The 60,948-nt window shown below is 43.5% G+C and overlaps 2 protein-coding genes across 4 annotated transcripts in view; one reads left to right on the top strand and one right to left on the bottom strand.

Moving 5' to 3' along the window:
• Nucleotides 1–445: 445 nt before the first annotated feature.
• Nucleotides 446–26,700, top strand: HDHD2 (haloacid dehalogenase like hydrolase domain containing 2). 3 transcript variants are annotated; one of them, XM_050944774.1, is made up of 7 exons: nucleotides 446–532; nucleotides 6,241–6,342; nucleotides 9,853–10,061; nucleotides 15,787–15,871; nucleotides 21,973–22,189; nucleotides 25,043–25,106; nucleotides 25,440–26,700. In XM_050944774.1, exons 2-7 carry the CDS (start codon nucleotides 6,242–6,244, stop codon nucleotides 25,541–25,543), a joined length of 780 nt encoding a protein of 259 aa, XP_050800731.1. In that variant the 5' UTR covers nucleotides 446–532; nucleotide 6,241; the 3' UTR covers nucleotides 25,544–26,700. The 3 variants fall into 3 exon arrangements, with proteins under 3 accessions (XP_050800731.1, XP_050800730.1, XP_050800729.1); XM_050944773.1 differs by having other exon boundaries at nucleotides 528–600; XM_050944772.1 differs by lacking the exon at nucleotides 446–532 and adding an exon at nucleotides 1,522–1,584.
• A 12,585-nt stretch (nucleotides 26,701–39,285) lies between these two features.
• KATNAL2 (katanin catalytic subunit A1 like 2) overlaps nucleotides 39,286–60,948 on the bottom strand; it is a 62,667-nt gene continuing 41,004 nt past the window's right edge. Inside the window, exons 12-16 of the mRNA XM_050944806.1 lie at nucleotides 60,300–60,391; nucleotides 58,321–58,431; nucleotides 42,881–43,043; nucleotides 41,033–41,135; nucleotides 39,286–40,670 (exon numbers count right to left, since the gene is read on the bottom strand). Of these exons, the coding sequence (XP_050800763.1) occupies nucleotides 40,531–40,670; nucleotides 41,033–41,135; nucleotides 42,881–43,043; nucleotides 58,321–58,431; nucleotides 60,300–60,391 (609 nt within the window). The 3' untranslated portion in view covers nucleotides 39,286–40,530. The remainder of the gene's footprint in view (nucleotides 40,671–41,032; nucleotides 41,136–42,880; nucleotides 43,044–58,320; nucleotides 58,432–60,299; nucleotides 60,392–60,948) is intronic.

The raw sequence follows: 60,948 nt of genomic DNA, 5'->3' as shown, positions 1-60,948 counted from the left end.
TGCTGCTCATATGATCTTCACTATCATATGAGAATGCTCCTGGGCTGGCACAGTAGCCCTGCAAGGTAGGGCTGTTGTCTCTTCTGGCCACAATGCTATATCAGAGTGCTCTAAATGGCTACAGCCTTATCAGCTGTGACCTGTCATATTTGCAGATTGCACCACCCCCACGAGATTGCCCTTAGCAGTGCAGCCTGGCATGCTGTCCCGTCTGTGGATTGCAGACCATGCAAGGACTCCTACTCTCCGTAGGCTGCACCCCACCTGAGACTGGCATTGGCTGTGCAGCACGCCATCCTCAGACCCATGATCTATACATTCCGGGACGTAAAGCTGTCTCTCCAAGTGCCTGTCTGTAATACCAAATTCCGTGGGGGGGGGACTGCATTTTTAATACAGGAATATCAGTCATGGAGCCTCAAAACTACATGCTGCGAAAATCTCTCACATAGCTTTGGTCTTTGGAAAAAAAACAGGCGTTTGGAGTGGGCAGCCGCTCAGAGCCCACGAGGACCCCATAGCGCAAGGACAGGTAGGTCCGGGGCACAGTACGGTTCACTCTCCCCTCCCTCTCCGGGGCAGGTGCTCGGCTAGAGTCAGGTGAGTTGGGCAGTTGTGTGGCAAGGGAGCTAAGATGGGGATACCCTGAGAAACCTGTCCTCCCCCACTCCCGAGAATGGACCGGTCCAAATCTCGCTGACTCTACGGAGAAGGCGGGACCAACTGCATGATAAAGGGTGAGGAGGAGAAAGCCGCAATCGTACCTTACACTGTCTGTGTGTCACCCCCCGCTCCCCCGCGGGAGAATGGACCCTCTGCGGTGAGAGGACGGTACCATTTCCATGGCGGGGAGGGGCGTCCTCAGCCCTCACGCTGCCACTTCTCACTTGGTGCATATGGGAGAGGCTGAGTCTCCATTGCCCTCTTGCCTTTGCCTCGTATCCGGGGTGTCAGGCTGGGGAGCCGGGCCCTGAGGGGTGGGGTTTGTCAGTGCCCACCCCGGGGGCGGGGCACTACCACAGGGCCCTGCCCAGGCCTCCTAGGGGTGACCTGGTCTCCTCCCATGTGGGGAGTTTAGCTGAGGGCCTTGATTTCCCAGAGTGCATTGGTAAGCCCCATTGGGGGTCCCTTGGTAACACACCCCATGCGAGCTGCCTCTTGGCAGACCCATAGCCTGTCTAGCCTGTGACAGGTCCTGCACTGGACAGTTATGGACTAACCTGCCCATAGCATCACTTCCTTCCTCACCCCAGGTGGAAGTGGGTGGCTTGTGCCCTGGAGCATGAGGATTCACCGCTCGCTCCCTCTTCCTGGGATTTATTTCCTGTAATGTAACCATTGTCTGCACAAATTGACCTGTGTGATCAGTGGTGACCCCCTGCAATGTAAGGAGAGAAAGGACATATGGTTGGTAAAATAAATGCAGCTTAGAGCTTATTGCACCATGGGGTGTTTTAATTGCAGTACAAGATCATTAGTAGCATAATACACACTGGTCTCAGAGGGTATTGTCTTTTGCAGAATCATTGCTGAAATATATGGGATAACGTAGCTCATGTATGGACTGGATGCAATAGGCATCAAGTAAGGGGCATCTTTTAAAATAAGGGGTGCATAGTCAAACTAATATTATATTGTTTTAATCACCTGCTTTATTTATGGCACTATACCATATATATGTATTACAGTGTACAATCCCTTGTATGATTATTACAAAATGGAGGCAGGAGAGGCCAGCTTCCAGTATATTGATACACAATGTGGGATGTTAAGTAGCAAATAATAGAGAGTGGTCAGCACAAAATGATAATTATGAATCATCCTAGAACTGTAGCTGACACTGTATAATATATTGAGCGCTTAAAGAAGATAAAGTCATTGCAGAGAAACTAAATGGATTCTTTGCTTCAGTCTTCATGGCTGAGGATGTTAGGGAGATTCCCAAACCTGAGCTGGCTTTTGTAGGTGACAAATCTGAGGAACTGTCATAGACTGAAGTGTCACTAGAGGAGGTTTTGGAATTAATTGATAAACTCAACATTAACAAGTCACCGGGACCAGATAGCATTCACCCAAGAGTTCTGAAAGAACTCAGATGTGAAGTTGCGGAACTAATAACTAAGGTTTGTAACCTGTCCTTTAAATCGGCTTCGGTACCCAATGACTGGAAGTTAGCTAATGTAACGCCAATATTTAAAAAGGGCTCTAGAGGTGATCCCGTAATTACAGACCGGTAAGTCTAACGTCGGTACCGGGCAAATTAGTCGAAACAATAGTTAAGAATAAAATTGACAGACACATAGAAAAACAAAAACTGTTGAGCAATAGTCAGCATGGTTTTTGTAAAGGGAAATCATGTCTTACTAATCTATTAGAGTTCTTTGAAGGGGTAAACAAACATGTGGACAAGGGGGATCCAATGGACATAGTGTACTTAGATTTCCAGAAAGCTTTTGACAAGGTCCCTTACCAAAGGCTCTTATGTAAATTAAGCTGTCATGGGATAAAAGGGAAGGTCCTTTCATGGATTGAGAACAGGTTAAAAAACAGGGAACAAAGGGTAGGAATTAATGGTAAATTCTCAGAATGGAGAGGGGTAACTAGTGGTGTTCCCCAAGGGTCAGTCCTAGGACCAATTCTATTCAATTTATTCATAAATGATCTGGAGAAAGGGGTAAACAGTGAGGTGGCAAAGTTTGCAGATGATACTAAACTACTCAAGATAGTTAAGACCAAAGCAGATTGTGAAGAACTTCAAAAAGATCTCACAAAACTAAGTGATTGGGCAACAAAATGGCAAATGAAATTTAATGTGGATAAATGTAAAGTAATGCACATTGGAAAAAATAACCCCAACTATACATACAATATGTTGGGGGCTAATTTAGCTACAATGAGTCAAGAAAAAGATCTTGGCGTCATCGTGGATAGTTCTCTGAAGATGTCCACGCAGTGTGCAGAGGCGGTCAAAAAAGCAAACAGGATGTTAGGAATCATTAAAGGGGATAGAGAATAAGACTGAGAATATATTATTGCCCTTATATAAATCCATGGTACGCCCACATCTCCAATACTGTGTACAGATGTGGTCTCCTCACCTCAGAAAAGATATTCTAGCACTAGAAAAGGTTCAGAAAAGGGCAACTAAAATGATTAGGGGTTTGGAGAGGGTCCCATATGAGGAAAGATTAAAGAGGCTAGGCCTCTTCAGCTTGGAAAAGAGGAGACTAAGGGGGGATATGATAGAGGTATATAAAATCATGAGTGATGTTGAGAAAGTGGATAAAGAAAAGTTATTTACTTATTCCTATAATACAAGAACTAGGGGTCACCAAATGAAATTAATAGGTAGCAGGTTTAAAACAAATAAAAGGAAGTTCTTCTTCACACAGCGCACAGTCAACTTGTGGAACTCCTTACCTGAGGAGGTTGTGAAGGCTAGGACTATAACAATGTTTAAAAGGGAACTGGATAAATTCATGGTGGCTAAGTCCATAAATGGCTATTAGCCAGGAAGGGTAAAGAATGGTGTCCCTAGCCTCTGTTCATCAGAGGATGGAGATGGATGGCAGGAGAGAGATCACTTGATCATTGCTTGTTAGCTTCACTCCCTCTGGGGCACCTGGCATTGGCCACTGTCGGTAGACAGATACTGGGCTAGATGGACCTTTGGTCTGACCCAGTATGGCCGTTCTTATGTTCTTATGTTCCTCATTGACAGTATGCTGCAGTGAATGGTTGCTGTATTAAAACTGAAGCTGGCCAGATAGGAATTTATCATAGAAATTTTTATTGATGAATGAAATCCCTGAGCATTGACCCAATGTAATGCCGAGTGGCCTACTCAGCTATGAGGCAGTGGCAGAACTGTGTTTAGTTTTACTTATTTAATATATGTTTTATTTCTTTGATGCTTATATGATTAGGCTTTTCTGTATGTTTGACATATGAAGCTGAACAGTGCTCTGTTATATCTAATGTAAGGTGGAAAGGGTGGTTTTGTTCAAGAGCACTAAAATACCCATCAAATCCTGTGACAGGCATAGAGATTTACATACTCATGTATTACATATTTTACTATCCTAAATGGGAGAATAGGGGAGAAACCGTGTTTCATCCCCTAGTCTCTGAAATAGCAGATTGTCTTTAGAGAGGCAGAACATGAATACGGTTCACTGGGTGGATGCTGAAAAAGGAGAGGGAAGGATATGTCTTTCTCTACCGTTCTCCAGTCTATTACATTAAGCCATTTGCTGTATAAGTGAGTGAGCATTAATGCCTGGATTTCAAAGTACCATAGGATTGACTGGATTTTGAATTTTATTCTTAAATCACTCCACTTTTAGGCTACATTGAAAGGAGTTCTGTATATAACCAAGTTTGTTAATTACGGGGAAAGCTTGCTCTCAGCGTAGCCTGAGTAAATGGGCTGCATACAGAGGAGTCAGTAGGGATCAGAGGTGAGGGGATAAGGTATTCCCTCCCACCCATCTGGCCTTGAAGCTGCAGCGTAGCCACTGTCTCAGCTGCTGCAGCTGTTCATATGAACACCACATGCTTACTGTGCAGGCATGAGGTTTGGCTGGTGAATTCATGTAAGCAGGACTGGTGGATCTGCTTTTCTGTCCCCCCATATCCCTTAAAACCTCCTGTGCTAGGGTTCAGGGTCCTCATGGAAAACAACTCTGTGGCATTTAGGTAGTGTGAAGCCATGCTGGTTCCATTGTATTCAGGGCATTTGGGCCAGAAGATTTGACCCTTGGAGAAGGTCTTGAATTACCCTCAGATCCCTCTTTATAACAAAATTGCCAAAGTTCCCTAACTAGCTCTGCCAATGTAGTCATTTATCATCAGTTTTTTTTATCACAGAAGTTTGGCCTTCATAGTATCAGACTTATTTTTAAGATATGCATAATCTTCCATGATACCATTTACCAGTATGTATTAAAGAAAATGTAGGCAGATCTGTAGAATTTTCCTAGTACATTAGACTTCAGGTTCATGAATGATTTGATCTCAATTAAAGAGAAATGTTCCTTCATATGAATTGATAAAAATCTTCTGATAAAAGATTTAAAATCTGCTAAGGCAGGTACCGGTCATGCTGTTCAATACTGTGCCAAATTTTTAATGTACGGTGATCAAAACAGATCAACAGAAAATACTGCTTAAAATCTAGAGATAGCAGACTGTGCCAGTAGGCAATTTGGGACAACTGGCTGAGCAAAATTGTTCAAAGAGCAGGAGACACAGTTCAAAGGGGTATCTGAACTAAGGATATATTAATGACTAGTACTAGTTTCTGCAGATGATTCTTCTGCTGCCACATGTGACTTGCCGACAAGTCTTAAAAAGAGAATTCTTGTTCCTCCACCCTTCTATGTACCCCTGGAATGCTGCTTTCTATTTTAGGCCGAGTGTTCTGCACTTGTTTGTATCACACAGAAGTGTTCTGATGTAAGATTGTTTGACTGTTGCCTCACAAAATGAGGGTCCTGACCCTACTGGGTGCTGAGTACCCTCAGCTCTCATTGACTTCCAGACTGGCACGCTGCAAGCCTGTTTTTTGCCAGCTGTTTTGGGACCCAATCCTGTCAGTCTTCACTTGCTTTGTGGCTTGGCATGCTAGATAGGGTTTGGGACTAGGAATTAGGCAATCTGGATTCTATTGTTGGCTCAGTCACCAATTCACTGTTTGACCTTAGGCAAATCCCTTAGCCTGTTTGTGCCCGTGTTTTCCCATCTGCAAAATGGGAATAATACTCCTTTTTGTAAAACATTTTGAGCTCTATAGAATTGTAAGTGTTACATAATTGCTGAGTACTGTGTATTTTCATGCGAGTAATGCACTAAAGTCAGTGAGACTACTTAAATGAGCAAAGATTTGCAAGATGAGGCCTCCATCCAGCAATATCATACCTAAAAATCTTCTTCCCTATGGTCTTAGTTGCTTAGAAAATTTTTAGTCACTCAGATAAAAGTCCTTAAAAACAAATAGCACCTGATTTCCATATATAGCGTCTTTGAGAAAATACCACCCTATCAATTATGTATTTTTTTTAACACTGCTGTTTATTTCTCTATCTAAAGGGGCCCATTTAATACTAGGAGTAATGTTCTGAGGAATACCAGGCATGGCACAAATGAGACGCTTAACAGAGTTCCTCATTTTTATCGTCCATTGTCTCCTTACCAGTTTTTTGTTTCATTTATTCCCCCCCACCCCCCCGGGGAATGAAGGATGGCAGCTCGGCGCGTGCTGAAAGCAGTCTTGGTGGATCTCAGTGGCACACTTCACATTGAGGACTCAGCTGTGCCGGGCTCACAGGAAGCTCTTAAAAGGCAAGTTATCCCTCCCATGTTTCTCTGAAAGACAAAAGTGCATGTAAGTGCTGGTTTTATACGGATACCTCATTAGCTGAATGGCTTTCCTGGAGCTTGTGCCTCATCTTCCTGATGTACATAAGCAAATATACGCATGTGGCCCTATTCCATTCTCAGTTACATTGGACTGACTCCGTAGGAACTTCACTGGAGTTACAGTGATATAAATTTAGAATAACTGGGGGAAGATTTTGGCTCATAGGGTATTCTTTGGGGAGCCTACATTTAATTTGGCCTTTCTGCTTAGTTTTTGCTTCATTTTATTATCGCTCTTTTTTAAAAAAATTGTTCAGCGATGCAAAAAGCCCAACTTTCGAGCACATTAATTTACCATGCTATGGAAATGTTCGATAATCTTTCCCCTCTTTTCTAAGAATGTCAGAATGTTAATTAATCCTTCTAGCACTCCTGGTAGGTAGAGCCATTATCTCCAAACACTCAGATGAGTGAGATATAAATACCTGTCTGTAAAATTGCACTGTTCTTATGGCCATGTTGATCCTAGGATATTAGAGACAAGATAGGTGAAGTAATATCTTTTATTGAACCAACTTCTGTTGGTGAAAGAGACAAGCTTGTGAGCAACACAGAGCTCTTCAGGTCTTTTATTCCGGTGTATGTTCTCTATTCCTGCATTAATGACCTGGAGGTAGGAGTAGAACCCAGGGGTCTTGTTGCCATCTGCTAACTGCTAGAGAATGCTTCCTCCTGGAAAACAGATCCTAGAAAATATGGGGAGAAACCACCAACGTTAAGAAAATGATTGAATTGATTAAGAGATGACATCTCGAATGATGCAGAAGTAGTGACCTGAGTAGGGTGAAGATTTAAGGCCCTGATTCTGGAAGGACTTACACACATGCTTAACTTTATGCATAGCTTTGTGAATAGTCCTATTGTTTTCAGTGAGATTACTTGTAAAGTGTAAGGTTAAGCATGGGTCTTTGCAGGATCAGGGCCTATATATGTACCTGTGGTTTCTGAATTAGACACTTGTAGTGCTAAACCACTAGCTGGAGGGAAAACTCACATAGGGATCAGGAAACGCCTGAGTTTCTTTTCACTAACACTGGTGGAGACAATTGCCTCTTAAACCTATAGAATGAAAGGGAATGAGACCCACTAATCCCCCAGAAATCCTGTGGCAACATGGGTCCTGGTTGGCCACTGCGCCATGCTGCACCTGTGCTCAGGGAAAACCTGTGGTAGATGATGTCAAGGGGATCAGTATTATCTTCCATGGGGAAATCCCTATAGATTGGAAGGGGAGTGGTGCCATAGAGATCAACTAGGCTCCTCCCAGATTCTGTGTACACCTCTAGATCTTCAGTCCCTGAGAGGGAGAGTAGTGAAGGGGCTCGTGTGGGATAAGGAGATGGGGAACTATTTTACCACACAGCCTCTGCTTCTCTCCTACTTTCTGTATCATCTCCGCCTGGTTTCTACTGGGATTTGCTCAGCCAGGTACTGTACTGGCCTGGGTCAGTATGAGAAGGGGGAAGGTGGGAGGGGAAGAAGGTGTATTGCTCCTATAAATCATATTCTAGTGCATGCCCTGCCTGTACCTGGGACAGCAGCCCTGGAAAGAAGGTCAGTCATTTTCACTGCAAAGAACAGCCAGGTTTTTTTACTTGGAGACTTAAAGAAATATCCCCAGGTATTGCTATTCCCAAAAGAAGCTGTAGCAATTGGCACACAGCCCATTCTGTGAACAAGTGAGTAGTGAGTGACAAAGCAGCGCACAAACCCCAAATTGGTTGTGAGTCCTGTGCCTAGATTTCACCAACCAAGTATCAGGTGTGAACTCCTGAAGCACTATAACAGCCTAACCATGGAGTCACGGACAGTCCCCATGGCCATTCTGAGCTACCTTGCTAGCTAGGCAAGCCTGCCTTTGTGCTAGATGGTCCCTTACACCAAAAATATTTAGGTCACTTCCAGTCACAAAGAAACAGTTGTACCTCAGATCTCAAACCAAAGGCAACGCGTGTAGCCAATTCTATAATAAACTAACTAAAGAAGTATTAACTAAGAAAAATAAATGAGTTATTTACTACTCCTGGGGGAATGCTGTGCCAAAAAATTAAAAATTCTGCACACAAGATTTTAAAATTCTGCATATTTTATTTGTCAAAGTAACACAATATAATCACACCAGTTTCAATTATTTTGATAATTTATTTCAAAATACCTGTCAGCAAGTATGTCTGCAACAATGCAGACCAAAAAAAAAGATTCAGGAAATGATTTTTTGAGAAATAGATTCCTTACTAGGCATATTCATGCAGAACTTTGAGTAATAATTCATTTAAGCTACAATACAAAAATGTATTTCCCACATCCCTAAGCCTTTGCACTGCTTTTGAGGGGAGTCAGGCATAACAGAGGATCTGAGGAGGAGGGAAGTAATTGCTTGAAGAAGACTGGGTGTAAACCTGGAGAGTTGTTGAGTATGGGTGGGAGAAGTATGGAGCAGGTTTTTTTGGAGGGAGGGGAGGGAGTTGGGGAGGCCCCCTCTCATGCAGACCCTGGCTCACTCCTAGCCTCTCATATTCAGTCAGGCACATCTGCCCCTGTTCCCAGGTATCCCTGCACCCCCATTCAGTACCTCCTCTCCCCCTGTCCCCATGTGTCCCTGGACTCCTACTCAGCCATCCTCTTCCTCTGACCCCGTGTGTCCCTGCCCCCTCACTGAGCCATCCCATCCCCATCCCCATGTGGCCCTGCACCCCTATTCAGCCACCCTTTCCCTCTGTCCCCATGTGTCCCTGCCCCCTCACTCAGCCACCCCTGCTCTCCCATTCCTGTGTCTCTGCACCCCTCCCCCCATCCTCATGTGTCCCTGCACCCTCTCACAGCCACCCCTCATCCCCGTGTGTTCCTGCACCCCTGCTCCCATTCAGTTTCTGTCCTAGTCTTTCCCCCAACTAGCTCTTCTGAACCCCCGTCTGTGACCCCCCCAGCAGCCCCATATGCCTCACGCTGTCCGTTGTGTGTGTGTCCCCCCCACCATCCCATGCCTCCTCATCTGGCCCCACTTGTCTGCCAGCATCACAGATGCAGTACTCTAACCATGTGACATGCTCTGCTTTAGTGGCTGCTCCACATAGAGAATGCTGTTGCTACTGGCACATTACTCCTTTAGCTCCAGTGGAAGAGGTTCTCTTCCTATTGAGACCCCTGACTGCTTTTGTTGGGCAATGGGCCTTAAGACTGATTATTGTCCCAACTGATTGAAAAACAAAAAATAAACAAGCTAAATGGTCAGAAGTTCATCAGCTGTTTACAGTTCTTTTTGGCATCTGTAATCTAAGGTGCAGCAAGGGAAGGGGATTGTCTTTTCAGAGGTTGCTTATATGCTGAGTGTCCCTTTAAAATAGAAAGAAAATGAGTGAAAGGCACGTTAAAAATGTATGTGGTATGTTACAGAATTCTCTAGTCAACTCAGCTTTGCTTTCCGTGGATTAGATTACGTAGTGCTCCAGTTGCCATTAGATTTGTGACCAACACAACCAAAGAGAGCAAGAGAGACCTTCTGGAGAGGCTGAAGACACTGGAATTTGACATTGCAGAAGATGAGATCTTCACATCTTTGACTGCGGCTAGAAACCTCCTGGAGCAAAAGCAGGTCCGGCCCCTGCTGCTGGTGGACAACAATGCTTTGCAAGATTTCAGAGGTAAGGTGGTGATCAGCTGAACCTGGGAGCAGCCTTGGTGAGCCTTATTGAAATAATATTAGTTGATGGAACTTTTACAATTGTCTGTCCCATGTAAATAGGTGAGATCCCATCCCTGTCATTTAAGATGTGAAGCTGAGATTCTCAGTCATTAAAAGGCCCCTAGGACTTATCAGAGGAGTAATTCATTCCATTGTTATTTTGACCACCTGTCTATTTGGGTAATTGCATGCCGCCTACTTAAACTCATCTATAGATTATTGTATCCCATTGATTTACTTCCTCTCCTGTAGTGTTCTTGAGCCCTTAAAACAGCTGTTGTATCCCCTCCAGAGTGCCCATTCCTTCTCAATTCAGTTACATAACCATCTTTGCCCAGTGCTGTAAATTGACTGAATGGTACTTTCATGTGTCATTTGTGTCTGTTCACCTTGAGATGTTATCAGCCTCCACTACCAGAGGCAGACTAGCATGATATTTTGTTTGAGCTGTCAAGGACTGGGGACAGAGTAAGGCTTTGAGGGGTGGTAGTGGGAAAGGTGGTATAAGTCCTACATAGCGTGAAGAATTGCTGTGCAATGTTCCCTTGCACAAATTCAGGACCAAGATTGGACCCTTGGCCCCAGTTGCTTCCCGCTGTCTTCTGCCAAAAGGGCAGGTGTGACCATACAGGGCCTGTAAGTAGTGTAGAGATTAAAATGAAAATAAGGATCACAGGCACTGATTTACAGCTTCCCCCGGGAGTGCTCCACTCCTTCCCCCAAGGCTCCACCCTCCTTCTGCCTCTTCCAGCCCCTGCTTCCCCCAAGCATGTCCCACCCTTGCTCCACCTCTTCCCACTTGCACTACTCCCCCTACCGCCTCCCGCCTGCCACCGAAGAGCTGATTGGCAGCGGATGGGAGACACTGAGGGGGGAAGGGGAAGAGCTGATCGGGGGTGGGGGGGCCTGCTGAACAGCTGATTGGCAGGTGGCTTGTGGATGCTGAGCACCCACTATTATTTTTCCATGGATGCTGCAGCCCTGGAACACTCACGGAGTCAGCACCTATGATAAAGATGCAGGATTGTTAGTGCTCCAAGAAATGTTCAGAGGACCCCACCTCTGGGGAATAAACTGGCTAGTTTTATGAATTACTATAGGTACCCAGCTACAGTGTTGTAATGTGTTTTTTGCTGATTTTAATTAAACCTCAGCACCATGAACTGTGCTATATTCTGCGTGCTCAATGGACTGTTTGTGTAGGTTAGCAAAATCATCACAATCCATAAGCTACAACAATGATGAATGCTTGAGACCTGGACTGCTGTGCAGTCATCAGTAGGTGTGCGTTTCTTTGCTTTAAAGAAAGTTAATTTTCAGAAACCTCCTAAAGTCAGACTCTTTTGTTCATCTACAAATAAACTCTGATTATCTGTGTGTCTTGAGGGTGTGTGGGAAGAGACAGCCAAAACCTTTGGATAAGCTGATAAAATGCCATTCCTCTATGCATTTCAGATTTGGAGGACAGTTAAACTAATTTTACAGTAACTCCTTACTTGATGTTGTAGTTATGTTCCTGAAAAATGCGACTTTAAGCAAAACGATGTTAAGCGAATCCAATTTTCCCATAAGAATTAATGTAAACAGAGGGTGTTAGGTTCCAGGGAAATTTTTTTTTTGCCAGATAAAAGGCATTATATAAATTTTAAACAAGCAATTTACTCCAGGTATAAGTTTTAAACAATTTTAAAGAAACAATTGAATACTACAATCATCATTGCTGAGTATGATGCAATGGGAGGTGCCCCTGCCTTACCCCACACAGGCACAGCCCGCTGGCACTGGAGACAATGAGGCAGACAAGGACGCTGAAGGTGCCATAGGCTAGGAGAAGCATGTTGTGCAGCAGCAGCTGCAGCATCCCCTGCTGTGCAAGTACCAGGGGCGGGGGGCTCAACCCTCCGCCCGCCGTCTCCACCCCTTCCTCCAAGCCCCCACCCTTAACACGCCTCTTTTTCCCCAGCATCCTCCTCCTCCCCCTTTACTCCGCACGCTGGATCCTTGCTCCCTCCCCTGCCTCCTGCCCGCGGCAATTAGCTTGTTTGCAGCAGTTCAGGAGGTGCTGATCCGTGGGGTCCGCCAGTGGGCGGGAGGTACTGGGGGAGCTGATAGGGGAGCTGCCAGCTGTGCACAAAGAAGGAAGCCAAACAACGTTATAGCGGAGCATTGCACAACTTTAAATGATCAGGTTCTGTAATGGAGCAGGGATGTAAGATCGAAACAACATTAAGCGAGAGGACATTAAGTGGGGAGTTACTGTATCTGAAATTTGGGGTGTACTCTGTCTGTCAATGTCAAATGTTTTATAGAATGTGTGTACCAAAGTGCAGGGAAACGGAAGTTTTCTTGTAGGATTTTATAGGGACCTTGTCTACACTGAGACTACTGATAGCAGTTCTCCCAGTTCTTGGTCTGACACTGATGCAGTGCATTTTTTTACCACTGTATCTGGCCTTGCTTTGAGCAAGGTTAGACAACAGAGTAGAATACTTGGATGCTAATATCTAAACTGTATTCTTAAATTTATTCACCTAAATTTGGGTTATTGCTGATTATGTACTCTGTGTATCATATGACTTTTAAAAACGAACGCCGTATTTGTGGATAATCTAAGCACTATACCCAGATGTACAGACACTCTTCTTTCAACCTATGTATTATGTAATTTTTTTAACATTAGCTTTAATAAAAAAAATTAAATCTGTTAAAGAAAAAAATGTCCTGCACGCATTTCTAGACCAGTGATGGGAAGAATTGCTGAAAATTTTCAGTTTAGACTCAGCCAGAAAGCTACTGCAATGGATTTGATATTATCACGTATCAGTTTTGTGATTATCAAATGTAAAAACCTAAGGCATTTTACTGTCATTTATCATGAATTAATAAACATATATTGTGTTACCAGGAAGTCTTTATATTGAGGTCAAGTCAATACTGAGATAAATTGAAAATATCCAGATTCTAAATTAACCTGATTTGCAGACAATCAGAATCTTAATATCCCTTAATTTTAATTCAAAGGGTGACAGATTTGTGCATCATTTGGTATTGTTCCCTCTCCCACCCCCCCTCCAAACACACATGCCAAAAATATTAGTCCTAACAGGTTTGTGATTTCAGTAGGTTCTTATCCTTTCATGCCAGAAGCTGGGAATTTTCTATTTAAATTTAATCCAACGTTCTATTCAGTATTCTTCAGAACAGTCCCAATGGGCTATGGGCAGTGAAACTATAATCTGTTCTTTCGGTTTTTTAAATCAGATCCCTGTAGCTGAGAATAGCTTCTGTATCCATGCTCTCAGCAACCCTTATCTAGGCCAGGATCTGCAGTTCGTTTCTAAATCAGTTTAGCTAAACCAGTGCCACTTTTGTGCATTGATTAGACTCAACGTGGACTGCATTGGGTAATTTTGGGGTCTCTCATACATATTCTCAGTAGCATTCCTGAAACAATTAAGTAAAATGGAGAATGTTTTAAATTTCTGTTAGTAACTACAGTTGGATTGTTCTTCCAATTTTCCCCATATAAGATTGGTCACAGATGGATGAGTGTAATCCATTCTTTAGTTAATGGACCCAGATGATTTCAGAGAGTGTCTTAATCTACACTGTGTCTCTGAGTGCTACATTTTGTATTTGGCTCTCTGGATAAGCTGAAAGATGTGCAGTATGAGACACAGGACAGTAATCTGTTTGACTTCAGACCTGTTGAGGCACAGAAGTGCTAGTTATTCCAGCAAGGATAGCAGTGCAGAAACGCCAGCACGTGCATGATGCTGCTGCCTGCCTCACCCTTGTGCTTCTGTCTCTACACTGGCTTCAACTCTGCTTCCACTGCTGGTTCTATGACTTGATTCTGTTCTACAAAGGTATTAGTGGGCCACATCCTAGCTACGTTAGAGATAACATCACCATCGGAGAACTGACACAAAAGTTGTGCTCCTCTAGAACAGTGCAGAACAAAGCATGTGAGAACTAGCGGTAAGATATTCTCAAGGGCACCTAGCTGTGTAACGAACTTGCAGAAGAGACTAATCCAAAGTGTGATGGCCTTCAGGTCCTGCTGCAAGGCCTTCCTCTCTGGATAGAGATTTTCCATCATAACCAGAATGACATTTACAACCATGGCTGCCAAAAAGAAATCTCGCCCCAAGCAGAACTTTCCATAACCAGAGGAGAGCAAAACACTCGCTGAAATTTACTACATCCCTGTCTAATTAACGTGCAAAACACCTGGAAACTAACCATGTAAATTAAGCATTCAGAGATTTCTGTTTCAGATGATGGTGATAGAAGTGAAGACTTTGTATACTCTGTCCCTACACTAGCTAAATCTTTCCATATGTGTGGTTGGGTGGATCTGTCATCACAATTACTGATCTGGAGTTACATGCCTTGTGGAGAACAGCAGATTCCTGACACATCAATCCCTTTATCTGTGTCAGTGCTGAAAGACGTAAATTAATCCCTTTTATGTGCATGTACTTATGGATCTGAGGACAGAACTAAAAGTGTCTTTTGTCAGGAAATGCTGATGTCTTTTGTCCAATGGCTAACTGTACTCACAGTCTACTTTTAAAATGAAAGGGTTTCAGTGTGTTAAACCAGAGAAGATAACACTTCTTCTGAAAACCAAAAATTAATACTTGCCTCCGTGTTCGACAGGAAAGTGCTAACCCCAAGTGTTATCAACTAATGAATCCAATCTCATCTGCCTCTGGGATCTTGAGACCCTGTCCCATCAGTTGCTATTGATCTGACTGCCCACTTTCCTCCTCACAGTGGTCCTTGTGGATTGTAATCAGCAAGAATCATGGAAGTTAGAGCTGCCCCATGGTTCAGAGGGTTATAATTTCCTGTTCAGATTTCCTAGTTTGTGCATTTGTGCAGGAAGAGAGAAGCCATTCATTGTTTTACTCCTTTTCTTCTACAGGGCACTGGGAACAGTGCAATCCTTTTACCTTTTATTTGTAGTGTTCACCATTAAAATGTCTGCATGTGTCCAGGTTCCCCAAAGGATTGCTTCCTGAGATGCTGTAGTTTTCCCTTATACTTAGAATGGGAGCTGTCAGTGGTAACTGGTCAATGTTGACTATGGAATGGCTTCTGCCATATTTAGATTAAGTGTGGGCCAGATGACCCGTCCCCCCTCAGCTTCTAGAAGTCCTGGCACAGTGGAACTACTGCTCTGCTGCTGGGTGAAGGGATAAGCTGAGAAGTAGCTGCATGCGAGGACTGCATACTCCCTGCACGCATGCTGCGGTAAATCTCTCTGGAGCAGCTTGGAGGGAAGGAGGTTGGAGTTGCACTGGAGACAGTCAGCATATGGATCCAGAAGTTTCCGATTCCCCTATTTAGGGATCCTCTGTGGATCTTGTCTGCTAATAGAGCCCTGGGCTGTAGAAGTGGCATGTGTGAGCAGCCTCTCCACAAGTATGTGGGTTGTAGGCAATGGGGGGATTCCATTTCCCCCCGCCAATGCTTCTTAGCTGCCCTGCACGAAGCCCTTCTATTCTAACTTTGTATCGGAGATCCAGGGAGGCATTTAGCCACATGGAAGGCTGAACATATATTATTATGTATAAACTAATTCGCTCACTGGTCATAAGACAAAAATTGTTGTTTAAAAATGTTTTTTAGAGTAAGTAAATCTGAGGGGTTGTGTTTTGGTTTTAATTTTCCAGGGATACCTACAAATGATCCCAATGCCGTGGTGGTAGGACTAGCTCCTGAGCACTTTAACTATCAGATGATGAATAAAGCATTTCGGTAAGTCGTGAGAAGATAAGAGCTACCTTACTGGCTCAGACCATAGTCCATCTTGCCCAGTATCCTGTCTCCAACAGTGGCCTATACCAGAGCATCAGGAGGAGCGTACAGAACAGGGCAGTTATGGAGTGATCCACCCCGTCTTCAGATAACCAGAGATTTAAAGTATTATGTATTATTTGTATTGTAATAGCACACAAGACCCCAGTCAGGATCTGATTGGTGCTTGGCTCTGTACAGACATATAAGAGACACCATCCCTGCCCTGAAGAGGTTACAGTCTAACTTACAACTAGATGCAACCAGTGTGAGAAGTAATAGGCAGGGGGGGAATGAGAGGTAACAGCAGCAAGAACACTTGGTTACTTAAGTGCGTCTCAAAGTGTCTTTTTCCGATGTCATAGGTGTAGTGCTGAAGGACAGCCATCAGGCTTGCTGGATCTGGAGGCTTAACTACACATTTACCTTAAGGTGGTTTAACATGGAATTAAATGGGTTTCACAACCTGTAATTAAACTGCAGAACTATTGTCGCAGGATGTTGTAGTGGACAAGATATGAGCAAGATTCCAAAAGGGATTGGACATTTGTTACAAGAACGTCGAGAATTAATACGTTTTGGAATCTCGAGATTCAGGATTTAAAACAACCTCTAATTGTTAGGGATTAGGAGACCTAATGTGGGGGGCACATTTGCTCTCCCACCCCCCAGCACTCTTGCATCTGCCTAATGTGGGATTTCTTGCATCTTCCTCTGAAACATCTGCTGCTAGCCACAGTTGAAGACAGAATACTGGAAAAGCTGGGTCCTTGTGTCTGAGCCAGTCTGGTGGTTCTTGTGCTCCGAGAAACAGTATTTAGTCTATTTTGTCTCTGTATTGCTGAAATGATAACATGGTTAAAACAAGTGACTGCATTTGTGCCTGTTTTTCAGTGGCTTGTGCAGTGCCATTTTACCTACCCTTTGCAATGTGTTCAGCCACACACTGCTCTTCTACTAGTTTTGAGGCTTAGGATCCATTTAACTTGGACTTATTCTTGATATTATTAGAAAACTGCTTTAGCTGTAGGAGACTGAAGATGAGTCTCTTGCTCTCCTTACCCCTCAGTCAGTGTGGGCTCGTGTCCTGCCCTGCTGTGAGGAACACAGAGAAGCATTGAAGAGTAAAATGCATCGTAAATCCTGTGCTCCGAGACGACCTGAATGCTGCCCACCTCTCTGGGAGCCCATTAAAGCCTCTGCCTCATTGTTCAACTCTCTACTCTGCTATGAAACATGTGGCTTGTAGATGGATACCTTCCAGTCTGTGCCCCACCACACAATTGTTTCTTACATTGGAGTAAAAAAGAAACATGGTCTCAGTTACTTTTTAATTCCTTTTTACAACCACTAAATTCAAACAGACTGTAGTGATCGGTCTTAGCTGCAGCTTGGAGATGGCATCTTCAGCAGGAAGTTGGCAGGATCTTATCTGCATGCCAAGCCTCCATGTAATAAAAAGTGTATTGACCTGACTCTTACTTTCTAGCTGCCTCGTTAGTGCACTTTACCAGTGGCGTTGGTGTTAGAGCTTTGCGGCGCACTCATGGGTAGACTCTAATTTCACAACTGCACAAAGTTAACCCGTCAGATAGTCCCACTCTTGCTTCACTTTTTTATTGATATTTCTGTCATGAATCTATTGGAAGCTGAATGACAGCAGTTAGCTGCCTCAGGCTGGAGACCTGGCACTTAAAATGAGTGATTGATGACATTACTGCTCCGGGTGACTAATGGACCCAGTCTCCATTGTGCCACTGTGTGAAAGAAGCTGGGCAAAATTAATCCCAAGTGGAAGTGAGTGGAATTACTGCATAGCTGAATTGGGCCCATTGCTATTAACTATAGGCTTTGGTATTTGGCCTGGTCATTATTGTCATTGAGTAGCAAATCCAGCTCCCACCCCTCTAGCTGTGAAGGTCTCCCTCGCAGCGGGACGGGGCTGGCCCTGCTGCAGAAGAGGGAACTGTATTGAGGGTGTGGCATGGGGGTGTGCACACTTGGTGTAGAGCATAGTCCAGTTTGGGCAGCTGTGTTTGGGAGACAGGTAGGTTGCGACTAGATGATCCACCATGGAATGAGCCCTCTGTTCCTTCAGCCACCTCACCCCATGACAGAGGCTCTTCTACCTGGAGGAAGACTATTTCTTATGCAGATCCCTCCTGCAGATAGCTGGCACATCCTGCTATCCAGGCTGGGCACCAGGTCCTGGGATGTGCCCTGAATGACTGGCTAAATACTGAGGAAAGCCTGGAGCAAACTCCATTCAGCTGTTGTGGGTTTTGTTTGTTTCTAAAGAAAGTGTGTAAATAATGGTTTCATTCTCTCTCTTCTGGCTTTGTACTGGCACCCATCAGCATGGTTTCTGAGTGCCTTCTCTTAATGAGAGAGTTTGGGATTCACAGTGCTTATAACAACATCCTGAGGACTACATAACCCAGGAGGTGGGATGCAAGGTAAGTGGGGCTAGATCTTGCATTCCCTGTACACCAAGAGTTCCATCTGAAGAGATTGAACTTGTAAATTTGTTTTTAATACATGTGGTTTTGAAGTACCATCTAGAAGAATCCTATAGGACAGTGGTTCTCAAATGTATTTGAGCACGCTCCACTTCTTTGTGTCTGTAGTAGTTTGTCCTCCTCTCACACCATACAAGTACATAAAGCAGTAAAAAAAAAATCAACATGCAACTCTCACTGAATATTAGAAACAGTAAGGCATTAATTCAAACAGAGCCATTTAAATATATAGTAATGTACATTTTAAGTGAGATACTGCTTACTTGCATCACACTGTTACTAGTCTAATGGGATGCACCTGTTTTTTGGAGCAGAGCAATTCCCTCGTTTGAGTAGCCTTTGTTTGCTGTTGCACAAATGAGCCAATGATCCATTGTAAAAAGAACAAAAGCAAAACTGTGATTGTGGTTGCTGCTTACCATGAAATGTGCACACTGCGTTATAGCAAACGGATTAAGGTGCAGACAGCAAATGACTTTGTAAAAGGCTATGCAGGCTTAACAGAAGTCTGTCAAAATGCGCAGTGCCATCTAGAGTGAAATGCATAGTGCTATCTGATGACCTGATGTCTGTAGGAACCAGCTTTGCTAGTTGTTTGTTACTGTGGGTAAAATGTGTGCAGTAAGATTTTTTTTTTCCCTAAAGTTTCTCACATCCCTCCCAGCATACATTCAGGGGTGCACGCCCTAGTTTGAGAACTTCTGCTATAGGGTGAGATTCTTCCACCTAACTATTGAATGTAGGAATCTTTGTGCTTCTGCAATATTAAATTCTTCCGTACCCCAATTGTGTGCCCACACTGTGTGCAGATCTGGCTGTAGCAGAGGTTTGCAGAGCCATGTCTGAAAGACATGGTCAGGTGAATACATCTGAAAACCTAGGAAAAGCTAATTGCACATATTATTAAAGGTGTCTCATTCTCCATATGCTCCCTAATAATGACTATGTCTACCCATGTGCCAGTGGCTAGAACTCCAAAATAAATAGGTAGATATGGATTTACACAGTTTAAACATGGGTTAAAACTGTAGCTCTTCAGTTAAGTTTCTGCCCCAAACAAGCTTCACGTCAGATTTCAGGGATGCATCTCTGAGGAAGTAACAGACAGTTTTTACCCATGATGAGCGGACCAGTGATGGGGGCATTGTTCTTGTTGAATCTGTTTTGGATTAAATTGATTCAATGTAAGCGTTTTTTGGTTTTTACTTGTACTAATGAAACGGAGTGAAATGTTGTCGGTTTTATAATACTGCAGGTGCCTGTGGCGCTTTGCAAATGCGTATGAAGAGAGACTTGCTCAAAGAAGTGTACTGCCTAACCTAGACCAGGATGGACTGATTTGAATCAAAGTGATTTAAATCACCAATTTTAATCATGATTTAAATCAGCAAACAGAAAACCCTGATTTAAATAATTGATTTGAATTGTGTTTTTCATTTGTATTTTTTAGTTATTTTCCTAAAGAAAGGTTTGTTTTTCCCTGATAGGTAACCATTACAATTTTTACACTGAATTTGAGGCTTTTTTGTGCTAGCCAGTGACCCAAACTACTGAACTAGTAGAACTGACTTTAAAACTTGGCAGCAAATGTACTGCTTCTATTATATTTTGTATTTTATTTAAATGATTTTAATTGATTATAATAAGTTTAGGACGTAACAAATCAACAATTTTAAATTTTATTTTAAATCTTTATTTTAAATAAGCCTGTATTTCATTTAAAATCGCATTTAAATAAAATAATTCAATTTTAAATTTAAAAAATCATTTCTATTTATTCACCCTGATTAAGACCGATCCAGTTCTTTGGGTAGAGGTACAGCAGAGTGCCAGACAGAAATTAGCATTGAAAGAATGTGAAGGGTTAATAGGAGGTTGCTCTCCACACTGGATTTTTCTGGAAGGCGTCTATGCAAGATAAGTGGGACTAAAAGGAGAAAAAGTCCTCCTTTCCCAGTGCAAGGAAACTGTCAGAGGGTCCCTATTGATTCCTGAGCTGTAGTACTTTGTGGTTAGGAAAGAGTTTTGTGCACCTTATAGACTAACAGACGTATTGGAGCATGAGCTTTCGTGGGTGAATACCCGCTTCGTGGGATATTCACCCACGAAATCTCATGCTCCAATATGTCTGTTAATCTATAAGGTGCCACAAGACTCTTTTTGCTGCTTTTACAGATCCAGGCTAACACGGCTACCCCTCTGATACTTCGTGGTTGTGTTTTCCACTGTACTGGTTATATTTCTACCCATTGTGATAAAGACTTAGAATTGGCTGCAGTATGTGAAGAATTTGCTGTTTTGGCAGGAAGAATGAAAAACTCATTTTATTCTTGCTTGCAGAAACCCCAGGTAGAATTTTAAATTTTATACTGACCTCTACAGCATGCGTTGCTGGAGAATCGGAATAATAATAATGGGGCTAAGGAAATGTGGGAACAGCCTAAATTTGGGGGGGTGAAGAAATAGCTCCTACTCTCTCAAAACATTTCTAGATCCACTTTCTGAAGCCCCCAGCAGTTGTGGACAGCTGAGAACTTCAGTGGAAGGATTTCCACTCATTAGTCTCTCATTATTCTAATTGGAGGTGTTAAGTATGTGTTGATCAGACATTTTGACTAATCCTCCATTCTGAATTTTTCTCTCCCTATAACAAGGAGATTGTATACAACTTTGTTCCTAAAATGTAACTTCTGATGGCACCGCTGCTGCTGCTGCTAAGAATCAAACAGCTATTTGAGTGTTCAGTAGTGTATGTATGTGTGTGATGTGTAGGCCTGTGGACATGCTGATCTTTCCTTGTAACTAGTGCATGTTTTTGTTTTAACATACTTTTGTTTTCTTAATTCTGTTTTGGATGTTTTCTGCCTGGAGTTCATCCTAGCCCCCATCAAAACTTGGGCATGCTGGAACTGGAATGTGGGAGTTGGAAGATGGCGCTGGCAGTATCAAGATTTGCTCTGCTGAGTAATCTGTATTGCAGAATTCCTATGCAGAGTAATTTTGGAAGCACTGAAATATTAATCCACCCAGCGAAGGCCTTGGAAGATTAGCAGGAAATTAAATGTGTGCATCCATCAAAATCACCAGCACTATCTACAGTTAATATCTAATAAAATATTTACAAGGATAAATCAAATGAGTTCTTACTTCAGCCATAGACAAGAGAAAGTGACTTTGAGGTTCTGTTAGATAAGGGAATTAATTCCATCACTGAGTAAACAGAAATATATACCTATCCTTTGAAAAAAACTTCTCTGGCTCTTGCAGTCTTTTTAAGACAGTGGCTTCATTAGATTTTTTTTATTAGCTGGTTCTGATGACTGGAAGGAGGAAGGAAGTAACTTTATTTATGTAACTCGCTCAGTAAAACACTAGTTTAATTCTAAACCCTGCTACAGTTTGGGGCTTGATCCTGTTTCCATTAAAGCTAATGGGAGTTTTTGGCATTTACATCACTGGAAGCAGGATCAGGCCCATAGTAGCACATATCTGTGAATCCAAGGCAAAACATGTTTTTTTTTGTCTCTTCCCGTGGGTCTCTAGGTTGATCCTGGATGGTGCCCCTCTTATAGCTATACACAAAGCTAGATATTGTAAGAGGAAAGATGGCTTAGCTCTGGGCCCTGGACCTTTCGTAACTGGACTGGAATATGCTACAGACACCAAAGCAACAGTGGTGGGGAAACCAGAGACAACCTTCTTTCTAGAAGCCTTATCGGGGACTGGCTGCAAGCCGGAGGAGACAGTTATGATTGGCGATGTAAGTGTAATAGCTGAGTATGCGTATTATCATCTACCTACCTCGGTGGCCCCCATGTCCATGGAATGTGAGCACTTTGAAGAGTATATTCTTCCAGCACGCTTGTGAGATAGGGAAATGTTGAATCATAGAAATGTAGGGCTGGAAAGGACCTCAAAAAGTCATCCAGTTCATCCCCCTGTGCTGAGGCAGGACCAACTAAACCTAGACCAGTGTTTGGCCAACATGTTCTTAAAAATCTCCAATGATGGGGATTCCACAAACTCCCTCAAGTCTAGTCCAGAGCTTAACTACCCTTAAAAGTTTTCCTAATATCTAACCTAAATCTCCCTTTCTGCCCATTATTTCTTGTCCTATCTTCAGTGGACATGGAGAACAACTGATCACTATCCTCTTTATGACAAGTCTTCAGATATGTTAAGAGAAATTATCAGATCCCTCCATTGTCAACCCCATTTTAGAGATGGGGGAACTGAGACACAGAAACACTTAGGGCCTAATCCAAAACCCATTTAGTCAATCCCATAACCTCACTGATCTTGCCCAGACTCGCACAAATCTGTAGCCAGGAATAGAAATCGCCCCTCCTGAGTTCCAGCTCAGTGCCTTAACTATAGGACCATTCTTCCTCTCTACAGCTATCCCACAGATTGCCAGCTCCAAATAAGCATTTCCATGATCCTGCACCTATCTCGGATAATTAATTTTTAAAAAAATTAAAATATTTACCCAAAACAAGGAAAAGGGACACTGCCAACTTACTCATTTATTGTGAGGGAACAAGTTTCCTCAGCTCTGTTACTAAGATCAAGTAATTACAACAACAAATTTTTAAACTCCAAAAGCTTGTTCTTACAAAATATACACTTGGGCCAGATTGGAGTGGAGTCTCTTTAAAGATCATAACTCTTGAATGTTTGGCTCCTGAATACACTACTGGAGGTGAGGTTGAAATATTCCACATTTAAAGAAGTAGTTACCTTAAGTGTGTGTTAGAACTGTAGTAACCAAACGTTGCATATTGTCAGGAGAAAACCTGGCCTGTTCCTGAAAATAACTGCCCATGGGAACTCTACCTCCAGCCCGGGATGCCACTGAGTTCAGCAGGTCTCATTGCAGGAATAAGGGTCTGTGAATAATGGATCCTTCTGCAGGATCAGACCTTTATGTTGTAATAGATGTTAATTCAGAGTACTTGATTAATGTTTCAGAATGGCTTTCATCTTGCATTATATTATAGGCAAGGCTGATAGCACCACCTGTTAAGGTTGTCGAACACTTTCCATTAAAAGACCCTGTTTTCAATTGCTTAGAACTTTGCTAACATTGGGCTGGAATTTTCCATTATGGGTGTTGTCTCAGGCTGATTTTTTGGGGGGAAATTTCAGCTAAAACGGTTCAGCTATTTCTGAGAATGACAAGGGTAAAATACACTGCTTTCCCCCAAGTTAAAAATTCTGGTGACATTTTCTTTGAACTGTGCTAGCACCACATCCTTTGGAGCAGGAACTTGAAATTCAACTCAGAGGCCACCCCTCAGCCAAATATGTGCCTTTTGCTGGATCTGTAAAAATCTGCCCAAATTTGGGGGACGGTTATAATTAAGATTTTGTCACATTGAGGATGCTCAAGCCTTTCACAGCTGCTAGCACTGACCAGATTTTTCATGTGCATCCCCCCAGTGTGACTGAAGCCAGGGCTTCAGAGGAAAAGCCAGATGTTCCCTGTAATGGCTGCTCCCAGCTACTCTGGGCCTGGGTGGGCTAAGGCACCAGAACTGAGAGTAGTGAGCCTGTTTCTCCTTTGCTTTCAGTGATTTGCTGCTGGCGCCAAGGCTGCACGGAGGAGGAAACCATATGATGTGAATATAGAGGGGACTAATGCCAGACCACAAGGCAGGGAAAGAAATGGGTTGGGACAAGGAGTTAGACACAGGTGTCGGGAGAAACTAGAACTGACTGAGTAAAGAAACTAGGAATGGAACTGAGACAAGAAGCCTGAATGCAGAGTGGGAGAAAGAAGCAGGCATGGGGAAGTGGCACGACTGAGCCAAGGACAAACTGGAATGGACAGAGCAGAAGGGGTCAAGGCTGGGAGAAACTGGCAGAAGAATCTGTGCTCATTAGAGAACACTCCCTTCCAGAGCCTGAACGGAACCCAAGATTTCCATATCAACCTTCTTCTGTCAGCAAATATCTGTGACACCCACTGGCAAAGTATGTCTCATCCCCCCTCCAGTGCTGGTCCACACAGAGGATGACAACCAGTTCTCTGTTAGCTCGAGTAGCAGAGGTTTGCACGGTGAATCGAAAGGTTCCAATGATGACCCATGTGGGGGTCAATATGATGCTACATGATGGAATTCTGGTTTTTTCAGTTTCTTTTTTAAAAAAAACCTAAGTACATTAAAAGAACAGTGTTAACATTGCAAAGTCAAGCACTCAGGCAGCCTGAATTCTGGTATTTCCTAAGTTCTGAGTGCACTTGAAGATGCAGATGGCACACAAGCCAACTTCTAAAAGTGCCTAGCTCCCACTGATCTTGGTTTTTCTGCAAATCCCACTAGGCAATGCTCTGCATCTTTAGGCACATAAGTACTTTTAAAAACTAGTCCTTAATGTTTAGAGTATTTAAACCATATTAGTTTCAGCTTAAATCTTGCAGTTCTGTCTCAAGCAGATCTCCCACATAGGTAACTTCAGAGAGAATTTTGCCCAAGTGCTAATTTCAAGATATGGCCTATTATTGTTTTGATCAGACTGGCTCGTCGCGTGGTGGTGAACACCACAGAATGCCCATAAACAAATTGTTTCTGTAACTCTAGATTAACCTTTCTCTTCTTCTCTCTGCCAGGATTGCAGGGATGATGTTGGCGGAGCCCAGAATGCTGGCATGCTAGGTATTTTAGTAAAGACTGGTACGTACTGCATGGATTTTGACATCTTGTGATACATTTTTTCACTGCAACAGAGCTGTATTAGAACAACTCCTCCAGCACATATCTGAGTCTGGGTTTTGGTCAAACTGCCCCTGGGGTGGGGAATCTCAGCCTACCTCTGTGAAGATTATTGGTGATGCATTAGGTCAAGGAGAATGCCAAGTGGGTACCCCTTTTACAGTGCCTTGTTGTTTGTGAAATACAAGTGATAGGGGCATCAGACAAAATCTCTCCCTGCTCCAGGGAAGACTTCAGGCTGGAAGGGCAGCTAAAGCAGCTTTTAAAAAGCACCTTTTTGTTCTTTTATTTCAGGTAAATATCGAGCAGCAGATGAAGACAAAATTAATCCCTCTCCTTACCTAATCTGTGAGAGTTTCCCACAAGCAGTAGACCATATCCTACAGCATCTGCTATGAGAGAAGTGTTTAGTTGGGAGAAACTTGACTCTGTTTTGACATTGTTGCCTCCCTTCCGCCTCACAAACTAAAACTCAGAGCACAGTATGCATCACACCTGCAATCAGGCAATGAACATATCTCACTGCAGAGCACTGAAAGGAAATGATACTGATGTGCAACCCAGTGGCAAATCATTGATAAACTCTTTTACTTCCCTGAAGATGGAACACAGAGAGTGAAAAAGTAGGGCTCCCGGTGTTCGTCAGGTCAGATGGCAGGTGGAGGGAAACCAACCAGCAGATGAAACAATTTGCTTTCTCGTATCATGTAGGGAAAGGAGGGAAATTCACATAGAGTCTTTCTTTGACTGTTTAGGAAGTAACTGTTTAAAAAGCCCATTTGAAATGTGCCAAGTTAGTTAAACTATAAAACCTATGAGAAATGTGCCAAGATAATAAACATCAACAAAGCATAATAGCCATTTTTAGCCTAAATGATGATAGCTTTGTTGGTTCTTGTATGTTTGTTTTAGTTACCATGTGTTTCCTCTCTCTGCTGTTATCTGACTAATTTAAATGTAGAGATGGTACACATTAAGAGTATCTTACAATTTACAATATCACCATTACTAATACCAATCACTGCTGATTTCTCATCCTCTATTCAAATAGGTAGCAATTGTTTTTTCAAGTTTTATGTAAAATTCAAACAACCAGTATTTTACAGATGTTTTAATTAGATGCTGTTATAAACAGGAATGGTGCAGAAACAAAAATCTGGTCCTTAATGGCTTTATAGGACATGAATTTTTGAAGTTAGACTTCAGCAGGGTCCTATTAACTATACAATTGCAAGATTTCAATTTTTTTTTTCCTTTCTAATGCTATGAGAAAAATTCTTCAAAATCCATGGGACCGATTCAAGCTTTTAAACACTTGGTTAATACAGCTGTAAAATGAAATCTCATTCTGCAGCATGTATTGTTCTTCCTGCATGTGTTAAATCCACCAAAATGAACTAACTTTGCAATGATGGTAAATGGCTTTCCTGGTCCGTCTGCAAGCTGTACTAATCAAAGTCCTTTCCAGTTGTTTTACAGTGCTCCTGAGTGTTACGTTATTAGACTGTAATTGTACATCATTGTAGTACTCACCTTACTGAAAATATAGTTTTGTGTTAATAAACCACACTGCTTCTTGTTAAGAAAAAATGTAATGAATACGTAGCAGGCGCTATCTAAAGGAAAGCAAGTTTATCTATAATCTCTCTGGGTGGTTACATTTCACATGGAGCGAATTTCTGCAAATGACAGAAAGGGAAGCATGAATGTATGTGTGGACTGTGCTAGCTGAGTATTGGGCATGCAAGAAATAACGGAAGCTCTTTGGCTCTGAGGCTGTCTGTTTGCTCTGTGTTTGGCAAGGCCTAGCACAATGGGATCCTGGCTCATGAGTGGGCTCCTAGGTGCTACTGCTATACAAATAAGCAACAATAAGTGAATGTCCCATGCTTAAAAAAAAAACAGTGCACAATCTTCCTCCATCCCTCCCCAGCAGGACTTGAAATTACTCTTGCAAACGTGGTTGAGTTTAGTGACTCTAACCTAACCTTCCACATCCTCTTCCCAACATCCTGTGAAAGTCAAAGGCTATGTAAGATAATGGAGCCCTTCCTTGGACCTCCTAAAGGATCTGTCTCCCTTACTCAACTAACTAATACACACAGTGCTGAGTAAATTCATTCAGCCAACCAATCCCTGTATAGCATCTGTGACAAATATAAGCTGTGATAGACCCAGGCCAGTTGGGAAGAGCAGAGTAGTAGAAGGGAGATATACTGGCCACTGGAGAAGCAGTTTTCTGTTCCCCGAGTGACCAGAGCAGGGGCTGCTCCAGGCTAATGAGAACACCTGACTCCAATTAACCTGCTAAGAGTCAGGTGAGGCAGTTAAGCACCTGACTCTAATTAAGGCCCCTCTGATGCTGTAAAAGGGCTCACTCCAGTCAGGCCAGAGAAAGCCAGGGGAGAGGAAGTGTGTGTGAGGAACTGGAAGCAAGAGGCATGCAAGAAGCTGAGAGTGAGTAGGCTTACTGCTGGAGGACTGAGAGGTACAAGTGTTAGCAGACATCAGGAGGAAGGTCTGGTGGTGAGAACAAAGAAGCTTTTGGGAGGAAGCCAGGGGGAACTAGCTCAAGGAGTTGTAGCTGTCGCGCAACTGTACCAGGAGGCACTCTACACAGCTGCAGTCCACAGGGCCCTGGGCTGGAACCCGGAGTAGATGGCGGGGCTGGGTTCCCCCTAAACCTCCCAACTCCTGATCAAACACAGGAGGAATTGACCTGGACTGTGGCTTCTACCAGAGGGGAAGGTCTCTGGGCTGTTTCCCAACCCACAGGGTGAATCTGCGAGGTGAGCAAATCCGCCAATAAGCGCAGGACCCACCAAGGTAGAGGAGGAACTTTGTCACAAAGCCAACAGAAGGCTCAAGGATGTTATGTGCCATGTAAGTGTGACACACATGCAGAGCTGGATGAGGAGGAGAGACAAGAGTGAGCAGAAGGAAAGAAAATGCTATGCTTAGGAGATTTTCTAAGTGTTTTGAAAATGTAACTGAGGCAGGAGTAAGGAGGGGTTGTTCATCTGAGAGGGAAGTAGGTGTGGGTATGTTGTAGCAGATCATGGGACATTTATACATATGGGCAATTACACCTGAGACCGAACAAGGGGACATCTGGAAAAGATTAAAAGGGAAGGGGCATCTACTGCTAGTAAAGCAGTGAGAGTTAGAGGAGGGATCTAAAAGGACTGAGACCTTTAAGAGGTAGTTTATTAGAAATATAGGGTTCCTAAAAGGGAATGCAGTCATTTAAAGAGTACAGGGCAGTGATTTAGCTCCAAGTTACTTTCCCATTTTCAGAACGGGAGGAAAGGTCTCTGTATTCAAATCTTGGATTTCATATCCTATTCCAGTACAAAGACTTGATTAGCTACCACATTTGGCCATGAAACACTAGTTAGCTACTCAAAACAGCATTTCAAGCCTGTGATCATGAGCCATACTGTGGTTCCACATCTCCAAACTCCTCCTATCCTTTGCCTTCCCCACTGAAAGCCCTTGACCAGCTCACACTCACTGCTGTAACTTGCATGTCTGTGCCCTTCCTGATGCTTGCCTAGTCCCGCCTCCAATCCATCGAGGACTCTGCAGCAAAAATCATCTGTCATCCAGTGCTGTTGCCTCCTGGATCAAATTCAGGCCCCTTGTTTTGACTTTCAAGGCCCTTTTTGGCCCCTTATCTCCTTTTCCTCTTGTGATGCAGTAGGGACTGTCTGTGTGGGGAATGGGAGACCAGGGGAGGACTTTAGGGGATGGATGATGCCAGGGCCTGTAACCTGAGCTAGGTAAGGGAGGGGAAAGGTCAACACCTTTGCCCGGGAAGGGGACAAAGGAAGGGAGTGGCAGGAGGGAAGCAGTTTGAGTTTGGGCTTGGGGCTGTGTGGGCGGAATTCAGGGTATCCTAGCTAGGATCCAAGCACCCTGAAAGCCCAGAAGGACTCGGTGGAAGGGTCCTGACTGTGCCTGCAAGCTCTGCTGTAACCTGTGTTCCTGTTGTCCAATAAACCACCTGTTTTACTGGCTGGCTGAGAGTCACTGTGGGTCCCAGGAAGAGGGGTGCAGGGCCGGACTCCCCCACACTCCGTGACAACTGGTGGCAGCGGCGGGAGATACTGCACCCCGTGGACGACGCTTCCTGTAGTAAGTGACTGGGGAGCAGTAAAACGAAGGGGTGATTAACCCCTGGGAGTGTGTGCTCAGTGAGAAGGACTTTGCAGTAACAGGGTCCCCTGGGGGATTGCAGCGAGTGGTCCCAGGGGCGGAGGAGTCTGCAGCTCGACCCTGGCAGAGAGGTGGTGACCTCAAGAAGGGCTGGTGCACTAGGGGTCCCCCTGGAAACCGTGGGGAGCGGCGAGCACCCCAGCCTGTGAGTGGTCAGCAGGAAGATGTATGCCAAGCGGCGCAAGTGTGACCTGGTGGAGCTGTGCAAGCAGAGGGGGCTGCACCCAGGGAGGCTCAGCAAGGACCAGCTGATTGCCCAGCTGGAGGAAGAAGACCGCATGAATGAACGGAGCCCTGTCTCTGAGGGAAGCAGCCGGGCAGATGCAGCGCAGGCACCAGTGTCTGTCCCTGCTGGGAGTGGTCAGCCGGCGGACGAGGGCTTCCCGAGACACCCCCTTCCTGTGCCTAGGGGAAGGGCGGGGAGGAGCCCAGTGTATACCGAGGGCACCGTGACACCCCCGGCCAGCAGGGGATCCTCCCAGAGAAGCTCACCCCCCAGCAGGGGATCCTCCCGGCAACGCTTGGCATCCGTGGAGTGGATGCGGCTGGAATATGAAAGGGAGAAGCTCGAGTTAAAGAGGCAAAAGCTGGAGGAGAAGGCGAAACAGCGTAAACATGAGGAAAGCCAGCATAAACATGAGCTGGAGGAGAAGGAGAAACAGCGTAAACATGAGGAGAGCCAGCGCCAGCGTGAGTGGGAGGAGAAGGAGAAACAGCGTAAACATGAGCTGGACCTGGCCCAGCTGAGGAGAAGTGAGGCCCCAGCTGCGGTGAGTGAGGGGGGACCCAAGCCTACAAAGAGCTTTGATAAGCACTTGCTGCCCCGGCGTAAGGACGGGGAGGACATAGACACCTTCCTGACGGCCTTTGAGAATGCCTGCGAGCTGCACAGGGTTGAGCCTGCAGACAGGATCGCAGTTCTCACTCCCTTACTGGACTCCACAGCCGTGGAGGTGTACAGCCGACTGAAAGGGGCGGAGGCAGAGGACTACGAACTGTTCAAACAGGCCTTGCTCCGCGAGTTTGGGCTGACTCCTGAGATGTACCGGAAAAAGTTCCGGAGCCAGCGTAAAACCCGTGAGGTCACATACCTGCAACTGGTCAACCGGGCGCAGGGGTATGCCCGCAAGTGGACAGCTGGGGCCCAAACTAAAGAGGACCTGCTTGACCTATTCATACTGGAGCACCTGTACAAGCAGTGCCCGTCCGACTTGAGGCTGTGGTTGATGGACCAGAAGCCGGAGAACCCACAGCACGCAGGCCAGCTGGACAACCAATTTGTGGACAGTCGGGCAGGGGATGGCAGGGAGGAGTCTCGAAGGAGCAAGCCTGCCTCAACGCAGAGAGAGAGTCATCATGGGACCTCCCAACGGGGGCCTATGGAGAACCCCCCCAAAAGGGGAACATCCAGCGTCAGGTCCCTCCGACCCACTCAAGGGGACCCACGAGACATGGGCTGCTATCGCTGTGGCCAACGAGGTCACATACGGGCCCAGTGCCCCAAGCTCAGGGACAGACCAAGCAGACCCAACCCGCAGAGGGTGGACTGGGTAAAAACCCAATCGGAGGAGGGGCTACATTCCCAGGAAAGGGGGGCTGGCAACGTACCACCTGTGGATTCTCCAGGCTCTGGGTTTTTGGTTTACCGGGTGGGCGCGGGGCTGCCCCTCCGGAAGGAGTGCATTGTTTCCCTGGAGGTAGATGGGAGGAAGGTCACTGGGTACTGGGACACGGGCACAGAGGTGACGCTGGCCCAGCCCAAGGTGGTGGCCTCAGATCGGATGGTGCCCAGCACCTACCTGACCCTGATGGGCGTGGGCGGGACCCCATTCAAGGTGCCCGTGGCAAGGGTACACCTGAAATGGGGGGCCAAGGAGGGCCCCAAGGATGTGGGGGTACACCGATATTTGCCCACTGACGTGTTAATGGGAGGGGACCTCGAAGACTGGCCTAGTAACACCCAGAGTGCCCTGGTCGTGACTCGTAGTCAGAGTCGGCAAGGGGCACTGCACCCCGACAACAGGGAAGGTACTCGACCCGAGGTGCAGGACCCTAACCCAGGGAGCGGGGAACGGCCAGGGGCACGGTTCAGAGAGGCTGCGGCCTCAGACCCAGCCAGCAAGAGAGAGCCGGTCCCCATCCCTGTCCCAGCTGCTGAGTTCCAGGCCGAGTTGCAGAAAGATCCCTCCTTGCGGAAGCACAGGGACCGGGCTGACCTTAGTGCGGTACAGACCATGAGGAGAGGTTGCAAGGAGAGGTTCCTGTGGGAGAAGGGGTTCCTGTACTGAGAATGGGCTCCCCCAGGGGAAGTAGAGTCATGGGGGATCAGGAGGCAGCTGGTGATTCCCCAGAAGTTTCGTCACAAGCTGCTGTACCTGGCCCATGACATCCCTCTCGCAGGGCACCAGGGAATCCAACGCACCAGGCAGAGGCTGCTACAGAACTTTTACTGGCCTGGGGTCTTTACCCATGTCCGACAGTACTGCCAATCCTGTGACCCCTGCCAGAGGGTGGGGAAGGCCCGGGACAAGGGGAAAGCAGCTTTGAGGCCTTTACCCATCATAGAAGAACCTTTCCAGAAGGTGGCCATGGACATAGTGGGACCCCTCAGCAAGATGACCCGGTCAGGGAAGAAATACATCCTGGTGGTGGTGGATTTTGCCACTCGCTACCCCGAGGCGGTGGCCTTGTCTTCTATCGAAGCAGACACAGTGGCAGATGCGCTGCTGACAATTTTCAGCCGAGTGGGGTTCCCCAAGGAGGTCTTAACGGACCAGGGGTCCAACTTCATGTCGGCCCTGCTCCGGTCCTTATGGCAGAAATGTGGGGTCCAGCACAACTGGGCCTCAGCGTATCACCCCCAGTCCAATGGGCTGGTAGAAAGGTTCAACGGGACGCTGAAGATGATGCTAAAAACATTTATGAACCAGCACCCACAGGATTGGGACAAGTACTTACCTCACCTGCTGTTCGCGTACAGGGAGGTACCCCAGGAATCTACCGGGTTTTCACCTTTCGAACTGTTGTATGGAAGGCGAGTAAGGGGGCCCCTAGACCTGATGAGGGACGAATGGGAGGGGAAGGCCGCTCCCGAGGGAGAGTCAGTGGTGGAGTATGTCCTGACCTTCCGGGAAAGACTGGCCGAGCTCATGGGCCTGGCCAGGGAGAATCTGGCCCGAGCCCAGAGGAGGCAGAAGGTCTGGTATGACCGCACGGCCCGGGACCGTGCCTTCGCCACCGGGGATCAGGTGATGGTTCTCATTCCCGTGAGGAGAAACAAACTCCAGGCCGCCTGGGAAGGGCCCTTCAAGGTTATCAAGCAGCTGAATGAGGTAAACTATGTGGTGGAGCTGTCAAACCGGGCACATCACCGTCGGGTGTACCATGTGAACATGATGAAACCATACTATGACAGGGGGAATGTGGTGTTGGCCGTGTGTGGACATTGGGAGGGGCAGGGAGATGACCCCTTAGTAGATCTATTCCCTGGGACAAAAGCTGGTTCCCCCCTGGAGGCGATTCCCCTCTCTGATCAGCTGACCCCGGGCCAGCAGGCTGAGATCAGAGGGGTGCTGCATCTGTAACGACAGCTGTTTTCCAACCAGCCTGGACGCACTAATTTGACTGTCCACCGGGTGGAGACCGGGTCACATCCCCCTATAAGATGCTCCCATTTTCGGGTCACTGGTAAAACTGCCCAGGATCTCGAAAGAGAGGTCAGGGACATGCTGGCTTTGGGAGTGATCCAGCTGTCTTCCAGCCCTTGGGCCTCGCCAGTGGTGCTGGTCCCCAGGAAGGATGGGTCAATCCAGTTCTGTGTGGACTATCGAAAGCTCAATGCCATCACCGTATCTGATGCCTACCCTATGCCCAGGCCTGACGAGCTCCTAGACAAGCTGGGAGGTGCTCGGTACCTCACCACTATGGATCTTACCAAAGGCTACTGGCAAGTGCCACTGGACGCAGATGCCAGGCTGAAATCGGCCTTTATCACCCCTCTGGGGCTCTATGAGTTTCTGACCCTACCCTTCGGCCTCAAGGGAGCACCGGCCACCTTCCAGCGCATGGTGGATCAGCTACTGAGGGGAATGGAGAGTTTTGCCGTGGTGTATATTGACGACATCTGCGTCTTCAGCCAGACCTGGGGGGACCACATGTCCCAGGTTAAACAAGTCCTGGACCGACTCCGAAAGGCTGGGTTAACAGTAAAGGCTGAGAAGTGCAAGGTGGGGATGGCTGAAGTATCTTACCTGGGCCATCGGGTGGGGGGCGGCTGCCTGAAGCCGGAACCAGCCAAGGTGGAGGTGATCAGAGACTGGCCTGCTCCCCAAACCAAAAAGCAGGTCCAGGCCTTTATTGGGATGGCGGGGTACTATCGAAGGTTCGTGCCCCACTTTAGTGCCATAGCCGGCCCCATCACTGAACTGTGCAAAAAGGGGAAGCCAGACAAGGTGATCTGGACTGAGCAGTGCCAGGAGGCTTTCCGGGCGCTGAAGGAGGCTCTGGTTAGCGGCCCAGTTCTGGCAAACCCAGATTTTGACAAACCCTTTATGGTGTTCACCGATGCCTCAGACACGGGACTGGGGGCGGTGTTAATGCAGGAGGATGAAAAGGGAGAAAGACACCCCATCGTGTACCTGAGTAAGAAGCTGCTACCCCGGGAACAAAGCTACGCAGCCATCGAGAAGGAATGCCTGGCTATGGTGTGGGCCCTTAAGAAGCTAGAGCCATATCTCTTTGGGCGACACTTCACCGTGTACACCGACCACTCTCCCCTGACCTGGCTGCACCAGATGAAAGGAGCCAACGCCAAGCTCCTGAGGTGGAGCCTGCTCCTGCAGGACTATGACATGGACGTGGTCCATGTGAAGGGAAGTGCCAACCTGATAGCGGATGCGTTGTCCCGGAGAGGGGGCCCTGAACTTCCCCAGGTCACTGGGCAGAGTGACCCCGCTTAGTTCAGTCTCGAAGGGGGGAAGAGATGTGATGCAGTAGGGATGTCTGTGTGGGGAATGGGAGACCAGGGGAGGACTTTAGGGGATGGACGATGCCAGGGCCTGTAACCTGAGCTAGGTAAGGGAGGGGAAAGGTCAACACCTTTGCCCGGGAAGAGGACAAAGGAAGGGAGTGGCAGGAGGGAAGCAGTTTGAGTTTGGGCTTGGGGCTGTGTGGGCGGAATTCAGGTTATCCTAACTAGGATCCAAGCACCCTGAAAGCCCAGAAGGACTCGGTGGAAGGGTCCTGACTGTGCCTGCAAGCTCTGCTGTAACCTGTGTTCCTGTTGTCCAATAAACCTTCTGTTTTACTGGCTGGCTGAGAGTCACTGTGGGTCCCAGGAAGAGGGGTGCAGGGCCGGACTCCCCCACACTCCGTGACACCTCTTCATTGGCCTCTTTGCTTAGCCCAAATCCCTCCCTCCTTGACTGTACTCTGTGTCCTTTCTCCCCCCTACTGCCATGCCTTCATTCATGCAATCCTCTATGACCAGAGCCCTGTTTGCCAAACCTCCACTGTGGTCATTAAATCTGTGCAAAGCTTGTTTCTATGGTCCTGCGCAGATTGTTTTTAAAAATATAGTCAATAGCTCCACCTCTGAAGACGTGCTGTACCGTCTCTGGCAATCACTTAATCCTTTCATCTTCACCCTCATCCTCCTCTTCCTGTGGCGACATCCCCTTCTGTTGTGACTTAACTTGGACTGGGGGTAGTTACTCCATTAGGCTGTGGGCCCCCATCCCCAAATGTGTACATGCAAAGGCAGCATTATTTTGTGGCCATGTTAGCCACAAGATCTCCTAGGGTGTCAGAGGCAAGAGTAGTGTGAACAGGGGTGGGTACCTTGTGGCTAAGAGCTGATTGGGTTATGTATGTGGGGTGGGCTGGCTGTACTAAGATATGCAGGCCATGTTCCCTAGTTCTCACATGGAGAACCTGTGGAAGGGGAATTCCATGGGATGTGAGGAACCCTATCTAATTGTGGCTTTTTGAGAATCATAGGACTGGAAGGGACCTTCAGAGGTCATCTAATCCAGTCCCCTGCACTCATGGCAGGACTATGTATTATCTAGACCATCCCTGACAGGTGTTTGTCTAATCTGATCTTAAAAATCTCCAATGATGGAGATTCCACACCCTTCCTTTTATTCCAGTGCTCAGCCACCCTGACAGGAAGCTTTTCCTAATGTACAACCTAAACCTCCCTTGCTGCAATTTAAGCCCATTACTTCTTGTCCTATCCTGAGAGGTTATGAAGAACAAATCTTCTCCCTCCTCCTTGTAGCAACCTTTTATCTACTTGAAAACTGTTATCATATCCCCTCTGTCTTCTCTTCTCCAGACTAAACATACCCAATTTTTTCAGTCTTCCCTCATAGATCATGTTTTCTAGACCTCTTCTCTGGATTTTCTCCAATTGTCCACATCTTTCCTGAAATGAGGCATCCAAAACTGGACACCATACTCTAGCCAAGGCCTAATCAGCGCAGAGTAGAGCAGAAGAATTACTTCTCGTGTCTTTCTTACAACACTCCTGCTAATACATCCCAGAATGCTGTTTGCTTTTTTTGCAACAGTGGTACACTGTTGACTCATATTTAGTTTGTTGTCCATTCTGACCCCTCAGATACCTCTCCACAGTACTCCTTCCTAGGCAGTCATTTCCTATTTCGTATGCGTGCAACTGATTGTTCCTTTTGAAGTGGAGTATTTTGCATTTGTCCTTATTGAATTTCATCCTATTTACTTCAGATCATTTCTCCAGTTTGTCCAGATCATTTTGAATTTTAATCCTATCCTCCGAAGCACTTGCAAGCCCTCCCAGCTTCGTATCATCCGCACACTTTATCAGTGTACTCTGTATACCAGGGATCGGCAACCTGTGGTTCCAGAGCCGCATACGGCTTTTTGGCTGCCCCTTTCAGGGAAGCTGTTTTTTTGATGGGGTGCGAGGTGCAGGCTCTGTCTGGGAGGCGCTTACCACAGGTGGCTCCCGGCTGGTGGCTCAGCAGGGCTCAGGCAGGCTGTCTGCCTGCCCTGGCCCCACACTGCTCCTGGAAGCAGCTGGCTGCTGGCACAGCTCTGCGCACCCCTTGGGGGAGAGGGGCAGCGGGTCTCTGTGTGCTGCCCATGTCCACAGGCACCGCCCCCCGCAGCTCCCATTGCCCAAGAACCAGCCAATGGAAGCTGTGAGGATGGTGCTGGGGGAGAGGACAGCGCACGACACAGATACGTGCCAGCAGCCAGCCACTTCCAGGAGCAGCATGGGGCCAGGGCAGGCAGGCAGCCTGAGGTGAGCCCTGCTGCACCACTGGCCTGGGTGCCGCCTGTAGTAAACACCTTGCAGCCAGAGCCTGTACCTTGCACCACCTCCCATACCCCAACCCCCTGCCCCAGCTCAGGACCCTCTCCTCCACCCAAACTCCCTCCCAGATTCCACACCCTCTCCTGCACTCCAATCCCCTGCTCCAGCCCAGAGCCCCCTCCTCTTTATATTCAAATTCAAATGGCTCATTACCAAGGCAACTGTTGTCTACCAATAAAACTCTTGGAATTTCTTGTGATAAGGAAGTGTCTGTGCTCTGTCTTTACTAGTATGTTCAGATGTCCAACAGTTTGAAAAAGTCTAAAGTCAGAAATAAAATTGAAGGTATTTATCTGATCTATCAAAAAAAAATGACAACCAAGAGAGAAAGATATAAGACTAACATCAAGAATTTCAAAATAATTGGACTGAGTGTTACGCTTTTATAGCGAGTTCAGCCAGACGCCCGTTGTGCCTCATTTCCAACAATAAGAAATCAAAGCTAGAAAGACATTTTGAAAAGAAACATTGGACATTTGCTGAAACCTATCCAGCTGATGATGTGAGGAAAAAAGCAGTAGAGGATCTCCGATGTAAAGCAGAGAAAACAAGATGTATGTTTGCTAAATGAAGGCACCAAGCAGAACCACTACTGCTAGTTTTGTGGCAGCTCAAGAAATCATCAAACGAGGGAAGCCATTCACAGATGGAGATGGAGAATATGCGAAAGAATGTTTCCTTAAAACATCTGAGCACCTCTTCAATAATTTTAAAAACAAAGATGAAATAGTTTAGAAAATTAGAGAAATGCCATTATCTGCAAAGACTGTAAAGGACAGAACTATTGAGATGTCCACAGATATAACCAGCCAGATTAGTGACAGTAGATCAACACCAGGCTTTTCTGTTGCCTGCGATGAAACATGTGATGTGGATAACATCACTCAGGTTGCCTTACTCTGCAGATATGTTAATGATCAAGGTCCTCAAGAAGAGTTGATCGTATTATTACCACTCACAGGACAAACTCAAGGCGAAGATATTGCATCTGCTTTCACTAATGTCTGAAACAAAAAGATATTGACATCAACAGAATAATTCCTCTTGCTGCAGATGGAGCACCGAGCATGAAGATGGCACACAAAGGTTTCCTTTCTTTACTTTAAAAAAGTATGGCGCATGATGTAATTTCATTTCACTGCATAATCCACCAGGAGGTGCTGTGTGCATAAACTTTTCCAGAGGAAATCTCAAAAGTAGTGGAAATGGTCCTGCAGATTGTTAAAATAATGGCAAGGACTCTCAATCATCGTCAGTTTTGCGATTCTCATGTATTACAAGATAAGATGGCTTTCCAGAAGTGCAGTCCTGCTGAGGTTTGCGTCATGTCTTGAGGAAATTAGAGTGTTCCTCCGAGAAAGGGGCCTTAAAGATGCAGCACTAACAGATTCTCACTGGCTGCAGAAATTCAGTTTCATGGTGGATTTAACTTCTCATTTAAACATTGAATTGGAAGCTACAGGGAAAAGGAAATACTTCAATTTCACTTTTGGAAGAAGTTCTTTCATTTGAATGAAAGCTATCTTTGTAAGGGACATTGAGATGGGCATGTTAGTGTATTTCCCAACCGTGAAGCAATACAACCAACCAACTGTGATATTGAGGTTCGGTTCCTTGCAGAAACAGTCATGAAAATGCAAGCTGCATTTGCTCACCGATTTCACGAGTTCAGAAGGGAAAAGTCCACTTTGTCATTTCTGTTGAAACCACTTGAAGCTGACACTTCTGCATTGAATTTTCCAGCATTTGCAGGAATCGATTGAGTGCAATTTGAACTTGAATTAGCGGACTCACAAGACAAGGATTTATGGAATTCAAAATTGAAAGATCTTGTCACTGAACTTGAAAATCTGGAAAGGCAGAAATCCACCCTGGGGCTACAACATAAGTGGTCTGAAATGAATGACCTTAAATGGGAAGACCAGATTATATTTGACATTTGGAATTGTCTACCAGATATGTACAGTCAGCTGAAGAAATAAGCATTTGGGCTTCTCTCAATCTTCGGTTCAACTTACTTCTGTGAACAAGTGTTCTCCAACATGAATTTCATCAAAAACAAACTGAGGAGCCAACTGCAAGATGTTAGTCTTGAGTCCTGTTTGAAAATGAAAATCACGGCATATTCACCAAACACTGAACAAATCTCTAAAGATGTCCAACAACAGAAGCTGCATTAAAAGTACTGATGAGTAGTAATAACTTTAATATGTTCAATTATTATTAGTTGATAAACTCTAACTCTACAAGTAGCTTTGCGTGTGATGCCACTCTTGAAATATTTTGGTCAAAGACAAAAACAAAAAAAATGGCTCCTCTTCTTTGAAAGGTTGCTGACTCCTGCTCTATACCATTATCTAAATAATTGATGAAGATATTGAACAGACCAACAGAGGTGATCCCCTGCAGGACCCCACTTGTTATCAGGGCCGCCGAGAATGGGTTCGGGTCCCGGTGGAAAAAAAATTTTTGGCCCTCCCAGCAAGGGCGGACTGGCTAAACAGGGCCGACAAGAGTAGGGGGAAACCGGACCCCAGGCCCCATTCTGGACTGCCAGGCCCCATTCTGGACTGCCAGGCCCCAGTAATTTGTACTGGTTTCCTCCCACCTCTCATCGGCCCTGCTCGTTATGCCCTTCCACCATGACTGTGAGCCACCGATAATTACTCTCTGGGAATGGTCTTCCAACCAATTTTGCACCCACCTTAAAGTAGCTCTATAACGAAAGAATTTTGTCTCAGTTGCCTAGGATGCCTTATTAAGCTTTAAACTGAAAATCTAATAAATAAGTAGCAACAGACCATAACATTCTTCATCCTCCAGTGTCGCTAGCTTCACAAATATTCCTCACCCCATACATCACCTCAGTTGTCATCTGCTTACAATTCCACTTCAGCATGTGCATCTTCCATCTTGGTAAACACCTAAAAAATCCTGGCATCTAAACATACCAGTTAGCATTGCTGTTTATGAACAGCAAAAAAGACCAAAAAGGAAGGATGAAAGACTATTAAGAACAGAATAAATGCTTTGTTTCATTGGAGCTCAGCTAATAAGTAAGTAATATGTAATTTAAATTAGGCGCTGATTCCTCAACAAGTAATATACTTATGAGCACTACAGCACCCTATTAAAAGCAAATGACATTAGTGCTAGTTGGGTAAAAAAATAACCCAAAACCAAATTGAATGGGATGGATAAAACACATCAGGACATCGATACATGAACAAGTTATATCCCGGACCAAAACTGCACCAACTTGACCATGACTATCAGGCAATAATAAAATGTTGAGTTTAATCCCAGACGGGTTTAAAAAAAAAAAAGTCTCTTATGCTTCATTGGCAATCGCACAGGTCCTTGCTAGCAAATGCTAGACTGGTTGTGATGCATTAGTTTGAGTACTGTGAACACCCTAATCTTCTTGCTATTCCTGACATAAGCTTTCTACTCTTGCTCCTCTTCCCCTAAGAAGTGAAAATCATTTGCAATGAATAAAGATTGTGCAAGACTGATCAATTTATAAGGCTTTATGCATAAAATTAGTGCTAGAATCTTCATTGCATATTCACTGTAGACATTACTTTTCCATGAAGAATAACAATTTCTAATTGTCATTGAACATGGTAAATTAAAAATGCACCTTTCAGGTTTGGAAGTACAGATTCTCTTCAGTTTTCTGGGAGAAAAAAAAAAGAAAGTAATTCCTTTTCCATCATAGTTCACTCCCTCTATCTGTAGCTGAACCCCAATCGCAGATGCCTTTTTGGATAGTGAGTATCTTTGATTTCAAAGTCTAAAGCCATTTCAAACAGATTCAAAATCTCTCTGCCAGGCTATGTACTTCTGACTTAAATTCTTGGCTGATGGCTTGGTGTGAGCAATCACATCCAGGAAATCTGCTGTTGTGACCGTATCCAGCCGGAGTTCGGGTAAATTACTGCTACCTGGAGAGAGAAAATTGACCAAATGCTGAAAGTGAATGAGATGTTGATCAGTGCTAAGAGATGCTCTTTTTAAGCCAGTGCATAATGCAACGTACTTAACGGTTAATACACTAAGCAGAAAATTGAATATAGCAGGAGAGAACATGGTTCTTATTGTGTTCAGTGCACAGAAATTGACAGCTTCAACAGATGACCTGAGTTATGTAAACGTTGGCTTAATTAGGTTTTTACAAACATACAGTTTAAAACTTTTCTAAGCAAATAAGAGAACTCCACCTACTGGTATGTGAATATATAATACCTAGTGTTACAATGACAGATCAGCATTTGTCACATAGGGTTCTCTATGAGAGCTATTGTACCTGGCTGATGATTTTCAAGAGCATTGAAGATTTTCCTCACTGGCCGCATAGCTGCTTCCTTGCAGACCAGTTTAACGTCAGAGCCAGAGTACCCTTCTGTCTCCTAATAAAGATCACAATTCACAGCATTACAAATCATTGCACGTGATGTGTATACGCTCTCATGTTACTTCATTCTTGCTTTGAATGCAGAGTTGCTTTATGCAGGTGTTAGCAAATCAGGCACTTGGCTTTTTAAGGAAAGTCTTCTGCAGGTAAAATAAAATCTTCAACTCTCTGTGCCTGTTTCCCACCCTTTCTGTCTTACCTATCTTGACTGTAAACTCATTCTGGACCTGATCCAAAGCCCTCTGAAGTCAATGAGAGCCTTCACTGGCTTTAATGGGCTCTATGTTTCTGTCCAGTGCCTAGTAAAATGGGCCTCTAGGCCCTACTGAGATACAAACACCACCAATGGTTTTCAACCACAGATTTTCAACATCAGGGCTGCTCTGCAAAAAATAACTTGTTTTGCATCCCATCTTTTGCAAGTCTGAATGTGAATACTCTTATTTTGGGTTAAGAGCATCCTGCTTCCATTTAGCTAGGCCACTCTTAATCCAAACTAAAGTGTGTCCACACACAAAAATAACAAGTGTGAAATAAAAGCAGTTTTGGTGCAAATTTGTGTGTAGACAAGTCCTTTGGCATGTGCAACCGCACACCTCCTTCAATGCGTGTCTACTTCACACACACACATACATAGCAAAAATACAAATCTCATATTTGTGCGCACCCTAGGCACTCAAATGGCAAGGCATGTGCCCAAATAACCACTTGCCTTTAATTTAAAAAATCCTAGCCCTGTGTAATCATCTTTAAATGAAAACCCAACCATCCTGAGTGCATAGCATGGTCTAGCTTGTACCAAGCTGTACATAATGAGGTTCTCGTTCCAGCCAGTGATTGAGCTGATAATCATGCGACAGTTGGATAAGAATGGGGCTTGCTGTAACACAGATAGCACTGTTCTGCCCAGCGAGGACAGGGCCAAAGGCTCACGAGAATCGACAGCTGATTCTACAACCTTATGTTTGGAGTTCTAGTGCACTGTAGTTGTTAAATAGTAAGAATTATGTTTCAGTTTCATAGACAAAGTGTTTTTGAAATAGAAACTGAAATATTCTGTATGTATCTATGAACAGAACTAAGCCATGGTCAGCTGAGCAAGTATTAGCTACTCTCAGCAGAGGTTATAGGTGACAACAGCCTGAATTCAGGCTCTGTAAGGAAAATATCTGAGCTCTTGGAAATTGATGCCCTGGTGAGCCTTTTCACTTTATTGATGCTCTTTCATACTGCACTAGTGTCCATGACAAATTCTTCCTACTCAGCAGAGTGCTGTACCATGCTCATCTCCACTATAAACCGAAAGACCCCACTGTGGTGTTAGGAAGGGCTGGAGGTATACAGTTGTAATTTTTTTCTATGTTTACATCTGAAGCAGTGAAAAGGTGACTATACCGGCATCAAAATACATCTTTGACTTCCAAGTTGAGTCATGCGAACCTGGTGCTTTCACCTACTGAGACAAGTTCAATACCTTCAGCTCTCATTGATGTCCCCTCGTAGGAAGAGTCCCTAAGCCTCCCATCTTACCCACGTTCAATCATTCACCTTCATAATGTGAGCTTTATTCTCATTCCCTCGGCTATCATGTTTACAGATGCTACTTGTAGCATGTATAGTTCACACCTGTTTCAATGAGAGCAGAATCAGGCTCACTACATTCTCACAATTCCCTCGCTGAAAAACTTCAGGTGTCTGAGTTGCCAGTGATGAATTGCACCTGCTTTGCTGTCCTCTCACCTGACCCAGCAAACTGTACTCCAGCTCAGTTCTCAGCTCCACTCCTCCACTGTTGCTCACTGGGGGCAGCCAGTGCTGAATCATAGCCTGTCGTGCCTCTTTATTTGGGAGGTCAACCAAAATCCTCTTCTCCAGCCGCCGCAACATGGCATAATCTAATTCCCTAAAGAGAAAGAAAACGGGGATAAATCTTCTCAGCAAGATTGTGTGTTTGTACGGATGCTGGACTTCTGAAAACTAAGCTGCTTGTTGCAGGAAGCCACTTTACATTTTCAAAGCTACGGGTGATCCTTTCAACCTGGTTATAAAATAGTAATTAATCATCATCACACATTGTTGCCAATTAAGTCTATCTGTATGGTTATTGATTCATGATCTAGGGACTTGGAATATGGAGTCAAGAGTTGTAGGTTCTTATCCTGGCTCTGATACTGGTTCACTGTCTGGCCTTGAGCAGGTCACTTCACCTCTCTGTGCCTTGGTTTAACCCTTTTTGTAAAATGGGGACACAACAACTCATCTCTGAGGCGCATTGTGAGGATTAACTAATTGCTTAGTGATCTTCAGATGAAACGTGCAATAAATGCAAAACCTAGATTATAATCACTTTGGGGCACATGCCATTTTTGTTTAAATGTGTTTTCACCTAGCACACAATGGTCCTGATGCATGACCAGGGCTCCTAGGTGCTATGGGAATACAAACAAATAGTAATAATATTCCCACAGGACCGAGCATCCTTATTAAAAGCTGCAAAGAATGGGCACACCATTGAAAGAGAAAGTGCCAAGGTGCTGAAAACACTAATAGTCTCAGATTATTAAAGATGAGTTGCAAAGAAAAAGACAAAAATTGATGTGTGTCCCATATTTGTATTATTGCTGCTTTGTCATGCATAAAAAAGGCATGAAAGAGCTTTTTACCCCTAAACTATTTTATTTTCTTTCTGCTTCTTTTTTCCTACAAAATATCAGTATTGTCAAGTCTTGTCTTCCCTAGTTATTCTGGAGGATTCCTTGGAAGTCTCATGTATCCTCTTTTCTCCTAACTGTTTTTCAAGCATTTAAGCTTAACACGTATTAACAAAAACAACCTGCCTAAATAAAAATCAATTCACATCTCAGTTAATCAAGTGTCACTTGCATATAATAAACCTACAAGTTCTCCCATCTTCTACTGAGTATTCCATTCCTGTAGAACACAAGTGTTCATTTTAAAACATTTTCTAGTCCTTAGGGTAAATGGAAACCTTTTAAGTGTGAAATTGACTTAGAGGTACCTTGTTCAGTGCAAACAGCCAGACAGGCTGAGTGTTAGAAAAGTACTGTGAATAACTACACATTCCTGACTCTGAACCCTAATTATTGCAACCTATATCACCACACCGGTAACTATTTCATGCTTATCATTTTAGCAGAGACAGCAAGCTATTCCAGGATGTTCGTGGAATTTCAGATAGTAGGCAGGGATTAAACAAAGTACCCTGAGTTTGCTCTTTCCTTTCTGACCCCTACGGTGAAATCCTTGCCCCATGGAAGTCAATAGGAATCTTGCCATTGACTTCAATGGAACCAGGGTCCCTTCACCACATGTAAGATTAACACATTCATGCTAATAGCAGAATTTGGTCCTTGGTTAGCAGTGTAAATGGGTAGCTGTGGAATTTTGCACTGATGGTTACAGCACTATGTATGGAAAACACCCAGTGAAGTTACTGTGAGCTGGAAATGCTTATCTGCAACAAACTTTTGACCTAACAGTGAATCCTACTTCCATCACCATTGGAGATTGTTCATGTAATTTGTTTAATAATAAATAGCATTTCCCACTGATACATATAATTTTTAAGGGCTGTCAAGCAATTAAATTAATCACGATTAATTGTGCTGTTAAAAATAGAATACCATTTATTTAAATATTTTTGGATATTTTCTACGTTTTCAAATATATTGATTTCAATTACAACACAGAATACAAAGCGTACAGTGCTAGTTTCATAATTTTTTATTATAAATACATCCATTGTAAAAAATTTTAAATTAGTATTTTAGTTCACCTCGTAAGTACTGTAGTGCAATCTCTATATCATGAAAGTTGAACTTGTATGTGTAGAATTATGTACAAAAAAGCGTTAAAAAATTAAACAATATAAAACTTTAGAGCCTACCAGTCCACTCTTTCCTACTTCCTGTTTAGCCAATCGCTCAGACAAACAAGTTTGTTTACATTTGCAGAGATAATTGCAAGATATTTACATGCCAGATGCAGTAAAAATTCGTATATCCCTTCATGCTTTGACCACTGTTCCAGAGGACATGCATCCATGCTGATAATGGGTTCTGCTTGATAACCATCCAAAGCAGAGTGGACCAACACATATAAATTTTCATCATCTGAGTCAGATATTGCAAGCAGACAGTTGATTTTCTTTTTTTGGTGGTTCGGGTTCTGATATCATGCTCGTCCCACTCAGATTTTGGAAGCCAGTTCAGCTTTGAGTGTTGTAGCTATCTTTAGAAATCTCATATTGGTACCTTTTTTGCATTTGTCAAATCTGCAGTGAAAGTGTTCTTAAAATGAACAACTTGTGCTGGGTCATCATCCGAGACTGCTATAACATGAATATATGGCAGAATGCATGTAAAACAGAGCAGAAGATATACAATTCTCCCCCAGCAAGTTCAGTGCCAAATTTAATTAAACACACTATTGTTTTAAACGAGTATCATCAGCATGGAAGCATATCTTCTGGAATGGTGGCGGAAGCATGAAGAGGCATACAAATGTTTAGCATATCTGGCATGTAAATTCCTTGCAATGCCGGCTACAAAAGTGCCATATGAACACCTGTTCTCACTTTCAGGTGACATTGTAAATAAGAAGCGGGCAGCATTATGTCTCAAATGTAAACAAACTTGTTTCTCTTAGTGATTGGTGGAACAAGAAGTAAGACTGAGTGGACTTGTAGGCTCCAAAGTTTAACATTGTTACATAACTGCACTCAAAAACAAAATAAACAAAATCTACATTTGTAAGTTACACTTTCACGACAGAGATTGCACTACAGTACTTGTATGAGGTGAACTGAAAAATACTATTTCTTTTGTTTATCATTTTTACAATGCAAATATTTGCAATAAAAATAATAATATAAAGTGAGCACTGTACACTTCGTATTCTGTGTTGTAATTGAAATCAATATATTTGAAAATGTAGAAAGATATCCAAACATATTTAATAAATTTCAATTGGTATTCTATTAACAGTGAGATTAAACTACGATTAATCACGATTAATTTTTTTTAATTAATTTTTTGAGTTAATTGCATGAGTTAACTGCCATTAATTAACACTCCTAAAATTTTTTAAACAAGTACCTAAATTAAGTTCCTAGGTACACATTTCAGTGCTTTAACAAGTGAATGCTCAAAAATACTTAGCACCCAGCAGCTCCCACTGAAGTCACTGGGAGCAGCAGTAATCAGCACCTTAGAAAGAACCTATCAGGTTCACGATGTGATTGCAGGCAAAGACTGAGTAAGCACAGATTTAAAACAAATAACCAGCCAATTCAAATCTTAAAGAAGAACTGGGAAATTCATTCAAATACACTCTACTTGAGCCCTGATAAATAAATAAGAGAATTTTAAAATCAATGCATATTTTTATTGATACTTATCACCAGTTTGAGTTATGTTTATTGTATATGACTGCAACAGGGAGCCAACAGATAACTAGGCCTTACCTGGTGCCTAGGCCTTGCATATTTCTTTTGTGCGGGGTGAATTTCACCCACCGCAAGGACTTTTTTGGAACAGACTCCAAAGCAAAAAGAGAAATCTTGTGTTCCCCCCACCTCCCATACCAATACATCGCCTCACAAAGGATGTACTTGGCTAGGAATTCAAAACAGATTTCTATGCAAACTCACATTTAATTCTCTCTTACTCTGACATGGCTTAGTTACTAATATAAGGGGTTTAGGTCACCCACCTCAAGCTGAGTTTATCTGAGAAATGATTACAAAACAAAGAAAGGAGCCACATGTCATGCTGGGATGCTTCCTCAGCCAGGTGCTTTCTCATGTTGTGACTTTGTTTTGGAAAGCCAACTGTCCACATTTCGCCTGAGGAAGCAGAGCTGTGGACGCTAGAAATCCTGTTGGTGCAGATCCTCAGCTGGTGTATGTTATGATAGCTCTACTGAATACAATTTACACCGGGTGCCGACCTGCCCCTTCACCTGCAATGACAGTACTTTAGCCTGGCTACATCTAGGTTCTCAAGTACATGCCTAGTGTCCAAGCCCGCATTTAGGGTAAGTCTTCACTGCAGAATTAACTCGGGTTCTTATTTGGGTGTTGCTCCTAACCCCTCTCCACACAGGAAAACCTCTCAAACTGTTTGAGGTGGTGCTTTTACCCATGCTAGCTGGCCCAGCAGGCTAAAGCCTGATTACCACTTTCACTTTGGGCTGGTAACATCTTATGGTGCGGCAGATATCCCTCTCCCAGTCAACCAGAGGTTAAAGAGCACCTGCGGTCACAATCAGCCCCAACCCTTGCTGCACCTGTGCAGCTTGTCTGGCCTGGGGGAGGGCCCTTAGAAGGGAGGAACTCAGGCCAGTGGGGGAGGCAGTCTGAAAGAAGCCGAGCTAGAGCTCCCAGCCCAGGACAGTGGGTTAGGTGCTGGAAAACAGCTTAAGAGCACTGCCAGCCTGAGCCCTCTGAGATCAGACATGCTGGCATACGCCTCCATGTTTGAAATCCACATAGGGACCATCCCTCAAGAAGAACTCTCTTCCTTCATTTTGGACTGTCTTATATCCCCTGGATGGGGTGGAATTGCTATGACAGCCAGCCAGAGGGCTGGCCCCAGAGCCAGACAGGGGCCTGCTGTTGCCTAGGGAATGATGTCTGAGGTCAGTGAGATGCCTGCATTCATCCCAAGGGGGTGATGTTCAGACATAACCTTTGATGTGCCCACTTTGCAGTGAGGATGCAGGCCAAACCACCAGACTGCTGATAGTCCTATAATTTCCCCTGTGTGTCCCAAAGAAAAGTCAAGTTCTGAATTATCCCACAATTCACTGGGAAAGAATCATAAAGCACCTCAGCTTACTGCTGCACAAAGAACCATGGGATACGTTCCCAGACATCCTAACAACATACATTGAGGACAGGGGTTGCAGTACCAAGCAGGGCACAGTAACTCAGGTATGGCTGGTCTCACTTGGGCTAGGCTAACCTGATGTTCAGACCAGGTTGCTGATCACCAGTTACTTCTGCAGTGAAGCCACACCCATTAAGTCTCAAAATATGTCCCACAGTCTGTGCAGAACAGTTGGCTGACAGCAGAACATCTAGCCACAGCATTTCCAACTAGACTTAGCGATATTCCCATACTTGACAACAAGATTTAAGGATAACAAAGAGAAAACCCTAAAGTGACTTTGCAGGGGCTGAATGGATGTCTTGTAACTTATCCAAACTCTTAGAATCAAACTATAAAACACCAGGCAAACACCCACATGGCCTCAGAACTCTATGTGTTCCCTCCTTTACAGATGTGAAAAATACCACCTACCCTTCTCTTGTCAAGGTAGATATTCAACTGCTGGGTTTCACTCGAGCTGACCTGCTTTTTAAATGCAGCAGGTGACTGAGAAGGGAACAAGCTAGTGCCATCCACTCTAAAATTTTTCTCTGGTTTGGAATGTTTCTTAGTAAGAAGGAATCCAGGTGCTGGAAACCCACGTGCTAACGTTTTCAATGGATACCAGGTAAAGTCAGTTACATTCAATGACTAAGCCTTCCCTTTTTCTGTTTACTGCTACTGCCATGTTTTCTCCCCAACCCCTCCATGCCCACAATTCAAATGAAGTGTCCTCAGCATTTTAAATACAATACGTATAGATATCCTAAATCATTGCTCTTGCAGTCAAGGGGCAGCCAAATTCTCTGCAAACCCTTGGGGATCTACTAAGTTTGGAAGCTGTGTCTGTATTTCCCTCGTAATAATTCTGAGCAACAAATTGTAACTCAAATGTGAGAAAGCTTATGAAGTGTCACACTAACCGATGATAAATCTTGATGGGAAAAGATGCAGAAGAGAGACACTTCAAACGAAAAGGCCTACTGATATAAGGATTATGTTAAAATCATGCCTGGTAAACAAGAGACTTATGGGACCAGAAATCAATGGACCAATGGTGTTAGAAATTAGGCCTAATTGATGGACTAAATAATGAGAGGATGGGCTATTCTGCCCATCACTCCCCTTTTCAGGTCCTCAGAAAGAGACTTTGAGGGGAAAGGCTGGCTGTGATGCTGGCTGACTGAAAGATGGAAAAGGAGCAAGCTTCACCATCACTGCTGCTACCACCATCTCCTAGGACCGCAGGCCTTCATCATCCTAATCTGAGAGATGTCCAGACCGGGCCAGAGAGAGGGCATCATATGACACTGAAACCGCTGCATCCTCTGGCTAAATCCCAACTACCACGGGGGATGTGAGAGTTTGTCACATCCCTCCCTCTCCATGTGTGTTCTCTTCCTTCCCCACCTTATAGCTCCTTCTTATCACTTGCCTTGTTCTTTATCTCTAATAAGAGTCTGGCTTAGCAGGCAAAACTGCATATTTTGCAACACTGCTGTAAGCCTGTGACCAGAAAGGGGATGCTAAATGCAATGCCCTAAACAACCTGATGCAGCTACAAGTTTGCCACGTCTCAGAGTAGCTGATCAGACTGTGCACTGTGCCTGTGTTTCTCAGCAGTGTTTGCAAATGAGAATCAACACCAGATACAGAAGCTGCATTTTCTATCTTCACAGTTCTTTTCATTCTTCTGCTAGGATTTAACAACTGCTCTAGCCCCTCTGAACAAAACTGTTCTCTCTTCCCCAAACAGCACAGTTATGACTATCTAAAAGACTGGTAAACACCCTGGTTTCCGTCTACAAATTCTCTTCAGCTAAAAGGCACGAGATGTTTTTAAAATGAAAGCCTGACAATCATTTACATTTTAAGTACTTCAACTGTTTTTCCTTTTCTGTATCTCTAATCTTATGTATTGCATCTTTAACAAAAGGTTTTAGAGGATTTTTAATGGTGTGGTTGCAAGCTGAGTTCTCTGTATACCAACCCTCCCCCGAATCTTGTTTTACAACTGCTTAAAGTTGGACAGTTAAGAGTTGTGTTAACACCTTTGACTCTTTGGGCCCTTTATTCCATCTAAATACATACAATGCTTCTTACTAAGGAGAGCACTAGCTGGGGACTACTTGAGGGGAACACAGAACCCTCTGCCCATGGTTCCTCCCCCTACCCCCCCAGGAGGATATGGTGCTTGGTTAATAATAGTAATGTTGCAAAAGCAGTGCTCTGTGGAGTACTAGCTCCTACTGTGCTTGCTGGTAGTATCCCCACTGGTTTGGGAAGGGAATGCAACGAAGAGTAAGGGTTCTTCATCCTTCCCAAACACAGCTCCAGGGCTGTGAAGTCCTGACCATGCACAGCTGGCTTGAGGTGATTCTGGGAGAGACAGCCCCTGCTTTGTTGGTGCTGCACACCCATATCTGCTCCCGCGGGGCCTTTTCTGCCTGGTTTTACTTTTATTTGCTTCCATCCATGGGTTACCTAGGGAGGTGGTAGAATCTCTTTCCTTTGAGGTTGTTAAGGTCAGGCTTGACAAAGCCCTAGCTGGGATGATTTAGTTGGGGATTGGTCCTGCTTTGAGTAGGGGGTTGGACTAGATGACCTCCTGAGGTCCCTTCCAACCCTGATAGTCTATGATCTCTCTCTCACAGCAGAAAGGAGCTTAGGGTCCTGCAATCTACTGAAGGCAAGGAGCTTATTAGCAGAGGGCAATTCTGGGCCTGACTTAGATTCTGTGGTTTAACTGTCCTTGACCCCATCTTTGTCAGCACATTTATAGAAGAGAAAATACTTCTCAATGTACCATAATACTTTGGCTTCTTCCCTCAGTACTGTTTGTTAATCAATGCTAAGTCCCCGCACCTACACTTTGACCATTGTCTGGGTGGGAGGGGAAGAGCAAATGATCCTATTCTATGCTAGTAAATTAAACTAATCAATGAGTTAGGAAAGACTTCAAAGGTATGGGGGGGGGGAACAGCATAGTTAAAGATCACTTTATCTTTTAGTTAACAAGGCCTTTATTTTATTTAATTATGTTTAATCATTTCAACAAGTAACTTGTCAATAAACCACATTGCTTTGTGATGAGTAACAGGAAGCCGGGCTGGGCAGCAAGGAGGGGATTGCTGAATGGAATGGAAAGATCAATAAGCTGCAATGTAGATAAGAGTGCATAAAGTGCTTTGTTTTGACTTCTTTTCCATTCAACTAAAAGCATCTTGGTATTAATTTTTCATTGGATCAACAACCATCCAAGATAAACAAATCTTTTAAAATCTAGTTCAGTACAAGGCTGAAAAAATGAGGCATAAATATATATATATATTTAAAATGACACTTAGGGCTGTAGCCTATTTTTTTTGAGACACACAGTATAACTTGGCATTAGCCAGGTATCTCCTGCACTACAAATCCCAAGAGCAAATTAGGACAAGTGCTCAGGATACTGTCCCAAAGAGAAGAGCTGCTGCTGAATTAAACAACTCTCCTCAGCAGAGACGACCGTGGTCTAGTAGGCTGAGCATGGGGCTGTGACTCAGGAAAGCTAGCTCCTACTCCTAACTCTGCAAATGACTCTGTATGACCTTGGAAAAGTAACAATCTTTCTGTTCTTCAGTCACCTCCAGCTGTAAAATGGGGGATAAGGGTAACCCCCTCTTGCTAAACCATTTTACTCACCTTTGTGATCAACAGCTGACCAAACAGCACTACAGAAGTACAAATCATTGTCATCAGCCTTCTTCACCACCAACAAATATATGTAGGGTCGAATACGTGAAATAAATACAACTCACTAAATGCGCTGCTGGATAATACATTCTTTAATTACATAACTAAGGGAAATCAATGGGCATACAAGAGCTAACGAGTAATACTTGACACTTATATAATGCTTTAACTCTTCAAAGCCTTCTCCACACCTCAACTAGTTTACCATGTGTATGTGTGAGGCATCACCTGCTTAACATGTGATGTGGCTAGTATTATCCTCAAATGTATAGATTTGTTGGGAGGGCAGGGAAGGAAAGGAGCACAGAGATGTGCTGAGTGACTTCCCAAAGTTACAGAAGGTGTCAGTATGATCATTGGGATTAGTACTCGGCCATTCCTGGTTCCACAAACCTTCCCCCTCAGTGTATAAACATAAATATGAATCCAGTGAAAATGAGTAAGAACAATGCTCCAATTCCTTCCCAAATATACCACTTCCTGTTTGCCCTGTTGTACTACTGTGTTCACATTCTTTCTGCTCCATCTCCCTTCTACACTCCACTACCTCCTAGGGCCAAAAGCCCAATTCACATGCAAAACTATTCATATATAAATTCAGCTCTGATATTAGTAAGCCTAACTCAACTGAAGTCAGTGGTCTTACACTAGGACTGAACATAGCCCAACAAGTATTTAAGAAAAATAAGAAAAGACCAGAATACACAGTGCTGGTGTGAGCAGGTACACTGATTTCAATTGGGTTTTACCCACTTACAGCAGGTTTCTAAATTAAATTTATTTATTCATATTTACAGAAATCTCCATCTAGTGCTCTAGGCCCAGTTCTTCCCTCATTTGTAACCACACAAGCCAATAAGATTACAACCAGGTTGCTTGGGTGTAATGGAGGGCAAAATCTGACCACTTTAAAAATTAAACTTTTTTTTTTAATTCATTTTTTTAAATTAAAAAGGTGTTTAAAAACTCTGAAATGAAATTCTAAAACTTCAAAGGCAAGACTTTCAAAACTGGAGGGACAGATTCTAAGAAAACATCAGCTCCCAAAATAAGTTGCCATGTTCTCACAAGATTTCAGTCCTCTGATTGTTGAGTGCTTTTGCAGACCTGGCTGCAAAGGGTCTCGCTGGCAACTGTTGGGTGCTGAAATTTTTTTAAAATCTGGTCCTGAGTGCCTAAAGCTAGATGGTTAAATCCTGACCCCAGTGAAAGTCAGTGAGAACTTTGCCACTGACTTCAATGGAATCAGATTTTACACAGACTTTTAAAACCCTTATTTATGCCCCAGTCCTCCAAACATCTATGCATGAGTAACTTGACACACAAGTAGTCCTATTAAAAATGTCTTGGTATTTTATTTAATTTTTTAGAACACTGTGTAATTTCTTGAAATTTCAGCAGATTGTGCTTGAAATTAGGACCATTTCAGATGAAAATGCCTGTAGTCTTTTACATATATATATAAAATACACACACACACACACACACACACACACACACACACACACACACACACACACACAGAGAAAAATTCAAGTATTTCAAAATTCCAAGTTTCTAAATCAACATTGAATATAAATTAATATTGGATTCAAAATGTGCAATTTTGAATTTTACATGTTTTTAATTTGTGCAAACTTTGTAGCATTTCTGGATTGTAAAGTGGTCCAAAATTAAATGCTGAAATAGTCAAAACTGTATTGTCACTGTAGCACAGCTATTCCCATAGCAAGATTATAAATCACATACAAAGATCAGACACATATAATCTGTTTATCTAGAAAACACACTGAGGGAGGTCAGCCTCATGGTTGCCTCAACAGGTCCAGATCCTCAGGCATCCTGCTATCCCTTGACTCCATCTTATAGCTGTTATGGGTTCGGCCACAGAGATCACCTTGGGACTGTCACCTAATGTGCTGAAATTACCTCTGAGCCCGTTTTCCTTGCCAGCTTGGGACTCCAGAACCCCGCCTTGTTGAGCCAGACACACTAGCCTGCTACAACACAGACCCAGGGTCTGGGCCATGCTCCTGAAGCTGCAGACTTATCTAAAAACAGCTCAGCAGGTTACCTGTCTCCAGCACCCAGACCGCAATGGGATCCAAACCCTAAATAAATCTGTTTTACTCTGTATAAAGCTTATACAGGGTAAATTCATAATTGTTTGCCCTCTATAACACTGATCATAGAATATCAGGGTAGGAAGGGACCTCAGGAGATCATTTAGTCCAACCCCCTGATCAAAGCAGGATCAATCCCCAGACAGATTTTTGCCCCAGATCCCTAAATGGATCCCTCAAGGATTGAACTCACAACCCTGGGTTTAGCAAACCAATGCTCAAACCATTGAGCTATCCTTCCCCCAATAGAGAGATATGCACAGCTGTTTGCTCCCCCAGCTATTAATCACTTACTCTGGGCTTATTAATAAACAAATGTGATTTTATTAAGTATAAAAAGTAGGATTTAAATAGTTTCAAGTAATAACTGCCAGAACAAAGTAACAAAGCAAAATAAAACAAAAACACGCAAGTCTAAGCCTAATACATTAAGAACCTGATTACATGTAATATCTCACCCTCAAAGGTGTTCCAAAAAGCTTCTTTCACAGACAAGACTCCTTCCTAGTCTGGGCCTAATCCTTTCTCCGGTCCAGTCTTTGTTAGATCCAGAAGACATCTTGGGTGGTAAGCAGCGGTTTTCTCATAACTGGCAGTCCCCTTTTGTCCTGTCCCACCCCCATTTATAGCTTTGGCACAAAGTGGGAATCTTTTGTCTGTGCTTGTCCCCACCCCCACCTCATCAATGGAACAGTACAAGGATTAAGATGGATTCCAATATCATGTGACATGGTCACATATCACTGTAAGACCCCTAGTCTCCATTTTTTCTGGGTTGGCCCACACGTACACAGGAAGGCTTGCAGGTAAATAAACCATTTACAGCCATTTGCCCTAGTCAATGGGAGCCATCAAGATTCTAAACCACCATTAATGGCCCACATTTTGCATAATTACAATAGGACCTCAGAGTTATACTTCATATTTCTAACTTCAGATACAAGAATGATACATGCATACAAATAGGAGGAATATATTCAGTAGTTTAACCTTTGTTATGATACTTTACAAGAGGCCTTTTGCATAAAGCATATTCCAGTTACATCACATTCACACTCAGAAGCATATTTCCATAAAACATATGGAGTGCAACGTCACAATGGTTTCTGGCAGTCCCAACTTCTCCCTTTGCACTAGTGTGCATGGGCATGAAGACTTGACTTTTCTAAAGAGACTGAACATCCTTTAATATTGTACTGCTGCATGAAGCTTAGCTACCTCAAGGACTACTTCAGCAATTGAGCGTGAAAAGGAACTATGGGTTGTTCAAAGCCTCTCTTTTTAAAGGGTACTGATGCTGTAATAAATTACCATTTTTATAGTACATTACTAATGAACCACATCAGGAGAAGTGGGTTATTAATATATTAACTGTTCACTTCAAAAGATAATTATTTGCAATAGCTACTTATCTTGAAGTATTTTGTTAAACAATTGGATATTAGTGGTTTTAGAATGGAATTAATCCTATTCTGATCTATTTTTCTTGTACGTATTGTAATACAAAACAGGCCAGATTCTGCACTGATTTAAATCTACAGGATTGCCCAAATAGTAAGTCAGCACAGAATGTGCCATAATAAGTCTTGCAATTAAATGCATAAAAGGCAGATGATGGCTTTGATTTTTATTTTCATTGTGCATGTAACCAAAGAATCACCAACCAGTATATATAAGGATGAAAGGAGAATGCAAAGACCTTTATGTTAATTGATTTGTTCATTTTTTATTGTTGATTTAATGCTCACAAAAGGTGCTGTTATGAGATTGAAGTTGTCTATTTATCCCACAGCAGGTAAAACATGCAGGATGAAATCTTTAAGAGCACCTAAATGCTCTTAAATTCCTAAGTCCCATTGACTTTCAATCAGATTTAAGCTTCTAAGTGCCTACATCACTTTTGAAAACTAGGGCACAAAAGTAATTTAGGTGCATTTGAAAACTCTACCTGCCTCAGTCCTGACTTGGAGAAACCACTTATAGGTTAAGAGGGGAGTTTATTCTCTGTATCCACTCTGTCCCTGGCCTTTCTGATGAAATTGCCTACAAAGAGATCAGTTTTCAGAGTAGCAGCCGTGTTAGTCTGTATCCGCAAAAAGATTCGAAAGCTCATGCTGAAATAACTTTGTTAGTCTCTAAGGTGCCACAAGTACTCCTGTTCTTTTTACAAAGAGATCAATTAGTTCCAACTCTGGTGGGGAATAAAATATTAGTGAAGACCCGTTTTATATCCTCTTGGAAAGTTATGATCGAGATGATGTAACACACAGATCTGTACATGTATATTAAATTATGCATTGTAATTAAGGTTTTTTTCTCATACATTTGAATGAAAACTGTTGTGGATACATTGACTGCAGTTGTTCAGACGAACTGTCTGCTGCAATATAAATGACAACTCACCAGTCATAGACCAAGGATCTCCAGTCACAGAATGAGGCTCTTCCAACAAATGCCCCTAGGGTGTCCTTGTGAAAATCAGCCAGAGAACCACCAATCAAAATAAAAAACCCAGCAAAAAAACATGTGGTTCTTGTGGGTGTTGAGCCCTTACTCATCTTGAATCACTTTCAGATGGCATCATTATGTGGTTGTCGCAATGCATAGCTAAGTAAGTGCTACAGAAATGGATGTTCTTGTCAGTCAGATACTGTGCGCTGCCACTATTATGTAAAACTGAAGAGTCATTTATTAATACTGATACTTCTCTGTGAACATCTGTTGAGTAGAAACATAAGTTTTCTGTTTGGCTGAGGGGTCCTCAACTTTTTCATGCTGTGCACCATAGTTTAATACAGATTGTCTTGACCTTCCCTTTTATTCATAACCCCATGGGCCACCTTCTCCTTCAGTCCATGATCACATATCAACTACAGCACTTGCTCAAATTGGAAAGTAATGCTAAGCAAATATATTGAATACTTCCCATCTTTTAAATTCATTTTAGAAGTAAGAAATAAAGAAGGAACCAACACCATGTGATCTACCAGCTCTCTGCAAACCTCCAGCAAGTGCTTCACAGACCAGAATTTGAGAACCACTGTTCTAATGCCTGGCTACAACAGCTTTCTCCCTGCATCCTCTTCTATCATTAGACTTGGCAAATAAAGCAATACAGATATGCTGCATTTGATAAACTAACTTCTGTAGGAAAACTATATTGGTATTCACAAGTAAGAAAAATATTGTACTGAACTGGTTTATACGTGTGCTGAGTGGAATCAGAGCAGTTCAGCTATACATCATCTTTCTCTTTGGCTGAGGCCAGATCGGTCCTCTTCTGCTTACATGACCTGAAGCAACTCAATTCAGGCTAAATGCATTGGGGGCACAGGAGTGGGGAAAATACTACCTCTGCTTCCACTTTCCTCACGTGTTCACTGAGAATTTACAAAAGAGACCTTATATAGGTGCACCACAGGAATTGGGAAGGGATCATGATGGCTGGGTGCAGGAAGATGTATGGAGTTAGGGATCAGCCACTTTCTGTGGCACTGTTCCCCAGCTTGTCCTGAATGTATCCCATTAGGAATTGATGCTCCTTCCTAGATCATAGATGCTATGGTGATGGGCACAATGTAAGAACACAGATAGACACACTCCTGCATTGGCTGCTACTTCACAACTGCAGAGGACTTAACAAAGGGCATCATATTTCCCCTGGTGAGGTCATGCTGCTAGGGGAAAGCAGCACTCTCCGTAGCTATTTCCCGCTTTCATGCATCTCTTCCCTGCAGAACCCTACTCTATGCCCCACATGGGCTTTCCCAGCTGCATAGATGGTTTCTAAAAAAATTCATCTTACTGAGTTTCCTACCCTCTACCCTCATCCCACAGGTTTTTCTGAAAGAAAGGATCTTCTAGCTTCATAGCATTTAATTTATTCTCTCCCTCTGCTATTCTTTCTGAACTCTAGATATTTGAGGATACATTTTGTATGAAAAGACACTAAATTATGCTATATTGTATTTTCTATTAACAGACCACTTATTCTTCTAGATCTAAATGAAATTAAAGAAACTGACGGGTTTTATCCCCCAACTTTTAAAAGTCACATATTAATACCAATAAAATCCAACCTATTTATAGAGTATCTTTCTAAGCACTGGATGTTTTAAGCACCTTACAATTCTATGCTGAAGCCCTTCCTTTTTAGCTTAAACATAGTAAATAACTTGGATATAAAGTCAAATACTCCATTTTAAATATTAGCAGCTGGTCACATCAGCATATGTCGACTTGATTATGGATTATTCTCATGTGGCACAAATAGCAAGAATTGTAGAATTTAAAAGTGAAAGCTCCAAATTAATCTTTAAATGCTTTAACCAAATATCAAGGCTTTTTCTGCAAGAGTCTAAATAAAATCTTTATCTGTGCTTAGAGGCTCATGCAAATGTATTCAAAATGTACTCTCTGGATCTCTTACCATGGCAGATTGGAAGCTGCTAAAACAAATACAAGATCATCAGATCGGGCCAAGCCATCCATCTGCACCAATAATTCTGTTTTCATCCGCCGACTTCCTTCGTGTTCACCACTACCAAGATTCAGAGAAATGTTGTTTGCTTAGTGCTTTAATGCAATCACCTTTATTTGACTGTTATTCAGAGCAGCTGACCCCTAGTCACAGTTTTGTCCCAATTCAAAGCATGATTAAGTACCCTTAGCTAACATCCAAGCATTAAGTCAAGCTTCCTGATGATTACTTAAATGTGCTCACTTCAGTGCATTAGCTTGGAGTAAATCCACTATTAATGGAGTAAAAGAAAAATATATATTTTGTTTTATCTTTGCATAAAGATTAGTACAAAAAACTGAGTAAACACCAGAGCTGGTATTTAGAGGCAAATGTTGCTAAGCCTTGGGTTAGCATTATGTAGGAGAATTTATAGAGAAGTAAAGGTTGCAGTTAACATACTAACACTCTCGACGTATTCAGTGCAACTAGAGTAAAGAGGAAGAGTTTGTGAGAGAATTTAAATTGGCACAGAAAGACATATTTACTACTGAATTTAGTAATTTCATGTCTTTTTTGTTTGCTCTTGAGAAAACAGACCATCAAGAGCTGAAACAGTAAAAGCCAAACACATTCTTCTTTCCTTGAGATGGAGGGTTAGGAATCCCACCTAAGAAAAGATGAGGTTTAAGGGCTTGCTCCTGCAATGTGCTGAGAACTCTGGCCTCAATACAGTAAAACATTTTAGCAGGTGCATAAGTGCTTTGCTGGACTGAGGCCTGGGATCCAAAGTGCTCAGCACCTAACAAGTTCAAGCCCTAAGAAAGCCTAGAGCATATGCTCTGCAGTTCAGATATCGGGTCCTTTTTCTGTAAAGTGCCATCTTGACATATGGTGCTATATCAATTTTTAATAAAATAACTTCATTCTTGGATATGTACCCCACTTCGATCCATCACTCACTGGAGTCAGGGAGAGTTATAAAAGAAAGTATGAGGGCAAAAGCTGGCCTATAATTTATAGCCATTAATTGGCAATGATTAGAAGTTGCATCTTTATAATGCAGTGTACTGTATACATTCTTTATGAGGACATATAAACACCTGGACATGGTATGCAAAGCATCTAGAAACCTTTGTAAAGGGCACCCTATGCACATACTGTAATAAAAACAACATCTATAAGTTGTTTTTGCTCTCAATCCCATCAGTTTTCTGATTTTTCTTAAACTTTAACTGTGTATTGTCATGGATGGCAGTATTAATGTTGCTTCATTCTCGCTGCTACAAACCTTGTCCATAGTAATTCCTTTACACAGTGATGCAACTACCTCCTCTCTGGCCTTACTGTCTCTCACCCTGTCACTCCCAATCAGTCCATCCAAAAGGTTGCAGTCAAAGGTCATATTCTCATTTTCCTCTGTGAATCCTTTCACTGTTTCTCCATCCTCCAGTCCAAGACATATTTTAAAGGACATTCATAACTGTATTCTTGTACCCTTCTCCTACTCATATTCTTCCTGTGCCAACATAGTCCAGTTAATCCCACTCTGCTCATCATGCGTTCGTCTGTACCACCCCTTATGCTGATATCTATGGATCCATAGTAGATTATTGTTGGAATTATTCAGGCATGAGCCTTACAGTTTGAAAATGGGCTTAAAGAAAAGTTATTTTAAAAAACTTAAATCAATAACAAAATTATTACAGTTAAAATACAATTAAAAATAGTTATTCTGTCAATGGGATCTAAATTATAGGTCTTGCTATGGGCCCAACCATGCATCTATTGAAGTTCATGGAGTAGGTGCAGGCCTTATTGAACTAATGGTAACAGGCTCAGTGCACTGGTAAGTGTCGGTTGGCACCCAATCAAAGCACTTACTGAAAATAAATTAGTTTTTTAAAAAGTATTATTTTGACACTACCACAAGCTAAGTCATCAATTACCCAGGATGATTGCCTCTCTGACTCATTACCGACTCCAGCTCATCCAAGAAAATTGTGGAGGGAGCATGATATCGGGCAAGTTCAAATAACACCTGTTCAAAGAAAAGAATCCACAAAACAGAATTAACAACTGTGGCAAGCAAAAAAGTGATGAGGGTCATTGATGCAAAAGCTAGATAATGATACATATTAGTGCACACATCACAAAAACCTTTTGGGGGGTAGGGGTGGGGTGGGAAAATTGAATAAATGTTCTGACTTGGTAGAGGGTCCCAGAGTCTTTCCTTAATTCTGAAAGGCTTATAAAAGGAGATAAAGAAACACACACATAATCCTGTCTTTACATTTAAGTCTTTCCCTCTAAATCCTAGCCAAGTACACAGAGAATAATGGGATAGAGAAAAGAATTGTGGGGAAATCCTAAATTGTTACCAGAAATTAAATATTTTTCTTCTTTTATTGCTGCTCCATTTGTCCCCCCCTCAAATCCTTATTTAAAAAAAAGAAATCAAAAAAATTCCAGTGAAGAAAAAACAAACAATATTCTCTTAATCAGAATAAAGTAATTATTTTATTTTTTCCTGTTGAGAACATTATTCTAATCAACAGAATGCTGTTACTTTCTTTCACTGGAATTTTTGTGATTTTT

Source organism: Gopherus flavomarginatus, chromosome 3 (genome assembly GCF_025201925.1).
Source record: "Gopherus flavomarginatus isolate rGopFla2 chromosome 3, rGopFla2.mat.asm, whole genome shotgun sequence".
NCBI lineage: Eukaryota > Metazoa > Chordata > Testudines > Testudinidae > Gopherus > Gopherus flavomarginatus.
Note: the sequence above shows the minus strand (reverse complement) of the source record. Positions and strands in the feature narration are given on the sequence as shown.

Excerpts from the sequence above, each read along its gene's own strand:
- HDHD2 (XM_050944772.1), top strand. The coding sequence starts at position 1,556 with ATGTATGGACTGGATGCAATAGGCATCAA. Across the intron at positions 1,585-6,240 it reads CTGGATGCAATAGGCATCAA|GATGGCAGCTCGGCGCGTGC; the intron begins GTAAGGGGCATC and ends CGGGGAATGAAG. Across the intron at positions 25,107-25,439 it reads AGGTATTTTAGTAAAGACTG|GTAAATATCGAGCAGCAGAT; the intron begins GTACGTACTGCA and ends CTTTTATTTCAG.